We start from the raw sequence: 72,089 nt of genomic DNA, 5'->3' as shown, positions 1-72,089 counted from the left end.
AAAGGCTGTGATGATACCTGCCAGCCCAGTACTGTGGTTTAGTCTGATCAGGCGCATTATGATGTGGGTCACTTGCTTTGAAACATATCTCTACGCAAAATGATGATGTTTATGCATGTTTAAGTATGTATGATGCAACACGTTTATTAAAAAGTTTATAAAATGATGGCACGTCTATGTTTATGTAAGTATATTCAGAGTTTAAGTATGTAGTCACTACCATAAATTCTACATACAACAACGCACATACGAAAACGGTTTTTCACAAAAATCGTTGTCGTATGTTTTTTAACAACGGTTTTATCGAAAACCGTTGTCTTTTTGGGGTCAAAGACAACGGTTTTTGGGATCAATGACAACGGTTCTATAAAACCGTTGTCGTTGAGCATTTTTTTGGGTCAACGACAACGGTTCTATGAACTGTTGTCGATTAGCTTTTTTTTTGGACAATTGACAACAGTTTGAAGAAACCGTTGTCGATTAGCGTGATTTTTTGACAAACAACAACGGTTTTGGAAAAAGTTGCAATATTTAGCGACGATTATTTCAAAAACCGTCGCCACGTTTAAATTAGCGACGGATTTGAAATAACCGTCGCTAATTTTAGCGACTGTTTTAAAAAAACCCGTCGCATCTTTAAATTTAGCGACGGTTTTGACAAACCCGTCGCTAAAATTAGCGACATTGTTTTGAAACCGTCGCTCATTTTAGCGACGGTTTAAATCCAAACCGTTGCCAAATAAAATCTGCGACGGTTTATCATTTACCGTCGCCAATAGCGACGGTTTAACCAAAACACGTCGCAAACTGTCTATAAATATCTCCATTTTCGTTCTATTTTCCTCCACAACACTTCACAAAACTTAAAATTTTTCTCTTTTACACCATTTTATCACTTCACACAACACTTAAAATTTTTCTCACCACTTCATAACACTTAAAATTTTTCTCTCTTACACCATTTCATCATTTCACACAACACTTAAAATTTTTTTTCTCTTACACAATTTTATCACTTTCACACAACACGTAAAATTTTTCTAACCACTTTATAACACTTAAAATTTTTCTCTTTTACACGATTTTACTACTTCACAACACTTAAAATTTTTTTCTTTTACACGATTTTATTTTTGATTATTAGTTTCTTTTAGATTTATTAAATTATTAAAAGTATTTTTTTTATTTTTCGAAACAAAATTAGCGACGGTCGTGATTGCTACCCGTCGCTAATTTTAAATTCGCGACGGTTTTGTAAACCGTCGCTGATTTGAACTAGCAACGGTTTATGTAACCGTCGCTAATTTTTAGCGACGGTTTTATTCATACCCGTTGCTATTTTTATTTGAAACCGTCGCAAATTTGATCTACCACAACGGATAAAAACCGTTGTCGTTGAACGGACTTTCAACAACACCCTCAGTTACAACAGTTTTTAAATGGCTACGACAACGGATAAAATCCGTTTTCGTTTGCCGTTTTTGTAGTAGTGAGTTGCTACTTTTAAATGAATGTGGTTTTATTATATATTACTTGCTATTCTCAGTTTATACATATTGATTTTTTGGACTCACTAGACTTGATTGATGCAGGTGAGGACGAGTTCGAGGAGACGAGATGTGGGGACCAGTGAGTTGCTCGGACTGTGTGTAGTGCAAACCCTAGGACCTCCCGGTTTATGAAAGGATTTTATGCACGTTAAAATTTTACTCTGATTTTTATTTATGCAAGATTTTACTGGCAAACTAGTATTTTCAACTACTCGTTTTGGATAATGATTTTACAATAGTGATTAATGTTTTTTTTTATGTCATGGAAATATTTTGTAATTTGATTATTTTCAAGAATTTAGTCGATCATTTTATTTAAATTCTGAAGACAAGGGCTTAATATTTAAATAAGAAAATTTTTTATTTTATGCAAATTTTTACTAGTTTTAATGTTACGGTTCGTCACAGTTGGTATGAGAACCAGGTTCCTGGAAAGGGTTATGCCTACTGCCGGTTGCGAGAAGCTCACGAAGTCACGCCTCAAGTCTGTAAGTTTTAAAATTTTAAAATTCTTTCATGTAGTAAGCATCAAGGTCATGATTTCAACATGTGCATGTTTAAGTTCTATTTACGCTCATCTTATGATATGGATAGTATGTTTTTGCATGCTGGTTTACGTGCTCGGTAAATGTTGGAACAATATGCCTCCTAGACTTTTGATTGCACGTGGAGCAGGTGAAGAAGATAGAGAGACTCGGGATGGATAGAGGGCCACTCCTCCTCGTCCACCGCCAACTATGCAGGCACAGATGCTTGCAGGGATGACTCAGTTCTTCGCACAGTTTGCGGGGAACAATGCTGGAGTAGATATGGGAGCGAGGCCGCCCAGGCCAGAGGCAGTGTATGAGAGATTCAGGAGGATGGATCTTAAGGAGTTCCCGGAGACTACTAACCCGATGATAGCGGAAGGATGGATTAAGTCCATCGAGGTGATATTCACTTTTATGGAGCTACAGGATGCAGACAGAGTCAGATATGCAATTTTCTGTTGACAGGGGATGCTAGACTGTGGTGGGAGAGTGCATCGGTGGCAGTGAATTTGCAGAGCCTTACTTGGGAGGGTTTCAAGGAGATGTTCTACTCCAAGTACTTCACTGAGTAAGTACGCTCCCGATTGACTAGGGAGTTCATGACATTGAGACAGGTTGACCATAGTGTGGGGGAGTTTGTGAGGAAGTTCGAGCAGGGGTGCCACTTTTTGCCATTGATAGCTAACGATGCCAAGGAAAAGTTGAGGCACTTGCTTGATGGTTTACGGCTGGTCCTATGTCGTGATGTTAGAGTTACTGGTCCTACCACTTATGCTATTGCTGTATCTAGAGCCTTGGCAGCTGAACATGACTTTAGAGACATTGAGAACGACAGGCATGGCAAGAGGCCCTATCAGGCTCCCCAAAAGCCTGGTAAGTATCCAGTGCGCCCAAAATGCAACCGTCATCATATGGGACAGTGTTTATGGGGCTCGAGCAAATGCTTCAAGTGTGGAGCCTATGATCACATGCTGAAGGACTGCCCGTAGTGGAGGCAGCCGATCCAGGGGCGAGTGTTCGCCATGCAGGCCGAGGAGGCAAACCCAGACACGACTCTACTGACTGGAAATATCTTCATAAAAAGAGTAGCCACGAAGGCCTTGTTAGATTCCGGGGCTACTCACTCTTTTATCTTAGAGACGTTCGGAAACGTCCACCACTAATTTTCTTAAATTGTACTAGAAATTTATTTTATTATTATTATTATTATTTTTTAAATCCCTCCAAGATTTCGGCCCAACCATTAACAAATATATAAAATAATTTTGCCCCATTTTTTTAAAATAAAACAACCACTAATATTTAAAAATCCAAAGGAGAATAGTTTAAAGCTTCAAATCATCCAGTATTTTACCAAACCTAAAAATATTATTTGAAAATTATTTCCCATACTATAACATCTCAACAATCTCTCAAAAGCATAAATAAATAGTCATAAAATATTTTAACATTAAATTTAAACATAAATGCGGAAAATAGAAGCGCTGGTCCTCGGGTCATGTGAACCTCCAGTACTGTCAGATCAGGCATCCAAGCCTCCCTCAACAATATTATCATACTCACCTGCATCAATCACACCTAGTAAGTCTAAAGACTCAACACATCATATTCTTGATAACAAATAATACGTATAAAACCACAAGCAACAGTAAAAATTCTTTTACGTAAAAATTACATTTTCATGACATGCATAACTTAAATCTCAACATTTTCCTTTTTATCATTTCATATCATATATCTTTTCATCATGAGCATAAACATTTTTCTTTTTTATTGGATTCAGATCCTTAATCGTGACTTTTCTTTTCCTCATAAAATCGATGGATCCATCTACATATAACCACAGTACTGGGCGACGGGGACATTAGCGACACTCTCACCCGTCAACTAAGCCTTGGCCTATCCTCATCGAATGGAAATACGATCGTCGGATTCTTTCTGGGGCCTTCTCCCATAAATGGGCTTCCTCTAGGTCTTTTCCTCACGATATCCTCATTCAAATCCTCATATCCTCAATAGTCACAATTAATTCACCTCCTCCAATGTTTCACATTTTAATCACTTTATAAAAATCATGCATTTAATATCTTTTTCTTTTAAAAATAAGCATGCAACATTTCTTTTAACTTTATCGTTTCATCATAGATTTTATAAATAATAAATAAATTGCATAAACATTTAAAATAAACAATTTAGCATATAAAACAGCATTCAGAGCACTGCCGTGACGTTTATTAATTTTCGGGTGTAAAATTACCGTTTTACCCCTAGACGTAAAATTTCAAGTTTTTGACTTTCTCTTCATTTCATCGACTCTAACAAGTCCAAAATAATTATTTAAGCTTAAATTAATTTTCTCATAATTTTATATAGCTTAAATATTAGACTTTTTAATTAATATTTAATTATTCGTTTTTAATGCTTTTTAATCCCGAATAATTTCAAACTTTAATATAAAACTCCTAAATTTAAAACTTAGAATTTTTATATTATTTTAGCCCTCGTGAACCACGACCCCCGTGAGTCACGTTTCGATTTATTTTCTAAAACAAAAACCCTAACTACTCGACCCAAGCCATCCCCGAGCCATCCTCACGTTTTCACCGAGTCAAGAATGAGCCGTCCCGAGCCATCTTCGGACCATACCTCCCCTGGACCCTAACTACTCGACCCAAGCCATCCCCGAGCCATCTTCGGTGTATAAAATCACCTCAAAATCTCTTATTTTCAAAAATAAGAAAAATCCTCAATCATATTTCGAATAATTAAAAACAATTATTTAATAAAATTTTTTTTATTTTTCAGCCATCTGTCTCCGTTCTTCGATCGCAACTCGAATAACTTTTAAAAATATATTTTAATCCAACCATGTAGAAAAATGTATTTTAAACATATAAATATGCAGATCATAAATTAATTTATGCTATTAAAACAATTAATTGAAATACAAAAAGAATTTAGTAACTTATACGCATGTGGTTCGCGTGGACCTTAAAATTTTTGGGGCGTTACAATCTTCCGCCCTTAAATGGAATTTCGTCATCGAAATTCGATTATCCTTGATAATCAAAAGTTTAGAATTAGTTCTAGTATCCCAAAAATCCACGCTTCTGCTGCGCTACTCTAATTAACTTAAGTTTTAGAATGTCCTTACGTCTCCTTGATCCGAATTAAATTTTCCTTCTAAATCCTCGGTTGCGAATCGTAACTTAAAAAGACCCATGATGACTTAGTGCTATATTATTATAAACTCGAATTTCAACTTTTCTTACAATTCCCAATATTAAAAGATGGATGACCACACTTATCATATATTACTTTTCATATTTTATACCCAAAATGTTCATCAACCTATCAAATTTCAATTTTAAAATCCCAAATACACATACAAATTCTTAGATTTTCAAACTTAATATTGATTTATCCCATAATACCCTTGATTAACATCCCTTATAACGTTATAACCTAAGATATCCCAAGTTTCTAAACATCCTTATAAGTCTAAATCATCAAAAATTCTTACTATTTAACCCATTCAATTCGCACTTATTGTTAAACTAGTCCAAAAATTCTATAATAATTGCAAAAATAATTCTTAATTTCCTCGAAAATTTTTCCAATAGGTCCTTAATTTCAAAAATTTCCACAATTAACCTATAAGTTCTTGGCATTCTTAATTCTCTTCTACGGGTTTCCCATAACATAACTTTCGATATTTTATACTTATTTACCCAAAAATCAGTTCTTATAACCAATCTTATCTTTAATCAAAACTTAAAATCACAATTTATACAATTTCTTACGTCAAAAGATCATCGCAGTCTTTGAATCATTATTCCTTACTTCTAACTCAACTAGTAACCATGAGTGATTCCCCCATAAGGATTCGGGTCATGGACGACCCCGAATATTGAGTGGATAGCCCAAGTCAAAGTCATTATGTGAAGTACTTTCTTCAACAATCGGGGCACGTAGATGCCCTGGACATTCTCTTCCCGGGCAATCAAGAGCCCGGGCACTCATGCAAGCTCCCGAGAACTTCTACTCTGGCTACCTAGAGAATTGCACCACGCTCGAGTGTGATTGATATGGGCAATCTTATCTGTCAGAACAACATGGGTTTGGCGTGTGAGAAAAGTCATCAGAAAGTATGGGCAGCTGACTTGCCTTACCTAGTGGGCGGCACTGAAAACAAGGTAATAATGGAATTCACTAATATAAATAGCAGGTATTAATGTCATTTAGAGATTCTGAAAACTTTTAACTCTCAAGCACACGTATATTTCCACATATATTACTTGTGTTCTTCATCTTTAACCTGCTGACTTTAGCATCGGAGTGGTTACGCCGGACACTCCTCTGGCTCCCATTCACGAGTTTTTTTCTTGTTTGCAGGTGTTATTGAAGCCATTATCCCTACTCAAATTTCCTAAACACTAAACTATTATCATTATCCGATAAATTGCCCACGTACTTCATACCCGATTCACCTGGATATCATCATTGACGCCGTCTGTGGGAACATGAGTCTAAGGCGTTCATATGGCTCCAACAAGAAGAACTAATCAGGACACTTCCCGGGCTCCTGGAGAGGGTGCACATAGTTCGGGACAGGGCGGTGGTCCTCCTCTTACAGGACCTCCACCTTTCATTACTTTGTCCCCAAAAGATTTGACTAGGATTATATATGAGGCAATGGAAAAAGCTATAGCTCGGAAAGATCTTTCTCATCATGGTACGCAGTCAGGGTAAGAGCAAGGAAGAGAGCAGGAGCTGAGGGAGGAAGAAGAGAGGATGAAAGAGAAAGAGTCTAGTGCCGGGTCCAAATCCCCGACTATGGCGGAAGAGCTGTGAGAGTTGAGGCAAAAGATTAAAGTATTGGAGGGACAGTTGGAAGGTCGTACTCTTTCTCGGACGGTTGTCAAAGGATGCCCATTTGCTGAAATTATTTTTCGGGAACCTCTTCCTGGGAACTTCAAATCTGCCAAAGTTAAAGATTATGATGGCAATGCAGACCCCGAGGAACATCTGGCCAGGTTTGAGAATATGGCCATGTTGCACTGTTATACTGATTGAATTAAGTGCAAGGTCTTTTTGATAACTCTGATAGACTATGCTCAGAGATGTTTTGAGGGGTTGGATCCTCAAAGTATTCATTCTTTCAAGGACTTCCAGAAGGTGTTTCTACACCATTTCAGCAGCAGTACGAAGTACAAAAAGACTGCATTTAATCTTTTTGAAGTCAAGAAGAACCCAGAGGAGAGTTTGAGGGCTTACATCAAGAGGTTTAATAGAGTTGCTCTGGATGTTCCCACTTGTGCTACCGAGACAATGACAACTGCATTCACTCAGGGTTCGCTTGGTTTGTAGGATGTCATAATTGAATGATTAATAATTTGATTGATAAATGTTTGATATGATAAGATATTTAATTTGGGATATATATAATATCATATGTGGTGTGAAATTAACAAGATAGATAAAATCATGATAAATGTAATAATGACCAAAATACCCTTCATTTTAATATTTAATTTATTTTCCATTATCCTTTTTTCCTCCCCAACCTACAACCTGTTTTCCAAAAAATCACACGCCAATTGGAAAACCTCTCCCTTTTGTTCGCCCCTAAAGATTGAAAGCTGAGGTGAGATCCGTGAAAGATCTGAAGCGAATAGCCCATCTTTTCTTAAGCAAGCCAAAAGCTCTTTCAATCACATTCCTAGCTTTGTTGTGTCTCCAATTGAAGAGTCCTTCATAATTCTGTGGAGCATTTGTGAGATTGCCCCAAGCATCCCTATGGTATGGTACTCTTCTATATGGAGTCAAGAATCGCTGGACGTTTGCATATCCATTGTTGCACAAATAGTAACAACCTACCATCAAAGTCATATATTTTGTTAATAAATTTCAATTTAAAACATTAATGAAATAGGAATCCAATAAAAAATTATGGTGAAATAACATGACTATATCAAACACTATTTTAACCTCTTTCAATTTTAAGTCCGTCATCACGTGATAATGCATCAAGAAGAAGTCGAGCATCCGCTGCCGATCCTTCCCACCCACAAAGCGCATAAATGATGTTCATATCTCGGTCGCACACTCCCAAAACATTCACTGCTATGGTTCCTTTTCTGGTTTTGTACTGATTGTTTGACCACTTCGTAGATAATCATGACCGATCACTCGGTTTTTTTATGACGCGCCAAAAATGGACAAAAACATAGCCACATGTTCTTCAGTTCTAACATATCTAGAATGATCCAGCCCGCCGACATGAGTTAACAAGTAACATAGTTGTGCAAATGAATTTCTGTTCATCCTCAAATTCAACACACATTGAACATCTCCGGTTTCAATAATTGTTCTCGAATGATTCATTTGTGCATTCATTCTTCCTGTCATGCTAAACGAAGCTAACGTTGTACGTGCTTGACGACGTCGTTCGGCGAGTAATCTCGTGCGATGTCGTGTTAAAAGACATACCATAAAAATTGTACGGGTCATCAATTGGTGTAGCAACAGGAAAATTCTAATGTTATGCCATCTACGGTCCATTTTTCACAGTTACTTACCAAATATAAAAAAGTTAGATCAAGCCAATACAAAAATTAACAAATCTTAGCAAAATAGTTAATATAATTATAACTCTTGTATATCATTTCCATCAGTACCATTACAAAAAAATGCTACAAGTTACCAAAAATTATATTTGTTGTACAACAGCCCAAGAAAAAATGACAATGAATGTCTACTACAATCTAAGACGAGCTAAATTTTTGAGGATTTTTTTTTAAAATAAATTCTCAGTCTAAAATAAGAACACACCAAAAAAACGACAACATAACAATATTCAGTTTCCACAATACATTTGTAATAGAGAGCGAAAACAGAAAAAATTAAATTGTTCATAAATCTACTGTCAAAGGCGTTATGCAAGAGATGCAACATCAAAAATAACACATAGCTTCAAAGCTGTAATTTATCAAGTTTTACCTTCGAATAAGCTTCAAATTTCTTCAGATCTAGCTTAGAAATGAGGATTTGGTTGTCCCATTTTGATTTCGAAGTTCTTCAGCAGCAGTCAATGGCACGAGTTTTCTGAAGAAATTAGGACAATGACGTAAAGAAGACCCACTTGCAATTTGGGTATTTACATTCAGGGGTATTTTGGTGATTACTCTTTTTTGGTGTAGCCGGATAGTTTTTATCCTTCTTCGATAACTGGATTTGTTCTCCAACACAAACAGTAAAAGTTGTCAAAGAAATAGTCAATGTCAAATTTAAAAATCAAAGCAAACAAAATATTAATAAATAATCCAACCTTAATACTACTTACCAAGCTGGGTGCAGCGTTTGAGGGAGGGTGAGTTCTTTGGATCACTAACAAAGAAGGTGTCCGGGAAATTTGACGATTTATTGTCTCGAACAGAGAAGTATATCAACATGGAGGAAACACAAAAACAGAAGAGAGAGGATGTGAGAAGGGAGAAAGGAGACCGGGTGCTTAAACCCGAGGAGAAGGGACAGAAGAGGGGTAATCAAGGGCATTTTTCTCACCATGTGCCCTTAAAGATTACCTGGGAGAGGGAAGTGCAAGAGTGTAGCAGGGATTTGCCCCCGGATCATCAAATCACCCGGCCTGAGAAGAGGAGGTTTCGCACCCTTCACAAGGTGTGTCACCACAACACCGAGGATTGCAAGACGCTAAAAAGAGATTATGATCCGCCTACTGTCCAGGGACATAGTCAATCCAACAAGAAGCCGAGATTGCCACCTTGTACATCTCGGCAGCCAGGGCCCAGTGCTCGGGTAGGTGCAAGGAGTGCCCCAATGAATGACCCTGGTAGAAGGAGAAAACCAGAGCCTGAGAGAAAGAGGACTTCACCCCCGGTCATGGGGGTAATCAAAATGATTTCCGGAGGATCTACTGATGGTGACTCCAACTGGGCAAGGGAATCAAGGAGTAGGAGGGATTGCATGGAGGTGGAAGAGGTAAGGAGAGGTGAGGCAGTAATTAGCTTTGCCCCGGAGGATTTAAAGGGAGTAAATATGCCTCACAATGATGCCCTGATCATCCAAGGCCGGGTGGCCAATTATGATATTCTGAGAGTCTTCGTGGACTTGGGTAGTTCTGTTAATGTTATTTTTAAGGATGCCCTGGTACAAATGGATTTGCAAGGATATCAATTGGAAACCATGGAGACTGCACTTTTTGGTTTTGCTGGCCATGTGGTTTATCTGGAAGGGAAGATTGTCCAGCCATTGAATTTGGGCTCTCGGGATCTTAAGAAGACAGTGATGACCACTTTCACTGTGGTGGATTCCCATCATCGTATAATATCATTTTGGGGTGGCCTGCCATGAATGAGCTGAGGGCCGTGACATCCACTTACCATCAAAAGACTAAGTTCCCCGTGGTAAGCCGGGTGGGTGAGGTCCGGAGAGATCAACCTTCTTCCCGAAAATGTTATGTGGAGGCAGTCCGGGTGAACCAGAGTAAAGCTAGGAAGGAGGGGAAAAAAGAAAGAACTTATGAGGTAGGAGGGAGAGTAGTCGAGAAGAGGAAGTGCAATTTTGTAGCTGAGGAGGAGCAAGAGATTGTAGAGATCGGACCAGGCCAGAAGATCCGGGTGGCTCGGAACCTCAATGCATCCACCCGAGTCAGTTTGATTAATTGTTTAAAAACTAATATTCATGTTTTTGCCTGGTCTCAGCAGGAATTGATAAGGATCTCACCCCTGATATAGGAGCATCAATTAAATGTTCTCCCGAGATCTCACTCAGTGAAGCAAAAGAAGAGGCATTTTGGCCCTGAGAAGGACAAAGTTATTGATAAACAGGTGAGAGATCTGCTGAAGGCCGGACACATTCGGGAAATTCAATTTCCTACCTCGCTTTCGAATGTGGTGTTGGTGCCAAAGTCCACCGAGAGGTGGAGAATGTGTGTGGATTCTCGAGACCTCAATATAGATTGCCCCAAGGACCACTATCCCTCGCCTACGATTGATCAATTGGTGGACTCCACCTTGGGCTATGAATTGCTGAGTTTCATGGATGCTTACCAGGGTTACCATCAGATCCCTCTGGCTAAGGATGATCAAGATAAGGCCAGCTTCATCACCTCGGGAGGTACGTTCTGTTACGTTGTCATGCCTTTCGGGTTGAAGAATGCCGAGGCCACCTACAAGTATCTTATGAACAAAGTATTCGAGAAGCAATTGGGCAGAAATATGGAGGTGTACGTGGATGATATTTTGGACAAGTCTAAGGAGGTTGATGATTTTATTTCTGATTTGGAGGAAACTTTTGCCACTTTGATTAATTATGGAATCAAGCTCAATCGGGGCAAGTGTATTTATGGCGTAAAGAGTGGCAAGTTTTTGGGTTTTATAGTGACAGATCGTGGAATTGAGGTGAATCCGGAGAAGGTCAAGTCCGTGTTGAGCATGCCATCTCCTAGATCTATCAAAGAAGTGCAGAAGCTGACTGGGAGGATTGCTTTTCTTTCTCGGTTTATATCCCGGTCAGCACACAGAAGTTACCCATTTTTCCAGGTCCTAAGGAAGGCCCGACAGTTTGGATGGGATGAGAAGTGTGAGCAAGCCTTCCGGGATTTTAAGAGTCATCTTGCAGAGCTTCCTGTACTGGTAAAGCCAGAACCTGAGGAGAGATTTTTTGTTTACTTATCTACTACAGAGTATGCTCTCAGCTCAGTACTCATAAAGGAAGAAGGCTCTGATCAGAAACTTGTCTATTACGTCAGCCATGCTCTAAATCTCTCGTATTTACAACTGTGCCATCGTCAAGTACGTACTACTCGTGCTATAGGGTATAAAATGTGAAACTTTCGTCAATCGATCAACAATCACCCAAATAGCATCAATAGTTCCAGTGCTTCTTGGCAAATGAGTCACAAAATCAATCGATATGTGCTCCCATTTCCAAGTCGGTACTCCTAAACTCCTCAATTCACCTCCTGGCCTTCTTCTCTCAGCTTTGATCGGTTAACAATTGAGACATCGACGTACAAAATCAATCACATCACGTTTCATTCCCTTCCACCAAAACTGAGAGCATAGATCCTTATACATCTTCTTGCCACCAGGGTGGATAGAATATCGACTACAATGTGGACGCCGCAACAGGCCCTGGCGCAACTCAGATGCATCAGGAACTACCCATCTATCATTCATCCTCAAACTGCCATCATCTGCTACTCTAAAATGAGTATCTTGTTTCGGAGAAACTAACTCCTTCCATTGCTGAACTCTCTCATCTGTCATCTGTGCCTCACGAATACAACCATATATATCAGGTTCAGCTAATAAAGTAAGATACCTAGATAGGAGTCGTCGAGATATCAAAATCATATCCCAAAGAACAACAAGACATCATCATAGCTGATAAACGACTCACATCCTCTGCAGTACAGCTCACTTTACGACTCAATGCATCAGCGGTAAGATTAGCTCGACCAGGATGATATTCAATTTCAAAGTCATAATCCTTCAAAAATCTAACCACCGTCTATGTCTCATATTCAACTCTGTCTGAGTAAAAAAAATCATAAACTCTTATGATCCGTATAAATTGTAAACGAGGTACCATATAAATAGTGTCGCCATATCTTCAAGGCAAAGATAATGGCTGCCAACTCCAAATCATGCACAGGGTACCTTGTTTCGTGTGGTTTTAGCGATCTCGAGGCATATGCCACAACATGTCGATCCTGCATCAAAACACATCCCAAACCATGTAATGATGCATCAGTATAAACAACAAACCTCTCATTTTCTGTAGGGATTGATAACACCGGTGCAGTCGTCAGTCGGTGCTTCAACTCCTGAAAACTCCTCTCACATGTTTAGACCACTATAATCGCACACCTTTCTGAGTCAACTGTGTCAAAGGTCTAGTAATCTTTGAAAATCTCTCGATAAATCAACGATAATAACCTGCTAAACCCAAGAAACTACGGATCTCTAGTACAGATGTAGGTTCAGACCACTGTAACTCGGCTTCGACCTTCGTTGGATCAACAAAAATCCCATCTCTCGATATAACATGACCCAATCGTTACTTTATTTAGCTGACGATAGTCAATACAGCCGCATCGTTCCATCTTTCTTTTTCACAAATAGGACTGGTGCACCCCAAGGTGTTACTGTAACGTCTCGAAAATCTGAAGGTCCACATGAACCACATGCATGCGAGTTATTAAATTCTTTGGTACTTTATTAAATTGTTTTAAAGCATAAAATGCATGTTTATTCCATGAATTTGTGTTTAATTATTTTTGTACATTTTATGCATAATTCATGCATGATAGGATTTAATTCATGAAACTTTAAAAGTTCATGCATTAGGGTTTCTAGGTGCACTTCATGTTCGATCGAGGAACGAAGAACGGAGAATTTTCAGGAAAAATATTTTATTACACGATTTATTTTTATAAATTAAGTTAAAATGTTTTTAAGTGTATTTTTCAAAAATGAGATTTTATTGGGTATTTTACCCGCATGATTTTAATTTTAACGGTACGCAAATTTTATCGAATCGGGGGACTTTTTAATGGTTCGACTAATCTTTTCAAAATCTTTTCAACACGAAATATTTTTCGGGAGTGTGTTTGGATTTAATGGGCCTATTTTTAAGCTTATTGGGCTTAATTATCGTTTTAATCTTTTAATTAAACAAGTTAGGCCCATTAGATATTTGATTATCATTTATTTAACCTAAACCACTCCTTAACCTAAACTAATCCCTCCCACCAGCCGTCCATCCCCTCCAATCAGTCATCATCTTCGTGAAGTGCAGCAGCTAAAGGTCTCGGTGTCACCATTTCACTTCAAGCAAGAACTCCTCCTCTAGGCCGTTTGTTCCTCAATCATTTGCTCTTAAATAATCACCAAGGCACGCCCCGTACTTTTATTTTTGCATCACATGCGTTGTATATCTGCTGTTATATGTGTCTTTGTACATGAAAATTTCGATCTATCGCACAGCATGAAGATCGAAGGTTTTTGGGTGGTTTTTCTTTCATGTTTTAACAACTACTCACGTTTTACTGTGTGCTGTGCAAGGGGCTGCGGTTCTTGTGAGTTTTGGGACTGAATGTGAGGACAAAATGTGGAATGGAGGATTAGAAATCATGCTGGTATGGCTTGTAGAACCGTAGGAGCATTGTTGTGGTTGTGGCCGCGGGTGTGCTCTCTTAGGTGTACGGTTGTTGGTGAGTTGCGACTTGCGACTTGCTCAAGGGCGTGACCATGAGTTCAGCAGACCTAGAAGGACCCGAGGGTGGTCCAGGTGTGGTGGGTTAGGGGCTGGTCCCATTGGCTAAGGGCTAGGAGCGTTGGTATGGGAAGGATGGTGGCTAGGGTTCTCGGGTGGGTTAGCACATGCTGTAAATTACAGCAGCTTTTTGGCCTATTATTCAAGTGTCTAAAGGTCTGGTTTTGAGGTTTTTAGGACCTTTTTGATGTTTATTAAGTGTGGTAAAAAGTTGAGAAATTTTTGGTTAAGTTTTGACTCGATTCGGGTTAAAACCGGGACACCGATCCGAGTTTTAAAACGAATTAGATAAGCCGTGATTTGGGCACGAGTTTACGTTTAATAACACTTTTAAATATGTTTTGGGACATTTTAAGGAGTTTGGTAAGCTTTGGGACAATTTTATAGGTTCAGGGTTGAAACGATAATTTTTGGGTTTCCAAGGGCAAAATGGTCCTTTTACACCTGAGGTGAGATTTTGGTCCTGGCATCGCCCTGAGCACAAATCATGATATTTTTAAATGTTCATGCATCACGTTTACGATTTTTACGCTATTATAATAATTATGGTGCATGCTTGTTTTAAAGGAATTAAGAGAGAAAAAGTAAGAAAGTGAAGAGCATTCCGTCTCCATCGCGCCGCGTCGTTATTTCGTTTGTTTTTTGTCAAAACAAACCAAGGCATGTTTATATCTTCTTTCACTCTTCAATCAAGCCATATAGGTATTTTTAAATATCGCAAGTACATGATTTTATTGCAAGAAGATCGAAATTGTTCATATTTAATTATGTTAGTTAATTATATTACGTGCAAATATTCATTTTGAGATTTATGCGATATTGCTTGTGGTCACTTTACTATCATGCTTAAGTCCGGTCGCCAGTTACCGGCCCGGTCGCCAGTTACCGGTCAGTTCAGTTGTTTCACCCAGTATACTGTGGCAGTAGTCTGATCAGACATACATTATTAAGTCCGGTCGCCAGTTACCGGCCCGGTCGCCAGTTACCGGTCAGTTCAGTTCAGTTCAGTTCAGGGACCACTTGCGTAGACCATAATCTCACCAGAAAATTATTACAAGTTATTTCATGACAGGGCTCCAAGGAGCAAACATTTTCACTATGATATTTTCAGTTCAGTTATGCACGTACTATAATTACCATTGAAATGATATTTTACGTTACACCTCAGTACAGGAAATTTTCACTTGCATGCGACTTTATTATTTATTTACTTGTTATTTACGATATATGCATGCTGAGTCTTTAGGCTCACTAGACTTGATTGTTGTAGGTACTGATGATGTCGGGACCGAGGGCGGGGATCAGTGAGCCAGCTCGAGTCGGCAGTAGTGGGACCCGAGGACCTCATTTTCAGCATTTATTAATATTTGATTGCTCAGACATTTTTATATACTGTTAGATAAATTTCTAACTGTTGTTTCGAAAAATGTTAATTTCTTCTGCTGTCACTTTGAACATCAAACTTTATTTATCAGTTCAACTACGAATGGGGCAATTTCATTTAATTAAAAAGAAAATTTTTAAATTTTCCGCAAATTTTCAAGCACGGATTTTTAGGACTTTACAGTTGGTATCAGAGCAATGATTCTGTATAGGGTTGCACTACTACTGACCTCGAGAAGCTCACGAAGTCACGTCTTCGGTCTGTAAGTTTTACATTTACGGATTTTATTTAAAGCATGAAATATTTTAACAGCAGGTTTTCTTGAAATCTTTTACGTTCAGATTTTGTTTATGCAGTATTTATTTAAATTTAAAGAAATAAGGTAATTATGCATGTTGGTTACGTTGGAATTGGAAATGTCTAAAAATTCGAATATTGGGCTTGAGGAAAAGTTGAAAAATGATTTGACTACATTAATTTTTAGGTTAGTAGTACCGATGTCCTCCTTATGGGTCATAAGTTAATCTTGAAAATTATGAATGCTTTTGGGACTTGTAGAAATTCTAAGAAATTATTGATGGTTCTTGGTTGCTAGTCGAGTGAATTTTTGAGGATTTCATATAAGCAATAGCGATTCGAAGACAACGACAATCTTTAGGAGTATAAATGTACAATTTGAGGATTTTAAGTATCTATAAAACAAAGTAAGATTAATTATGAGAATTTATTTAGGATGCATGCTCCATCTGGTTAGATTTAAGGATTGAATTACAGGAATCGAGAATTTTGAGGACCTAATTGTAATAATCAATGATTTGAGGACCTAAGTTCAAAAATAAAATTCTAAGGGACTATTTTCGAATTTACCAAATTTTGGGATTAAATTTTGAGTTCGAGAATTTAAAAGTTTAATGAGGTAAAGATGGAAAATTTTATGGGGACAATAATGCGAATTTCGAAGAGTTGTAGGGCCAAAATGTAAATTTGGAGAATTGTAAGGGCCAGATTGCAATTTTCAAAAATTTTAGGGATTAAATGCGAACTTTTGAGGAACACTTGGGGTTTTAAGAAATGTAAGACGTGTTATGGGAATTAATTTTGGGTTTAATAAACTTAAGGCTATTGAACCTTGTGATACGGGAAATCTATAAAATGAAATTGGGAATATTGAGGACTCACGGGTAATTGTGGAATTTTCAAGATTTAGGAAAAAAATTGGATGATGTTCGAGGAAAGTAAGAATTAATTTTACAATTTTAAGAAATTTGAGAACTTATTTAGTAGTAAGTGAGAATTGAACGGTGTAAAGTATAGGACTTTTCGGTTATTTAGGCTCGAAGGAACTATAGAATATTTAGATATTTGGGTGATAATGTTATAATGAATGGTAATCAAGGACATTGTAAGATAAATCAATCTTGGACTTGAAAATTTAAACGTTAGTGAAATAATGTTGTGGCAAATTAAGAATTTACCGTGATGGCCATCTAAGGTAAAGTTGATCGGTTAGTTAAGTTATAAAAATAGACATTGAGTTAGCAAATTTTTGGGAACTTAAGTTTGATGTATCATAAGTTTTAATCATGATCTTAACAGTTAAGATTATTCGTTTGTTGGAATTAAATTTTTCTAGAAAGTTGGGTATTATTGATGGTTAGGTCATTTGATATACGCATGTAGGAGGTGAGGTAGACACCTTGTCTTGAGGAATTTTGAATGTCATTAAAAAAAAAACTTGGGATTAAGTAGATATGTGTATTGGAATTGTGTTATCCAAAACTACTTGGGTTGCGTAAGTTTGAATTTTAAATTTATTGGATATGTGTTCATACGGAAATTTTGGGTGAAATAAAAACAAAATGGAATTCGTTGTGTTCAACATATGTTACCAATGAACGACTGTTAAGATTTTTATCGAGTAAGAAATCTAAAATCGTGATATGGGAATTCTAGAACTCTATGGGTGATAAGTGAAGTTGATTTATTAGAATTAGTCCATCATTATCACGGGAGAACTTATTAAGTTTATATGCTAGAATTAATTAAGCATTAGGGATACGTAAGAACGCGACATTCGTTTCAAGGAGAAAGTCTAAGAGTCTTAGGCCTCAACTATAGTGTAATTGGGAAGGGAATAATTTAAGCATGCAAGAAGGGTTTTACTAAAAGGATTTTATTATTAGGTAGAAGATCGATAGTGTATATTTTGGGATTTACTAGTTAACGTTGCTCGAGGATTAAGATTTTGCAACAATTTTGTAATTGGGATGTACTTGTAAATAGTTAAATTATGAAAGTTTGGTACCGTAAGGTAAAGATTCGATTCAAGGATCTTAAGCTAATATTATTATGGGGTTGAGATAAAGTTTAAATTTTGAGTGTATTATCAAGGATAGTAGCCGATCAGTAAATTTTGGTGCTAAGATTTCTTAGGTTGAACTGCATAAATACAAATGTAATAGATCAATGAACATTAGGGGTATAATATAAGAAAGTAAAACGCAATAAAATTCGGACTTCCATTTCTAATATTGGAAGTTTAAGAAAAGTTGAAATTCGATGTTATAGAAAAATGAAACTAGGTTACCAGGGGTCGTTATAAGTTGAGTTTCATAAACGAAGATTTAGAAGGCAGAGTTTATTAGGGTTGAGAAGACATAAGGACATCTTAAAATTTATTATTTCATCATAGTAGCGCAGCGGAAGCGCGGATTATTGGGATACTAGAATTAAGAATCTAACTTTCTGTTTATCGAGGATAAGCGAATTTCGGGGACGAAATTCAAATTAAGGGGGGTAGATTGTAACGTCTCGAAAATCTGAAGGTCCACATGAACCACATGCATGCGAGTTATTAAATTCTTTGGTACTTTATTAAATTTTTTTAAAGCATAAAATGCATGTTTATTCCATGAATTTGTGTTTAATTATTTTTGTACATTTTATGCATAATTCATGCATGATAGGATTTAATTCATGAAACTTTAAAAGTTCATGCATTAGGGTTTCTAGGTGCACTTCATGTTCGATCGAGGAACGAAGAACGGAGAATTTTCAGGAAAAATATTTTATTACACGATTTATTTTTATAAATTAAGCTAAAATGTTTTTAAGTGTATTTTTCAAAAATGAGATTTTATTGGGTATTTTACCCGCATGATTTTAATTTTAACGGTACGCAAATTTTATCGAATCGGTGGACTTTTTAATGGTTCGACTAATCTTTTCAAAATCTTTTCAACACGAAATATTTTTCGGGAGTGTGTTTGGATTTAATAGGCCTATTTTTAAGCTTATTGGGCTTAATTATCTTTTTAATCTTTTAATTAAACGAGTTAGGCCCATTAGCTATTTGATTATTATTTATTTAACCTAAACCACTCCTTAACCTAAACTAATCCCTCCCACCAGCCGCCCATCCCCTCCAATCAGTCATCATCTTCGTGAAGTGCAGCAGCTAAAGGTCTCGGTGTCACCATTTCACTTCAAGCAAGAACTCCTCCTCTAGGCCGTTTGTTCCTCAATCATTTGCTCTTAAATAATCACCAAGGCACGCCCCGTACTTTTATTTTTGCATCACATGCGTTGTATATCTGCTGTTATATGTGTCTTTGTACATGAAAATTTCGATCTATCGCACAGCATGAAGATCGAAGGTTTTTGGGTGGTTTTTCTTTCATGTTTTAACTACTCACGTTTTACTGTGTGCTGTGCAAGGGGCTGCGGTTCTTGTGAGTTTTGGGACTGAATGTGAGGACAAAATGTGGAATGGAGGATTAGAAATCATGCTGGTATGGCTTGTAGAACCGTAGGAGAATTGTTGTGGTTGTGGCCGCGGGTGTGCTCTCTTAGGTGTACGGTTGTTGGTGAGTTGCGACTTGCGACTTGCTCAAGGGCGTGACCATGAGTTCAGCAGACCTAGAAGGACCCGAGGGTGGTCCAGGTGTGGTGGGTTAGGGGCTGGTCCCATTGGCTAAGGGCTAGGAGCGTTGGTATGGGAAGGATGGTGGCTAGGGTTCTCGGGTGGGTTAGCACATGCTGTAAATTACAGCAGCTTTCTGGCCTATTATTCAAGTGTCTAAAGGTCTGGTTTTGAGGTTTTTAGGACCTTTTTGATGTTTATTAAGTGTGGTAAAAAGTTGAGAAAGTTTTGGTCAAGTTTTGGCTCGATTCGGGTTAAAACCGGGACACCGGTCCGAGTTTTAAAACGAATTAGAAATTTATATACTGTTGGATAAATTTCTAACTGTTGTTTCGAAAAATGTTAATTTCTTCAACTGTCACTTTGAACATCAAACTTTATTTATCAGTTCAATTACGAATGGGGCAATTTCATTTAATTAAAAAGAAAATTTTTAAATTTTCCGCAAATTTTCAAGCACGAATTTTTAGGCCTTTACAGATACACTAGGACGAATGTATCCCTTGTCCAGCAAGTCCTGTAACTGGGCTTTCAATTCTCTCAACTCTGCTGGTGCCATTTTGTAAAGAGTACGTGAAATAGGGGAAGTACCTGGCATGAAATCAATCCCAAACTCCACCTCACGGACTGGTGGGAAGCCTGGAATCTCATCAAGAAATACATCAGAAAACTCAGCAACTACAGGTATCTCCTCTATTTCCACCTCATTCTTCTTCTTTGTCACATCTATATCATAAATAAGATAACCCTCATGGTCATGCTCCAATAATCGAGACATCCGGATAGCAGATACCAACAAAACACGTGGAAGAGAACCCTTCGCATAAAATGTCCAACACTCTTTCTCATCTGTATATAAAAATATACTACCTGCTGATAACAATCAACAGTCGCACAATATCTCCTGAACATATTAATTCCAACAATACAATCTAAATCAGTCATATCTAGAAGAATCATATCAGATCTCAGCTCATAGCCCTCATAAGAAATAATACCATCTGATATCATCGATACAACTGATATATCAACTCCAGAGGGTGTCGAAACGGAAAGAGGCATAGACAATGGAGACGAGCGCATATGATGATCAAATGATACCGAGTTGTTCGATTGCACCGGATCAAATAACTCTAACTTCAACCCTTTCATGAAATGCCTCATCTTTGCATGAACATTCGTAGCAACATGTGGCACATATTTCAACAATGCAGAATATCGAGACTCATACTCAGCAACAAACATACTGCCATGTCTCAAATCCTCGAATTCTCTCTCTTTCTTTTGTCTGGCTGCTATAGAAAAATACTTATCAAGAAAACGAGAGCGAAACACATCCCAATCAACAGTACGGCCATGGGCTCTCAATCCGGCCTTAGTCGTCTGAAACCACAATAGTACATTCCTCAAAAGCTGAAATGTAGCCAATCGTAATCAAGCAGACCTAGCACACGGTGCAGTCCCAAATATCTGCTCTATCCTCTCAATCCACTCCTCTGCTCACTCGCCAGTCTCAGAACTATCAAATCTCAGCGGAAGATAACAGCTGAACTGTGCCAAAGTCAACTCACTAGGCAATAAAGGCTGATCTGCAGGTGTCTGTCCCATCGGAGGAGGTGGCAATGGATTCATATGACCAAACCCACTGTCAACCTCTTCTGTTTCCTCGTGTGGATGTACCTGTTCTCTAGCTGCCATAACTGAAAATCAAATTGTTAATCATAACATTTAACAATTACAATCCAGTATTCGTCATCACACTTTTCGCACGAAAACACACGCAACTAAAGAACAATCAACCATATCGAGAAATCATCAATAACAAGTCAAATGCACATACACAGGCAGATAATATAGTCATCCAACTCCCTTATCGCAAATCCAACTCCTAACCATCCTAGACATCTAACATATGCTTTGATACCACCAATGTGACGCCCCAAACCTCGCCACGTAATCATACAACATGTGACATCATATGCATAAAAATTTTCCTTTCGACGACATAATAATATAATACATATACGACAAAATAATGCAATCACCACACTATCTACGTCAGTGTAGCAGAAACAGTATAATAAATACACACATACAACTCAAATAAGACAATAATTTATAATGTTTCTATCTACTATTATCTACAAGACTGTTTGACTAGACACACCTAGTCCTTCACCTCTATCCTGTCTCACAGCATAGTCCTGTAACCTGTCCAACAGAAACAACCCCCAAAGGGTGAGCATATACAACAATCATCATCGTAATACATAACAGTTATATTAACAACAACATAAAATATAACTGAAATCATTACAGAAATACCCCCTTTGCCGTTTCTGGACAATCATCCATCAACAACCTCAACAACATCACACTGCAACAATAACATCGACGATACGTCGTATTCCAACTCCGGTGACATCAATATCGTTGAACGAACAACAACATCGACGATACGTCGCACCCCTAACACCGGCGACAGCAATATCGTCGAACGAATAGCATCAACGATACGTCGCACCCCAACTCCGGCGGCAGCAATATCGTTGAACGAACAACATTAACCTGACGTCTCCCAACAAGGACAGCCAACAACATCAACAATAATAACCAACAACGAATATAATGTCAAATCACCCAATTCCAGTGATTTATCATTGTTCAACACAATATTATTCATCAATACTAAACAATAACAACATATGCGCGTACGTCAACACGTACCTGATAATCGAGTATATATAAAATCTGGCTATTTCTTTGATCCTGAGGCTTGTGATGTATCTAAATAATTCAACAACAATTATCAGACCATTGTCACCGTATCAATTCAATCATAACAGCCTCAATATATAACATCAAATAACCCGACAACAATTAATTCAACAAAATATTAAACTTGATTATAAATTCTTATCGTTCAACAATTTAATATTCTGGTATATTTAATTCACAATACTACTATCAAATACACCCTAATTAATTAATTTCAAATAATATGCTATTTTACAACATCCGTCAAATTACGAAAACTTTATATTAACGTGTAGCTTATACTTCATTGACTCCAAATATATAATCATAATTAATAACAACAGACAAACAACTCTGCAATCTCAATCCAACGATTAAAAATCTCTAATTATAATAAATTAGGAATAATTCAAAACATCACTATAATCTTCTCTACTTCGTTAAAATCATACACTATTCAACAATCTTCAATTTCAGTATAATTCAACAATTTATCGGATTTGTTCAAAAATCGACGAATTTCAAACATTACCAAAACTATAAAATATATACCTCAAATCGAAGAAATCGTGTCAACGCTCCCAAAACTGAAGTCGGTTCGTCGATTGGATTAACTGATAAGTCACACGATCGAAAAATAAAATTAAAAACCATATTCTTTCTTCTTCTTTCTCCCCTCTGTAATATAGTTTCGAATGAATTCTGATTCATTCTATTCATATTTATCTTTTCTTTTTTTATTTTATTATATTATATAATATTAATAATATAATATAATATAATATATTTAACATTTTAACACCAGTATATCTCTTTGGACCAGTCAAACGATCAAATTTTTCAAAACTCAAAACATGAAACTTCTATATCTTTGAGTTTTCGACGTTATATCCAAATCTCAAATCATTTGGACTTCATATGACCAAGATATGTCATATTTCATTCTTTAAAAATCATTAATTATTTAGTAATCTCACATTACTAAATCAACAAATTGTAATATTTACTTCAGACATTACAATATGTGTCATGTCGTAGTTGCATCGATGGTGTAATCTATGAAACCCCTTTCATAATTACCACCAACACTCTAATCAGAGATTTCATACTACATACACATAGGATATCCATACCCGGAGGTAAGCGGTGAATCCCCGACTACAATGTATCGACTCCTATATGTTTCGACAAAACACCCAACCTTGCCACCTGATGACCCCATGAGAGTCGGTAAACAAGTCAAAGTGCAACGCTAGCATATAGAGTCTCAATGTTGTCCCGGGTCATAAGGACTAATGGTGTACAACCATAAACTAGGACGTTTCCACTTGATAAGTGAGAACCATTTGGAAAGTCCGATATGGAGGGTTGTCCAGTGCACTCTACCAAGAGCACCTATCTGCATGCTCGGACATCACAATGTCCCCTACCAATGAAACATGGTACTCACGTCGCAGATACTAGTTTTAAACTCGAGCGACCTATATCTTTCTTAGCTGCGGCTGAATTGACTAGGAACTGTTTAGAATATACAGTATTCCAAATATGAGTTTCATGATACTCATCATATGAGCATCTCATATTCTTTCTACTATTTGTATATTCAAAACTTTATCTATGCAACTAGCATGGGTATTCAGATAAAGATGTGTCAAAACAATAATTTAAAATATAATTAAAATAAAGATTGTTTATACATAGAGTTTCATTATGAACACTCGGTCAACACTTGACTCGACGGGCACCTACTATAACAATCTCCCACTTGCACTAGAGCCAACTACCCATATGCTTAAAACCCATTGATTGACGATGCTTCTCGAATAATGGTCTAGGTAAAGGCTTAGTTAGTGAATCAGCAACATTATCTGCGGAGCCGTCTTTGTCAATCGACACTTCTCCTCTTTCCACAATCTCTCGGAGGATGTGGTACTTTCTCAATACGTGTTTGGATTTCTAATGAGACCTTGGCTCCTTTGCTTGAGCTATAGCTCCCGTCTTGTCACAAAACACCGGGACAGGAGCAACTCTATTAGGAATGACGCCCAACTCTTGGACGAAATTCCTTATCCAAACAGCCTCTTGGACGAAATTCCTTATCCAAACAACTGATGCAGCAATGTATTCGGCCTCAGTGGTGGAATCCGCAGTACTGTCTTGCTTGGAACTCTTCCAAGAGACAGCAGCACCATTGAACATAAATCCACACCCAGAGGTTGACTTCGAGTCATCGATATCGCTTTGGAAGCCAAATTTGGTAAAGCCTTCCAATTTAAGTTATCCACCCACATAGACCAAGAACAACTTATTGGTCCTTCTCAAATACTTGAGGATTTCTTTCACAGCTTTCCAGTGTGGAAGACCGGGATTCGATTGATATCTACTCACTACACTTAGTGTGAAAGCCACGTCGGGACGTGTAGATATCATTCCATACATGATGCTACCAATCGTAGATGCATAAGGAATGCTTGTCATCGCCGCTATCTCTGCATCAGTCTTGGGAGACATAGACTTGGATAGGGAGACGCCATGACACATTGGTTGATGTCCTCTCTTGGACTCATCCATCAAGAACCGCTTCACGATGGTATCAATGTATGTGGATTGGGTGAGACCAAGCAATCTTCTTGATCTATCTCTATAGATCAGTATTCCCAATACAAAAGATGCTTCACCCAAGTCCTGCATCGAGAACTTAATCGCTAACCATATTTTAGTTAATTGAAACATCCCTACATCATTCCCAATTATTAGAATGTCATCAACAAAAATCACCAGGAATGTCACAGCACTCCCACTGACCTTCTTATACACACAGGGTTCCTCAAGATTCTTAGTAAAACAAAACTCTTCTTTTGTACTATCGAATCTGAGGTTCCAACTCCTAGATGCCTGCTTTAGACCATAATAGATTTCTGAAATTTGCATACCATATGCTCACTTCCGATAGATGTAAACACTTCAGGTTGAGACATGTAAATCTCTTCCCTAATATCTCCGTTAAGAAAGGCTGTCTTGACATCCATCTGCCATATCACATAGTCATACCATGCAGCCATGGCTAACTTTATCTTTATAGACTTGAACATTGCAACTGGAGAAAATGTTTCCTCAAAGTCAACTCCTTGTCTTTGCGTATATCCTTTTGCCACCAATCGAGCCTTGAAGGTCAATACCTTCCCATCCGCCCCAAGTTTCCTCTTGTAAATCCATTTACACCCTATGGGAACAGTTCGTTCAAGTGGATCCACAAGATTCCACACTTAGTTTGAATGCATGGAATTCATCTCAGATTCCATAGCTTCAATCCATTTGGATGAATCGGCATCATATTACGCTTCCTTGAAGGTCCTTGGATCAGATCCATGGTTAGGCTCATCATGGCCCTCTTCAAGAAGCAGACCATACCTCGCAGGTGGTCTCGAGACTCTCTCGGATCTTCTAGGAGCTTGTATCTCCTCTCTTGTCTCTTCGGGTGTAGGTTCTTCAATTGTGGGTGTCTCTCGAACCTCTTCGAGTTCTATCATCTCCCCTTTTCTATCCAATAGAAATTCCTTTTCAAAAAAGGTTACATTCCTGGAAACAAACAATTTTGTTTCTTGGGGAAGATAGAAGTAATATCCAACTGAATTCCTTCGATATCCCACAAAGTAACATAAAATAGATCGACTATCCAATTTATCTTCCATTGCCTGCTTCACATAAGCAGGGCATCCATATATTCTAAGTTAAGAATATTTGAGAGGCTTATCCATCCATATCTCATATGGTGTCTTGTCAAATGCCTTTGAATGGACATTGTTCAACAACAGTGCCGTTGTTTCAAGCGCATATCCCCAAAAGGATGGCGGCAACTCCTTGAACCCCATCATAGACCGAACCATGTCCATCAAAGTCCGGTTACGACGCTCCAAAACTCCATTCAACTGCGGTGTAGCAGGCGGAGTCCACTGCGAGAGAGTCTCATTCTCCCTAAGATACTCTTGGAACTCGGCACTCAAATACTCACCACCTCGATCTAATCGAAGTGACTTGATGCTTCGTCTTAATTGTTTATCTACTTTATTTCTGAATTCTTTGAACCTTTCAAAGGCTTCAGATTTGTATTTCATCAAATACACATACCCATACCTTGAAAAGTCATCGATAAAGGTGATGAAGTAGGCATGTCCATGCTTAGTGGTGATGCTAAGCGGACCGCACACATCGGTATGGATCAAATCCAACGACCCTTTGGCTCGCTCCACATGGCCCTTAAAGGGAAATTTGGTCATCTTTCTTTTCAGACAGGATTCACAAATTGGGAGAGAATTAATATCAGACATATCAAACATACCCACTCCCACTAGCTTGTTCATCCTTCGTAGGAAAATATGTCCTAATCAGCATGCCATAATTGTGCCGAATTTAGAGTATCTTGTTTTCACTTGTTTGTTGTTGTTGTCGCTTGGGCATTGTTTAGTGGAATATCTTTCAATTTTAAGTTATATAGATCGTTTTCAAGTTCTCCAGTATCAATCAAACATTCATTCTTGTAAATGTTGCAAACACCTTTGCTAAATAAACAAGAATATCCATCTTTATCAAGTATAGAAATGGAAACAATGTTTTTCAGTAAATCAGGTACAAACAAAACATCTCTTAAAATTAACTTAAAATCACTGTTCAAAAGCAAGTAAACATCTCCTACGGCCTTGGCAGCAACTCTTGCTCCATTGCCCATCTTCAAGAAGGTCTCACCTTCCCTTAGTCTCCTACTTCTTCCCATCACCTACAAATCATTACAGAGATATGAGCCACAGCCGGTATGCAATTCCTAAAAAGTAGAGTTAATTGAAATGTTTACTTCAATATAGAACATACCGTTTCCAGAACCCTTATGGGCAAGATATTCTCTGCAGTTACACCTCCAATGTCCAGGCTTCTTGCAGTGATGACATATGTCAACAGTCTTGTCAGCTTTAACTGGTGTAGCTGCCATTGCGAGACTCGGAGCGTGCCTCTTCAAGGGCACATTCTTCTTGGGACGTTAGAAAAAATGCTTCTTTCCCTTCCCATGTGGACCAGTCTTCGGGTTTTTTTAAAAAATAATTTAATTTTAAAATTTTTTTTTTAAAAATAATGTAAAAAAAAACATTTTCAAAACTACTGCAATCTGCGCTTACAGAGCGCGGACGCTGCCCACGTGGACCAGCGTCCGCACTACGAAGCACGGACGCTGGTCCACGTAAGCGACAGAATATTTTAGCGACGGAATATATATAAAAATCGTCGCTAGGAATCAACGACGGTTCATAAACCGTCGCTAATTATCGACGGTTATTGAACCGTCGCTAAATGCCTAAATACCTATCTCTTCACACGCCACGCATAATTGTATCAACAGCGTGCACATGTACGCCGCGGATAATCTTGAACTTTCAACGGCTTGGAACTTTGCAGCGTGCAATATACGCTGCGGAAAGAGAATTTGCGCACTGCGAAAAACCATTTTTGTTGTTGTGAAGATAGAGAAAAAAGCCACTTAATGTTGGTCCGCAGCATCTTGTACATGACATTCGACCACAGAATGATGTTGAGAAAAATGAACAACATTCAATTGAGATATCCCAGTTTTGATGAACTTCTTGTTTATTTTTTTCTCTGTCTTCACTACAACAAAAATGGCTTTTCGCAGCGTATATTGCATGCTGCAAAGTTGCAAGTCGTTGAAAGTTCAAGATTATCCACGGCGTACATGTGCACGCTGTTGATACAATTATGCTTAGCGTGTGAAGAGGTAGGTATTTCGAATTAGCGACGGTTTATGAACCGTTGCTGATTGCTTACAGGACGGTTTTTAAACCGTCTCTAAAATTAGCGACGATCGACGGTTTTTATATATATTCTGTCGCTAAAATATTCCGTCGCTTACGTAGACCAGCGTTCGTGCTTACGAAGCGCGGATTGCAGTAGTTTTGAAAATGCTTTTTTTTGTACATTATTTTTGAAAAAAAATTTTAAAACTAAATTATTTTTAAAAAAAAAACCCCAGTCTTTGCACCAGATGAAGAACCCAAATAAAGAACCGACTTCTCTTTCGTGATGGTAGCTTCAAAAGTAACAAGTATGTTCACCAACTCCTCAAGGGTAGGCTCTAGCCTGTTCATGTTGAAATTCACCACAAAAAGATCAAATGAGCTAGGCAGAGACAAGAGCAACACATCAGTGGTCAACTCCGAAGGAAACATAAGATCCATGCCAACGAGCTTGTCCACGAGCCCCATCATCTTCAAGCCATGCTCATGGACCGAAGCCCCATCTCGCATACGCAAAGTGATCAGATCCTTGATGGTAGCATGCCTAAGCGGTCGAGTCTTCTCACCAAAGAGCTCTTTCAGATGCAAATGAATGTCAGCAGCACTCTTTGCAACCTCAAAATGCCTCTGCAGCTCATCATTCATAGAAGCCTGCATAAAACACTTGGCTTTCAAGTCATGGTCACACCATTCCTTGTAAGTCTGCGATTCCTCAGGAGTGCAGACAGTCAGAGCCTCAACAGGGGGCGACTCAGTAAGTGTATATGCTATCCTTTCCAAATTCAAGATGATTTTCAGGTTCTTAGCTGATTGAGGTAATTAGTTCCAGTTAGTATGTGTTGAAGACATTGTCAAATTTTTACTGAAAGTAAAACAGATAAATGTTAATAACTATTTTAAAATATTTAGTAAGATATAAAGTATGGACTTTTACTTTATAAATATTTACTCCCATTGTTTTGACATCTATCACTACCCTCTAGTGAAAACGAAAAACTCCTTTCCTCAGTAGGTACGTAAGGTCCAATTAGCAAATTAAGATCCCGAATAATATCAGTCAATCATAATTCCTAAAAGGTAATTTCCAATTACATCACCATGCAACCCTCTACGTAAACTTTTGTATCAAGTTGGATTAGGACCCAATAATATGACGTCGTTCATCTTTACGTGTCAAGCGTTACCCATCGATGTAGAACCTTAATAGACGGTCGCAATGAGTTCCCTCAATAATATGAGCTGAAATCATGAGAGTTCCACGTAGTTCACATCACCATGTCAATGGATGTCACAGCTTTCCGGTGTCCAGGGCCCCCCCAATAATATGAGCCGAGACCCGAACACGGGTAGCGTTCATCATGCACCCGTCGATGGAAGACATGGAAATTATAAACACCTTTATAATGAAAGGGATCGATTTTAGGTGTTCAAATGCGCAACGGAAGTTAAAATTTTCGAAAATCATATTTTCAAGGGCAAAAATTCGAACACCTCTACTAAGATGTGTAGCAAATACGAAAAACACCAAGATATGTCATACATAGGGTGTTTTAGAAATTCACCTATCAATCTCTTGATATTGATGTTGGCTCCAACTTAGTTGATATACAACTAAGCTCTTGAGTGGTAGAAAAAACTTCAAGCTCTCCTTTGAGCACACCTTGCTCAAATATTAAGCCCACCACTTGCTATCTAGATCCACCTTACACTTGCACTAGAAAATGTAAGGCATTTTTCTTTGAGAAGGGTGTGATTTCCTCAACAAATTGAAGAACAAAATTGGGAGAAAAATATACTCAATATTTCGGCCACCACATGGAGGAGTAGAGAAGAATTGCTTTTCTTGGTTGGACAAAAAGTGTGTAAAGTAGCATGTGCATGCCATGCCTTGTTTTATGAAAAAGTGGCTCCAACCCTTCACCTTCCATGCATGCTATTAGCTTGGGCTTGTAATAATTACAAGGCACATGGACTTTTATTTTAAATTGTCTCAAACACATTTGAGACCATTTAACCTTTACTTGATTTTTACTATAGCCCACTAGTTTAATAATTATTTCTAATTGATCTTTACAAGGCCCAATATAATCCAAAACACTTTTGGAAATCCTAGTCGTCATCGCCGTCGCCGGATTCCGGCCAACAAAAAAAAAATTATTTTTGAGGGGAGGCTGCCCTTGCTGCCCAAATGGCAGCAACATACTGCCCAAAATTTCCCCAAAAACGGCCTCGATTTTTGTTGCAAAATTCATCTCATGCGGTTAGAAATTGACCTCAATATAATATCATGTATAAGCTACACAAAATAGTATCCATAGCTCTTGATACCACTTGAAAGAGATCGATTTTAGGTGTTCAAATGCGCAACGGGAGTTAAAATTTTCGAAAATCATATTTTCAAGGGCAAAAATTCGAACACCTCTACTAAGATGTGTAGCAAATACGAAAAACATCAAGATATGTCATACATAGGGTGTTTTATAAATGTACCTATCAATCTCTTGAGATTGATGTTGGCTCCAACTTAGTTGATATACAACTAAGATCTTGAGTGGTAGACAAATATTCAAGCTCTCCTTTGAGCACACCTTGCTCAAATATTAAGCCCACCACTTGCTATCTAGATCCACCTTACACTTGCACTAGAAAATGTAAGGCATTTTTCTTTGAGAAGGGTGTGATTTCCTCAACAAATTGAAGAACAAAATTGGGAGAAAAATATACTCAATATTTCGGCCACCACATGGAGGAGTAGAGAAGAATTGCTTTTCTTGGTTGGACAAAAAGTGTGTAAAGTAGCATGTGCATGCCATTCCTTGTTTTATGAAAAAGTGCCTCCAACCCTTCACCTTCCATGCATGCTATTAGCTTGGGCTTGTAACAATTACAAGGCCCATGGACTTTTATTTTAAATTTTCTCAAACACATTTGAGACCATTTAACCTTCACTTGATTTTTACTCAAGCCCACTAGTTTAATAATTATTTATAATTGGGCTCTACAAGGCCCAATGTTATTTAATTAATTCAACACTTGAATTAATATAATTATTTGGACTCTACTAGGCCCACTAGTGTTTAATTAATTCAACATTTGAATTAATTTAATTTAGTCCATAATAATGTTTATGAAAATCACAAATTTCAAATACATTATTCATTTGGCCAACTTTTAATTTAGGAACACATTCATAAATTAAAAGTTACATTCCCCTCATAGAAGTCATACTTCTATTTTCCTTACGCTTATAAACTCCTTTATAAGCCGTTCAACACATTGAACTATTTTTCTTCTCAACGGGATCTAGAAAACTAGTACTTGTGTGGCCCTCAATGGTTCATTGATACAACTAGCCGTGGGTTCACATCTCCATGTGATTCGGACTAAACATGTCCTTATACGAGCAAACCCAAATTGCTTCATTCTTACTTATCAACTCCTTGATAATAAGAACGTCAGAACTCAAGTCTGATAGTACCCAACTAATCATGTTAAACGCCTAGCAGCATCGCTTACATGATTCCCTAGGTATCAAATGATAGTGCCTGCAAGAACCATTTAATTATGGTTAGCGTACAGTACGGTCCCTTCATCTCATATATCCCGATCGATTCGACAACCATTGCTATATCGAGAGTTGTCAATTAATCGATAGTATGTGTCATGTCGTAGTTGCATCGATGGTGTAATCTATGAAACCCCTTTCCTAATTACCACCATACTCTGATCATAGATTTCAAACTACATACACATGAGATCACATAGGATATCCATACCCGAAGGTAAGCGGTGAATCCCCGACTACAGTGCATCGACTCCTATATGTTTCGCCAAAACACCCAACCTTTCCAACTGATGACCCCTTGAGAGTCGGTAAACAAGTCAAAGTGCAATGCTAGCACATAAAGTCTCAATGTTGTCCCGGGTCATAAGGACTAATGGTGTACAACCATAAACTAGGACATCTCCACTCGATAAGTGAGAACCACTTGGAAAGTCCTTTATGGAGGGTTGTTCAGTGCACTCTACAAGGAGCACCTATCTGCATGCTCGAACATCACAATGTCCCCTACAAATGAAACATGGTACTCACATCGCAGATACTGGTCTCGAACTCGAGCGGCCTATATCCTTCTTAGCGGCGGCTGAATCGACTATGAACTGTTTAGAATACACAGTATTGCAAATATGAGTTTCATGATACTCATCATATGAGCATCTCATACTCTTTCTACTATTTGTATATTCAAGGACTTTATCTATGCAACTAGCATGGGTATACAGATAAAGAAGTGCCAAAATAATAATTTCAAATATTATTAAAATAAAGATTGTTTATACTTAAAGTTTAAACATGAACCCTCGGCCAACACTTGGCTCGACGGACACCTACTCTAACATATAATTCCCCATTTCGGGCTTGATATTAATTTTAAATCTTATTCAAAATGAGAGTTTTTAATTTTGAAAGGTTTCATCATTAATTTTATTTAAAAGCTCGCCATGTTTTATCATATGTTTTCCGGATTCATGCAACTTTGTTATTATCATAATAATAATGCACATACTCATTATTTATAACATATCATGCATATATTATAAATAGTAAACTAAACAAGGATGATCAATCGCCCCAAAACTAATGTCCCGTGTGAGATAAACACGGGCCTAGGTCCAATCCTAGGGAAATGCATGGGATGCAAATGCAACTTTTACATAAGTCTCCAATATTTACATGTCTTCGATCTTCATAATCATCAAGTTTACCATCTTCCAATCTTGATCTTCAACTATACTGATATTTACAAATAATTATTCATGGCAAATAGGGATACATCTCATGGGATGGGAACGGGCCATAAACCAAGCCCACTTGAAAATTGATAATTATTACAATCATTCAACACAAAATATCCTAGCATACACCTAGCAAATTGGGCTTGGACTTTTGATCACCCTTCATGCATAATATCGCATATCATACACCATCAATTAATTATCAAAATAATCAATTGATCCAATATTATGTATCTTAATCCAATCACTAACCGCCACGATTAGAAACTAAATTAACAAAGTATACAAACTCCTTTGTCTACATTCTAATTAATTTATTTATAACTGAATATCTTGTAAATCACCATTTACTATAAATAATTAAAGTTCAACTTCAATTATTTATTTTATGAGAAAATATGTACAACTTTTGTAAATTTAAACTTAAGGGCCCAAAAATCATTTTTCACCAAAAACATTTTGCCCCATTTAAATTTCACAAAATATGTCAACCATCCAATGGCCCAACAACTCAAGGCTCATGACACTTTGATATTCCATAACACTTTTGGAAACCTTAGTCGTCATTGCCGTCGCCGGATTCCGGCCAACATGCACATAAAAAAAATTGTTAAAAGCAAGGGGTTCGAGCAACTTGGGCTGCCCGACAAAGCCGCCCCAAAAAACCAGCCTACGGTTTGTTGTTTTGATTGTCTCATGCGGTTAGAAATTGACCTCAATATAATATCATGTATATGCTACCCAAAATAGTGACCATAACTCTGATACCACTTGAAAGGGCATCGATTAGGGTGCCCGAATGCGCAACGGAAGTTTCAAAAATATTTTCATACAAAAACCGAGCACCTCAACCACTATGATGTGTAGCAAATACAATAAAACACACAAATGTCATACATAGGGTGTTTTAGAAAAATATACATATCAATCACAATGGATTGATGATGGCTCAAACTTAGTGTTCAAGAAACTAAGCTCTTGAATGACAAGACAAATCTTCAAGCTTCCAAGAGCACAACTTGCTCAAAATTAAGCCCACCACCAACAAGCTAAATCCACTCTAATTTTGTACTAGAAAAATTAGAGCATTTTTCATTTGAGAAGAGAGAGTTTCCTCAACAATTGAAGAAAGAAAAATGAAGGAGAATTTTCTTTGCAAATTTCAGCCAAGTCTATGGAGAGAAGGGAGGAGGAGTTTTTCTTGGTGCTTGAAAAAGTTAAAGTAAGCATGTGCATGTCATGCCTTGGATATTGAAAAAGTAGCCTCCAACCTTTCACCTTCCATACATGCATTCTATTTGGGTTTGTAACAATTACAAAGTCCATGGACTTTAATTTAATTGTCTCAAACAAATTTGAGACCAATTAATCCTTACTTGATTTTACTCAAACCTACTAGTTGAATAATTATTTTCTATTGGGCTCAATTAATTCAACACTTGAATTAATTTAATTCAGTCCATAATAATGTTTACGAAAATCACAATTTTCAAATACATTATTTATTTGACCAACTTTTAATTTAGGAACACTTCCACAAATTAAAAGTTACATTCCCTTCGTAGAAGTCGTACTTCTATTTTTTTTTTACGCTTATAAACTCCTTTATAAGCCGTTCAATACATTGAACTATTTTTACTTTTCAACGGGATCTAGAAAGTTAGCACTTGTATGGCCCTCAATGGTTCAATGATACAACTAACCGTCGGTTCACATCTCAATGTGATTCGGGACTAAACATGTCCTTATATGAGCATACCCCAATTACACCATACTTACTTATCAACTCCTCGATAATAAGAACGTCAGAACTCAAGTCTGATAGTACCCAACCAATCATGTTAAACGCCTAGCAGCATCGCTTACATGATTCCCTAGATATCAAATGATATTGCCTGCAATAACCATTCTATTATGGTTAGCGTACAGTACGGTCCCTTCATCTAATATATCCCGACCGGTTCGACAAGTATAGGTATATCGATAGCTGTCAAAGAATCGATACTATGTATCATGTCGTAGTTGCATCGATGGTGTAATCTATGAAACCCCTTTCATAATTACCACCAACACTCTGATCAGAGATTTCATACTACATACACATAGGATATCCATACCCGAAGGTAAGCGGTGAAACCCCGACTACAATGCATCGACTCCTATATGTTTCGACAGAACACCCCACCTTGCCACTTGATGACCCAATGAGAGTCGGTAAACAAGTCAAAGTGCAAGACTAGCATATAAGAGTCTCAATGTTGTCCCGGGTCATAAGGACTAATGGTGTACAACCATAAACTAGACGTTTCCACTAAGTGAGAACCACTTGGAAAGTCCTACATGGAGGGTTGTTCATTGCACTCTACCAGGAGCACCTATCTGCATGCTCGGACATCACAATGTCCCCTACCAGTGAAACATGGTACTCACGTCGCAGATACTAGTTTTAAACTCGAGCGGCCTATATCTTTCTTAGCTGCGGCTGAATCGACTAGGAACTGTTTAGAATATACAGTATTCTAAATATGAGTTTCATGATACTCATCATATGAGCATCTCATATTCTTTCTACTATTTGTATATTCAAGGACTTTATCTGTGCAACTAGCATGGGTATACAGATAAAGATGTGTCAAAACAATAATTTCAAATATAATTAAAATAAAGATTGTTTATACATAGAGTTTCATTGTGAACACTCGGCCAACACTTGGCTCGACGGGCACCTACTCTAACAATTAAATCAAAATCCCACACTGGAAATACAATGAGAAGATAATGTGTCTATAAGATGAAAATATATCTCTTTTTATAAGAGGCATTTTGGGTAAACTCCAAAAACAAATCCACGAGTGTTTAGACCTAAAGTGGACAATATCATGCTATTATCGAGATATGTAAGTTTCATTGCATAAATATGCATTTTTAAAATGATTATATGAATTAATCAAGATATTAAAATTTAAATGTATAATTTTTTAAAATTAAGTTGGAAATCATTTTTCGCCTAAAAGTTGTATAAATTATTTATTCTTGAATCACTTCTTCAAGTTTTTACATTACACACAAGTAAATTTGTTATCCTGCTTGCTGGTATACATAAAAATTGAGACGCAAAAGCATATTTTCTTGCATAAATTTAAACTCAAATATAATGTATTCTCTTTGAAAGTTTCAAGAATTTAATGAAAAATGTTCTTGCGAAAATGTGCAAGAAGCAATACAAGCATTGCCATTTCTAACAAATCACTGAAGGCATTGGTCAATCATACAAATTATTGGTGCTAAAAGAATGGTAAAATTTCTTGAATTTTCTTCTTCTTACCTCATAAATATATTGTGAGGAGTCTCCCTCCATACCCCCTGTAGTATATTGTTTACAGTTTACCACCCACCACCTAAACTATAGACCGGAAAACATGTTATATATCAGCACATTTAGAAGGCGCGAATCCAAGCCTCGACTTTTTGACATCATACAAGATATGGAAATTCTGCTGCTGATAGTTCCCGATGATTGACAAAGCCGAACGAGGGGTCCCCAAGATCGCTAGGCAAACTACATCATCCGGCTCGAGCATAATGAAATAGTTCTCGACCGGGAAATTCCACATAGCACCGTCCCCGAACAAAATCCCAAAACTGGGCAACTCCAGTTTAGCCACCCCCGACACGTTGTAACAAGGATCGAGGATTGGGAAATCTTTCACAACCGGATAGCCCTCCACCTTCTTTTCGAAAGCCTCCTTAATGATTTGATAGGCTGGATCAGCAAAATAACTGAGTGTCGTACCCGAGTCGATGATTGTCCCACCAGCACCTTCTGGAGATAAACTCCATGTCTCCTCCGGTATGCTTAGCACCTCCCCTCCAACAAGAATCGACTTTATTTGCACATAATAGAATGTATCCACTGGATTCTGTTTCCCCTTGACAAAAGATGTGAAATTTAAATTAGGGCGGCTGAGGAGGTCTTTATCCTCCCCAAAAATAAGCTTGCTGCTAACACTAGTATTGCTATTTCTATCCACCAGACAATACGAAAACGAGTGGCCATATAAAGCTTGAAGCTGAGACGAAAAGGATAAAGGCCCTCTCCCAAGGCCTAATAGCCCAGCAGCACCATGAAAGAGCCCTCTATTCCAATGTCCACAACCAAACATCACATTTTCCACTTTCCTGAACTCAGATTTCCCACTCGGGGTCGTAAGATTAACTGTAAAGGCCTCAAGCGCAAAATCACCGGTAGTATTCGAGCTATCTCCATACCAATAATAATAAGGGCAGCTCTGATTCTCAGTCATGCAGGGCTGTGGCGGGTCGGGGGACGAAACAAGGTGACACCGGGGATCACTACAGCTAATATTTCTATATGAACTCGATTCTTTCGGATTATAATATTGACCAGTTTGTTCAAAACAATCATAACAAGGTACACATTGAATCCAATTCAAATCACTGCCAGTGTCAAGAATCAAAGAGAAGTGTTTAGGAGGTGTACCCACAAAAACATCCATGAAGTACTCCCCGGAGCCGAGACTCACCCCGGACTCCAGAGTCGCCATAAGCTGGCCGGAGAAACTGGCGGAATAAGCTCCCGGCAAGTTGTCCTGTCCGACAAATGGCTTCGTAAGCTGTTGATCACCATCTTTCTTCAATCTTGAAAAGGCGTTCTGATTTTTTCTCTCGATGATCCTTGTTTGGAGGGTTCGAATTCGTGTTAAATCCTTCACTGTGGAATCCGCCACAGAATCCGAGGGCTTAAGCTTTAGATTGAGCTTCACCGTTGGCTGGCCGGACTGTGGCTTCGAGTCTTCTCCGACATCATCTTCTTCATGAACCAAAATCTGATGGGTCGCTGTTTTCCTGGATTTCGAAAAGCTGCAATCCGCATCCACCGGAGAAGATACAGCATTGAAGCTAGAACGATCGGGTAACTCTATGGCCGAAAAATTCAAATATCTGAGACCTAACACTTCTGCATCCCCGCTGGCTAGAAACCCACAGAAGAACAAGCACAAGTATCCAAGAACGCAGAAAGATTTCGACACCATCAGAAGAAAAGATGGAAGAAATTCTAAAAATCTAGCAGAAACAAGAGGATAAATTAACAACAACCCAGAACACAGAAAACAAAATAAAATCTTGAATTTTGCAGAAATCCAAGCCAAATATTAGAACATGAAACTTTTAACAAGTAACAACAAAGAGCTTCAGACTCAAGATCCAGAAATCTCCTCTAGGATGAGAAATCTTCTGATTTTTTGGGCAGAATTCGAGAGAGAGAGAGAGATATCAAACAACGTGATTGAAGATAGAATTTGGAAATGGGAACAATTAAATTTGGAGGCGTCGTGAAAGTAGAAGAATTTAGAAAGAATGAATGCTGGGAAGTAAGACTTTGAATGTCGCACCTTTTCTTTTCCATCCCAACTTTGTACGCGGTTTCACATTAGATTTCTGCACAAGTTTTTTTACTTTTCATTTTCTTATCTCAAAAATAGATATTTACTATTATTTATTTCTGGTAAAAAAAAAAAAAAAGGAAAGTTTATTTAATTTTTAATTTTACATTGTACATTAATCAATGTATATAGTTTCCTAAAAAAATATTATCACACGAATTTATTTAATTTTACATTTACTTTATACTACCATACAACATTATATTTTTTCCCCAAAAATATTAATATATTACTTGTAATTTTTTTTAAAGGGATACAGGAATTTCAATACACATATTTGAGTAAGATGGTGGGAAAATTATAGCTTCCAAATAGTATTCAAGTTAGTGAACCAGTTCAACACTTTATAAATAGTTAAAAGTTCGATTTTGTAAAGACCCGTATTTCAAATTCGTATTTTTACGAATTTATAAAAAATTTTCTAAATAAATAACTTGCCTCATTCACAAAATAAACATATAAATAGATTTAACTTTAAAATAACAGCGGAAGTAAATATTGTGAGTCAAAACAACACCTTAAAAGTAATCCAACATATAAAAAACTGAGTTTGAACATAAAAAAGTGAATAAACTGAAACATGAGGTCTTCGGGTTCCTACTACTGCTGACCCAAGCTAGCTCACTGGTCCACGCCCTCAGTTTCGACCACATCAATACCTACAACAATCAAGTCTAGTGAGTCTAAAGACTCAACATGCATATATCGTGAATCGCAAGTAAATATATCATAAAATCGCATGCAATGTAAAAATATCGTATCGTAAAGCGTAAGGTGAAAATCGTGTCATGAGTAAGTATAAATATGTGCATATCTTAAAATTGTATGTAAAAGCTTAGCTCGGTAGAGCCCTGTCATAACATTTCATATCTTAAATTTTTTTGGTAGAGATAATGTTTTCAAGCAAGTGGCCCATAACATATCATGAACGTTTGATCAGACTAAATCACAGTATACTGGGCGGCAGAGATCACCACAGCCCTTGGACTGGATGTCCGTACCCATACATAATCGTAAACCGATCGTAAGTCACCGGGTGGAGAGGTTCCCGGTTACGCATCCCGGCTTCCAAAACCATAAACGTGAGGTGGCCACAAGTCATATAGCATATATCTCAAAAATAAACATTTTATATTTTATGCACGTAATATAATTATAACCCTGTTTTTACCGGATGAGTTGGATCGTTCCCAAGCTTGCGGCGACCTAATCCTAACATGAGACACATGAAAATAATCTCAACTTGACAAAAACTTCATATCCGAAACAAAAACGAGACAAACGAGACCAACAACCTAATTTCCAACCATGGCTACGTACCAACCCGAACCAACATTGAACCACCGTTTAGCCATGATTAAAATACACCTAACATAATGAAAGAATATCCATAAGGACCGTAATACACGAAAAATAGTGAATTGTGGCCAAAATCATGAAACACTCTTTCGAGAGTGACTTTGGCACATTGTACCGTAAATTCTCGTACGACCTCTAAACTCAACCAAATCACAAACGGCCAAAAACATGACTTTCATAACACATTGGGGTACTGTCCAGTCCAAGGACATAGGCTAAAAGCCAACCAAGAACTCAAACAAGACCTCTGAACCGAAGCAATGCTGCTGTCCGAATGTAATGGCAGCAGTTGTGCATGTGATGTCTAATTTATGAAACTAATGGCCATTGGGCATGGACCACCAACCAAAGTCTCTTACCAACATCCTAAGACGTGACATGAACCATGGCTAAGGGCACTAGGCCAATCACAACCCAAGCAACTACCTATGACAACCCAAAGCTTCAACCGAGAGCACCAAATTCTGTGCAGTGTGATGTGTTGAATTGTTTTGCTGTCTTGTGTCGTCCCAGTGACCATATGATCAACCATGGCTCGATCTAGTCATGATGAGACATTGTGTGAACCATGGCTATGGGCTAAAATCCAACCACAATCCACCCAAACACCCCAAAACCGAAAGCTTCACTCACACAGAAAAATGAAAACCGAAGAGCACTTGTTTTTTTGTTGTAAAAATTTTGATGGATCCGTGAACCAAGCCTTGAAAGACTGACTTGGTCACATTCTAGACATGCTAAGGGAAGGTCCTAACCATGGTTACAGTTCCCAGAACCTCCGTAGTTTGAACACTCCCCTTAACCATCCAAGTAACAAAAATCGTGGCCAAATTCTGCAACAATGAAATGTTTTGTTGTCATGTCTTTATCTTGAATGCATGGACTTAAATCAATGAACCAACAACCCCCCTAACACACTCTAAATCATGCGTAGATGCAGCCTTGAGTGCCTGGAACCGAAGGAACCTCCTGGAATCAACAAAATACATCACCTGTGAGACTTAAAGCAAATGGCCGAGAAGGGCCTGTACCGATTTTGCAAGTTGTTGTCAAAGTTGTATTTTGTTCCTTGAATCTTGAACATAAAGTGGTTTAAAAATATCTATAGGACTTGATTGAAGAGAAAATAAACAATATATACATGCCTGGAAATCTGTTTTGAAGAAAACAAACCAATACGACGAACACGGCGCGGTGGAGTCGGAGTTGGATTTTTCTGCTGCTATCTCACGACTTTAGCTGCTGTTTTCTCTTACAAGTGAGGAATTTGAATGGCACTTGAATTGCTTTCTCACCCTTGCTGCCGAAGCTTTTTATTTTTATTCTTGCTGCATGTTCAAATTAATTTGCTAGGCTAATGGGTTGAGGAGAAATGAGGTGAATTATGGTGCTTGAATTACCCATAATTGGTGAATTAAAAGTGGGAAAATGAATACACCATGAAGGCCATTGAGGGATGACTTGAATGAAGAGTTACCAAGCATTTGAAATGGGTTTAAGGATTGACCGAAAATTGTAAATAATTTTGATCAAATCTTGTATTTTTAATTCTTAAGGTTTTAAACACCCATTTTATATTTTAATAAATTAACAAATTAAATTAGGATAAAAATCTTGCATGGCATATCTTGGTTTTAAAATTAATTATTAAAATGTTAGGTTTTAATTTCTCGAATAAATTAGGCCTAGATTAATTTATCCCAATTGATTACACATTTTAATTTAGTCTTTAATTAAATATTGGACATAAAAGAACTTTTTTAATAACTTAAATCCAATTAATTTAATAAATTCTAAAAACATTCTTTTTCATCAAAATAAGTTATTCCTTGACTTAAATTAAATTTAGGAATATTTTCTTATCATTAATCTTATCTATAATCTCCTAACTTCATTCCGGCCTCGCTTATTTATCCTAAAAGATAAAACTAAACACACGCGTTTAAAATAATTAATCATGACTTAACAAATTTTAAAATGAATTAAACACTTCATATATATATATATAAATAATTTTTAATTTAAATAATAGCAATTATGCATGGCTTATACGAAATCTGATATTTCGGGTTCTACAACTCTCTCCCCTTAAAAGAAATTTTGTCCTCGAAATTAAAACTTACCGAATTACTCGGGATATCGACTTTTCATCTCTTGCTCAGATTCCCACTTAGCTTCCTCTTCCGAATGATTAAGCCATTTGACTTTCACTAGATTAACTAGTTTGTTCCGAAACTTTTTCTCCTGTCTGTCTAAGATTTGCACTGGTCTTTCCTCATACGACAGGTTCGGAGTGAGTTGCAACGGCTCAATGTTCAAGACATGCGAAGGATTCGCCATATACTTCCTCAGCATAGATATGTGGAACACATTGTGTACTCCGGCCAGATTCGGCGGAAGAGCAACACGATAAGCTAACGTCCCAACTCTGTCGAGGATCTCAAATGGTCCGATGAATCTCGGACTGAGCTTTCCTTACTTCCCGAACCGCATGATACCTTTCATAGGTGCTATCTTCATGAAAATATGATTGCCAACGGCAAACTCTAGATCTCTCTTCCTCTGATCCGCTGTCGACTCTGAGCAGTCCTCATCCTATCACGGATCTTGACTACTAGATCGGCAGTTTGCTGAACGATCTCCGGACCCAATTCTGATCTTTCCCCTACTTCATCCCAATGAATAGGCGATCTACACTTACGACCGTACAATGCTTCATATGGAGCCATACCTGTAGACGACTGAAAACTGTTGTTATAGGTAAACTCCACCAATGGCAACTTCGACTCCCAACTCCCTGAGAAATCGATGACACATGCACGGAGAAGATCTTCAAAAATCTGAATAACTCTCTCTGACTGACCATCTGTCTGAGGGTGGAAGGCTGTGCTAAACAACAACTTCTTACCCATAGCTGAATGCAGACTCTTCCAAAATGAGGAAGTGAATCTAGGATCTCGGTTAGACACTATAGAAACGAGAATACATACAACTATGAATACTGAATCATGGCGAAAGTCGTCTTAATAGGCAAGAAGTGAGCTGATTTGGTAAGACGATCAACAATCACCCATATAGCATTTGACCATCTAACTGACTTCGGCAGACCTACAACGAAGTCCATGGTAACATTCTCCCACTTCCAGTCGGCAATAGGAAGGGGCTTGAGCATACCTGCTAGTCTCTGATGTTCCGCTTTTACTAACTGACACGTCAGATACTCGGATACAAAACGTCTGATTTCCTTCTTCATTCCGGGCCACCAATACAATAACTGCAAATCTTTGTACATCTTCGTACTCCCAGGATGAATAGAGTACGGCGACATATGGGCCTCAGATAAAATATCCTCTCAAATAGAATCGCTGCTAGGAATCCATATTCTGCCTCGATATCTCACAATACCATCGCTAACTGTATACAAGATACTGCCCTTGGCTTCATCTCTCTGCCTCCACTTTGCCAACTGCTCCTCTGCTAACTGTCCTATAACGTACCGTAATTTTTACTACTAAAAATTTGCGGAAAAATTAAAAATTTTCTTAAATACAAATAATTTTCAAAGTGTGATCACAATTAAACTGCCCATCCAAAAGTATTTGCGATACAAGAGCTCACAAATAAAGTTTGGTGAAGAAAATACTTGTTTAAACATCGTAAGCCAAAACGTGAAATCAGAGTATTAAAATTTGTCATGCTTAAAATATTAAAATAAAACGCGGGCGGTCCTCGGGTTTAGCCTCCTGCGCAGTCCAAGCCAGCTCATTGGTCCCCACCTCTCGCCTCCTCAAACTCATCATCACTTGCATCGATCAAGTCTAGTGAGTCTAAAGACTCAACATGTATAAACTGGAAGTAGCGAGTAATACGTAATAAAACCACATGAATCTTTAAAATAGAGCGTACATACATGAAACATGAACATCTCATACATAAGCTTGAACATACGTACATACATACATACATAGACGTGCCATCAACATAAAACTTTTCGTAAACATGCTTGCTTCATACATACTTGAGCATACATAACATCATTTTGCGTAGAGGCATGTTTCAAAGCAAGTGACCCATACATAAAAGTGCCTGATCAGACTAAACCACAATACTGTGCTGACAGGGACGAATCCACTGCCACATACATGAGATCTCCGTTCATGCTTTAACGGGTGGATTGGTCCCCGTTCATGCTTTAACGCTTTCCAATCCTGATCTAAACCTGTTTATGCTTTAACGGGGTGGGGTGGGTTGATCCCTAGTCATGCTTTACCGCTTTCCAACCCCATACATAATTTGGTCGCAAGACATTTAGCATACCTCAAAAACTTAAAATATTATCTTTTGCACGTCAACATACTTACTTGGCATTGAGGGATTCGTTGGATCTCGTTTGGGGCCGCTGCTGTAACATACTAACATGGATTCAATACTTAATTTGCATAACTTAGACGTAGGTATTCGTGCTCACCACCGAAGTAAATAAATAGCTTATGACATTCTAAATCACTATGGACTTGACCTCATTTAATCATCGTACTAAACCATGACATAAAACCCCAAACCAAATCTTATATTTTATATTCATAACCCGAAAACAAATCTTATACTTTATATTCATATTTTAAAAAAATAAATTTTTTTTAAAAGGTGGTACACGGACCCCGTGTAGGGGTCCGGGTACATGCTGGAAATTCGCATTTTGAAGTAAAAAGGGCACGGACCCCGTGCTAGGGTCCGGCTACGGGTCCGTGTAGGTGCTGGAATCGCGAAAAAAATAAAATTCCCTACACTTGTGACCTAATCCTACCTCAAGACCCATTCTCACGATGCTAAGGCACTGATTCAAACTCAAACAAACTCCCCAAAACAACTACGCATCACAAAAAATGCAACCCAATCCGTGAACACGACCTTTGACACCAAAACAATTTCTACGGCTTCTAATACAACCAAGTGCCTAACGACACGAAACGAAACACCCACAATCATCCCAACATCATTCTTGATATACTTAAACGCAGCAATGATCACCCATCGATGCCCAACGAAGCCTGCAACAATAAAATTTCAATAACATATCATGAACATATTTTCAGAATATTTTAGTTTGAGCAGTCCCACAAAAACAATCGTAACTCACTCGTTTCTTATCCAAAAATTACAAATTTTATATCAAATCGAAGGTATCAAAGAGTACTACGTTTTATATGTTGAAAGTTTTTCCAGAAACTTGACTTAAAAATCTCAGTTTTTAAAATGACAGCGAAAACGTTTTCTGGAGATCCAAAAAGTTTCAGAAATTGATTCAAAACATAATCGCTCAAGCTTTGCTCATAATAATCAAAGTTTCACGCATAACATACATCAATATATCTACTATGACGAGATCGATGCATAAAACGAAAGAATATACATGCCTTTAAATCTTTAAAGTTATCGAACGACGACACCGAAGCGGGAAGGATACGAAAGATGATCCGGGACGAACGTGGCGCGATTTTCTTTAAAGAAAACTCAACGAAATCTTGCTGGAAAATCAGAGGAAAGGGGAGGCTGCTCTCTCTACTAAGAACCCTAGTTTTTGTTTTAAAATATGAAAATAAAATGTGTAGGTGTGTGTTGTGTGTTTTGGTGTGTAAAAACATGTAAGTGTGTGAGAGTGTGTGTAACGTGTGTGTGTGTTTTAATTAGGAGAAATTTTTGTAGACACTTTTAATTAAATGTTGTTACAAATACTTAATAATGAAACTTGTAAAAAATTAATAATGTGTAAAATAAAAAAACATATTAGATTAGTTATCCTGACATTTTTAATTGATGTCATTTTATATATTGAAAGAAACAATTATTTTCACACCGTTAATGTTTATCTAACTCAAATATTCTCACATTTATTTTATCTATTTTAAAAAATCATTAACAAACTAAAAAAAATTTAATTAAAAGGAAAAAAAAAGGAAATGCTAAACCCATCCCCCAATTCATTCCCGTGAAAGAAAGAAAAACTTCCCCAACCCTACTCCCCTTGCTCTCTCCCTCACCACGACGTTTCCGTCGAGGAGTGGCGTGCAGTTCTTTCGCGTGAGCAGTTTCGGATTCTTAGACAGAAAGGCACCGAGTGAGTTCGATTTCATGTTTATGCCTACTGTCAAATTTGATCGAGTGCTGCTTAGTTTTGATTGTCAGTTCTTGTCATCGTTATGGGGTTCATTAGTCTGAATCTATCTGTCCAAGTTCATGATTTTGCCTGAGTTGCTCGTAGTTGGTGCTTCTATTTTATTTCCTCCCCATTGCTCATCTCTCTTGTCTCGTTTCATCCATCCCTAAAAGCTCCCACGACTCGCTACCCTACCCCTTCCTCTGCTCCTCCGATTTGATTCCAGGTAAATATGCAAATTAAACGTGAAAGTATGTACCCCTTCGGTTTACCCCTTGTATTTACAAATTCTGTTGGAGAAATGTTTATTCATTTGTGAGAACTATAAATAGGGAGAAATGGTTTTCATTCCGGTTTTAAGAGATAATTTAGGTTTTGGTTCACAGTTCCATTTTTTATCATCTGTTTTGCAGGTGATTTCTCTTATGTATAAAGCTTGCATCTTTCTTGGAGAGTGATTCCAGCACTTCAATATTTAAACTTTTCTGTTCTCATACTGATTTTAGAATATTTTGTTAATGGCACAGACAGACATGGTGTATGAGTTACTATGGACAGCAACAGAGTAGGTGACTGTTTTAATGCACGGATTTTTCTTTTCATCACTGTCTGAAAATTTATATTCAAATCCGCACCTGAATGATTTGATGATAAATGTTGGCTCATTCTCTCTTAAGGTACTACATATATTTATGAAAAACTTACAAGAGCTGTTACAACTTAAGCGGCTAAGTTACTTCATTTTGAAACTGTGAGATTATGTTTACAATGCTCTATTTTAAGACATACATAATCATCAAATATCCGTTAAATAACAATAATTCTGGCCTTGATGAGTGAGTTTGTATATATCTTTTTTTCTTTTGCAGTTGAACCTTGTTTGAAGGTTGATTTGTCATATCCCATTGGAGAAATATTGGTTGCTTGCTTCCTCTCTCCCTTCAAAATCTATTGTCATTAGGAATCTCTCTATTCATGGTGCTACCAACTATTAAATTGTTGAGAAATCTTGTGCAATCCTGGGTAATACTAAATCACTGATTCGTCTATAAATTTATCTCAGTGCACCATTAATGTTTTCCCCTATATGGGCACGAGACTTGGCTCATCTGAGGAACTAATAACTGAATTTTGTAGAGAATGCTGGATTGTTCGTAAAGGTACTGCGTAGCTTTTCTTATATTACTCTCTAGAATTACAGGAAGAATGGCAGGTATATTAATTGGTATTTCTTGTACTTTTGGCTGGTGATTTAAAGAAAGCAATGAAGGATGGAAAGCCAATCATAATTGAGGTTTGATTCTTCAAAAGATACTACTATGCTGGAATTACTTGTTTGGTTATGTTTGTGGTGTGTTAATTGAACTCCATTGTAAAGGAAGTAGCGAAGGTCCATTGCATTTACCCGTGAAAATAAATGGGGTAGAATACAAGTAAAACAGATGCTATGTGGTCCAAATGTCGCTTTAGGAATACCAACAACAAAAGAGAAGCACAGTTACTGAGGTGGAAGAACTTTGACAAATTTAGAACTGAGGGTAAACAGACCACAACCCACTCTGCAGAAGAGTCTGAAGCAAAGAGCAGCCTTAGTAACTGCAATTTTGGGTGGAAAAAATTTTCGATTGTCTTGGCGTATTTCTGCTTTAATAATTTTTTTTGTTATTTGTTAGAAAAAGTAGCATATATCTGAAAGAATTGGGAAAGGTACTCGAGAAAGATTTCGTTCAGGGAAAAAGTTGTAGAAACCATTATAAGAGTGACAGTAGAATCAATATTGTTGTGTTTATAGAAATCAATATAGAGGATGAAAAAGTAAAAGTAATTACTAGAAAGAAGAAAATGTGAATATGCTCGTAGTGGAATGTTTTAACTCCATTCTTACCATCATTATCATTAAGAGTTCAGCCATTATGTGTGGATCACTAAGTAAAGAAGAAAAAAAGGTGGTGCTAATGGATAGCATGGATGTGTATGCAGTGGAATCGAACATATAATTTTTGTGCTCATGCTGATATATTGAGTTATTTCTGAAAATGGCAGGGAATACATTTGGATCCTAGCATATACTTAATGGATGATAAAAATAAATCACCAGCAGCGTCTCCAGCAATAGGCAAAGAGAAAGGTTCAGAAAAAAGTAAAAATGGAATCCCAGCTCAGAATAATCATAGAAAAATAATCCTGTCCTCAGGTCGGTAGCTCAGGGGAAACAGAGTCTGCCATGGATATGGTTTCAGATTCTCTAAAATCTGTGGATATAAGTGGTAACACTCCTAATGATGAAGGTGAAAACTCTGATTTCCTGCTCTGCTGTATAACATTACTAAATTAGACTCTCTTGAATATCACTTTTCTTCTTTTAAAAATTTATCTTGATCAGATTAGAATTTTGCATATAAATTTTATCTATTTCTTTCAGGTGGAACTGTGAAAGAATCTGATGCAATTGAGGAACTTCTTAATAAAAAAGACAAGGCTGGTACTGAATCTTGTGATGAGGAGTGATTCAGTGTTTGGCAAAACATATAATTTTATGAGAAACAACACACGATTCGTAGCATGGATCCAAATACCGAAGTCGGAAGACAGACGTTGGGACCAAATTGGTGTGAAATACAAGTTTTAGTTGTCCTAGAACGGGAATAGAGTTTGATTAGGCCATATGATCTTCTACAAAAGGTTGGGGATACACTTGGAGGAATGATAGCTTGGCCTTGTTATTTGGTATGATATTCAACTTTTCAATTAACTAGTATTTATTGTTATGTCCGTCATGATAGTATCTTTTTAAACCAATATCAATTATATTTGCAGTTGACAGTTAATGAGGAAGATTTCTACTATTGCATTTGGATAAATAATAATTTTCAAGTTTTTAATTTGTATGATTCACTAGTTCGAATTAAATTTTAATCTCTTTATTTTGTGTTTCTTTAATTTTATTTCATTTATACAAATATATGAATTTTTATTGTAGGTGACAAGAATATTGGATTTTGAATAAGATGAGATGATTGAAGAATGAAGATGCTTCACAAGTTTGCTTATTTATTGCTTTACAAGACTTAATTGTTTGTTAGTTCTTAAACTAAATACATTTGATACATTTGGTATATTTGTTGGGATATAGATGTTTTTCGAAGTAACAAATTTGTCAGTCTTATACATTAATGATTGCAATTGATTAAAAATTTAATTTCTATTTTAAAATTTTGTATTTGTATTTATGTTAATTTTTTATATCCTTGAATATTATATCATGAAAATATTGAAAATTGATGATATTTAATAAAGTATGACATTTTTTATGTCACAATAGAACATTAAATCATGTACATAAAAAATATCATTATAAAATTCATATGGAGACATTTCAAAAAGTCATTATAAACAACTATTAATGACAATTTTCATTGTCCTTATATTCTAATATAGAAGACATTTGTAAGTGTCATTACATATTACATAATGAGACATTTTAAATTAACCTTATAACATATTATTAGTGATATTTTTTTATTATCAATATAAATAACATACACGACACTTTTAGTTCTCATTATAAATGATTTTAACTAACATATAAATTTGTCATTATTACTATAATAACAAGGCATGTATAAATGTCTTTAAAATATGAGTTTTCCTGACATTTAAAATTGTCATTATATGAATAATTAGTAACACGTATGAAGTTGTCATTAACATCTTATAATGACATTAAAAAATGTCAGGAAGTTTAAGACGACATTGGAATAGAGGGTATTTGTTGGAGGTGTCAATAAAACTTAAATGTCACTAAATATTGAATATGATGACATTTGTGAATGTCACCATAAGCATTTATTCTTGTAGTGATTATTGCTAAATTAACTAATTAAAATACTAATAAAAAGGTTAACCCACACCAATATAATCAACCTCCTCAATTAAAATAATTACACAATGTTTTTATAAATTTATCTTCTTTAACAAAATAAAATGCACAAAGTCAACTTTAAAAGTTTTAAAAATTCTAAACTCACTAAATACATAATTTAGACTTTAAAATGCTGAAACTTATTAAATTAATTAATATGTCACGACATTAACTTAAAAATAAAATACCACATTTAAAAATTGCCAAAATCGTCGCCGGTCTCTTTTCCTCGATCCCGCATCGAATAATCGCCTGAACCATGAAACTCAAGAAAACGTTTAACGTGCATCACATAAACATAAATAATTTAAAATAATGCATTTTCATAAAACATGCATCACTAAAATCATTTTAGAATTAAATAAATGATTTGACAATTAAATAATACATGGGTTTTACATGTACTGATTTTGGGCTCTACATGTCCACCGCGAATACGGTCTAGAAGAGTAGACTGAATCGTCAAAGTAGATAGACGGAGAACTCTACCTCGAGGATATGTCACTAGATCAACCATCTGCATCTCAAACTGAAGAGGTCTCGGAATCACCAAATGAGCCATCACTGCGACTTTCCTGCTCAACGCATCCGCAACTACATTAGCTTTGCCAGGGTGGTACCTAATGTCACAGTCATAGTCCTTAACTAGCTCCAACCAACGTCTCTGACGCATATTCAACTCTTTCTGCGTAAAGAAGTACTTGAGGTTTTTGTGGTTGGCAAAGATCTGGCACTTCTCTCTGTACAAATAATGCATCCAAATCTTCAATGCAAATACTACGGCTGCCAACTCTAGATCATGGGTAGGGTAATTCTTCTCATGGATCTCCAACTGACGAGAAGCATACGCTATCACCTTCCCATGCTGCATCAACACTGCGCCTAAATCGAGCTTCGAAGCATCGATAAACAAAACAAAATCTCCGGGCCCTGAAGGCATGGCCAATACTGGTGCTGAAATAAGAGCTTGCTTTAAATAATCGAAGCTCTTCTGACACTCATCGCTCCACACGTACTTAGCATTTTTCTTAGTCAACAACGTGAGTGGAACTACGACTGAGGAGAATCCCTGAATAAACTCCTGATAGTATCCTGCTAGCCCAAGGAAACTACGGATCTCAGATGCATTTTGCGGCACAACCCAATCTCTGACTTCTGCAACTTTCGCTAGGTCTACCTCAATACCACTGCTAGAAACGACGTGGCCTAAGAACGCCACCTTTTCTAACCAGAACTCGCAATTACTGAACTTCGCGAACAGCTTGTGCTTTTGCAAGGTCTGTAATACTGTGGTCAGATGTCTGCTATGATCCTCTTGATTCTTCGAGTAGACGAGAATATCGTCTATGAATACTATCACGAACTGATTAAGATACGGCTGAAATACGCGATTCATGAGATCCATGAAGATCGCTTGTAACGCCCCGAAAATTTAAAGGTCCACGCGAACCACATGCATTTGAGTTATTAAATTCTTTGTATTTTAATTAAATGTTTTAGTTGCATAAATTAATTATGTTGTGCATATTTACATGTTTAAAATATATTTTTCTACACGGTTGCATTAAAATATATTTTTAAAGGTTTTTCGAGTTGCGATCGAGGAACAGAGACCGAGGGCTGAAAAAATGTAAAATATTTTTATAAAATAATTGTTTTTAATTATTTAAAATATGGGTGATGCTTTTTCTTATTTTTGAAAATAATGGGTTTTGAGGTGATTTTATACGTCGGAGCGTAATTTTTATCGGTGTTGGATTTTCAACAAAAATACGAACTTTTTAGCAACCTGACTATTAAACTCACAAACATATTTTTACCAAAACTATTTTTATATTTTAATTAAATACTAATTAAGACTAATGGGCCTAATTGTTGGCTTAATAGGCCTAAAACCTAATTAGTAATTAATTAACTATAAAATATATTAAAAATCCTCCCCAAACCACAACTCTCTCACGCCACTTTCAGTATTTTGTGCCATCAAAACTCTTCCAAACACTTGAGAAAACACACGGCACACACATAAATTTTGAGAAGAAACCTTCGGTGAAAGCTAAGGGAGTTTATAACCACGGTTCTCGTCCGTTCTTCGCAATCGTCAACAAGTTTTCGTGCGTTAAATACGCAAAGGCATGCCTATTCTTTCCTTCAAACATCATCACATCATATTATGATTTATTGCATGTTTTGAATGAAAAATCAAGGGCCATGATAATTATTTTCGAAATTGCATGCACATGGGTTCTAAACTTGAGTTTTTGTTTACCAAAATCATGTATTTGTATTGTCTAAGGGGCTGCCATGATTAGGGTATGGATTAAGGGTTGTTTTATACAATTTTAAGGGACTAGAAACATGCACAATAAGCTGCACAAATATTAACAGAAGCTGGAAACCCATTTACGAATATTTGTGTCTTGAGGGCTCGGTTGATGGGTGCTTGTGGCTGGACCAAGCTGGGCTAGGGTCATGTGTGAGTCAGGGTAAGAGTCCTAGCCATGCTAGTACTCAAGACAAGTGGGCTGGGAGGAGTCCTATCCAAGAAGGACTCCCACCCGAGAGGAATTAAGGGGCTGCGCAGGTGTTCAGCAGGTGCAGGGTTAAGGAGCTCGGCCTGGGGGCACTGGGCTGGGTTAGGTCAACTCTTTAGGGTCTTAGTAGGGTGCTTAAGGGCCTGGGCAGGGGTTATGGCGGCTTGGTTGGCTGCTGGTTCAAGAAGACGTGAGATATGCATGGCAGCAAGTGGTGCGCGTGATGCTGCTGTCATGTTTCAGTGCTGCGTGCGTGGGTTCTGGTGGCTGGGCTTGGTCCAGGGATGGTTAGGGATAGGTGGGTGGTCGGTGGTTAAGGGCTGGTTGTAAGGCCCTGTAATTAATTATCCGGTAATTATGGCATAATTAGAATAATTATTGAGTTGTAAATTAAAATAATTAATTATGCCAAATAAATTCAAGAAGTGTGTTAAAAATATGTATTTTAGAATATCGGAGAATTTAACGATATAAAATACATATACATACACATAACTTACCAAATAAGAGAAGGAAGAATCGAGAGAAAGGAAAGAAAGAAGAGATAAACATTTCCCTAAACCCATTTCCCTTCACTTGTGTAGCGGCTGCGGGAAAGTTGCGATTTCTCCTCCGTCCGGCGTCCAAATCTCGATCGGTCTGAAGGGGTGTCTTCCTAACATCCTAAGCTTCGATTTAAGTTAGAAATTGCGAAGTTTGAGCAAGGATTCGGGTAGATCGAAGCTGCTGTTCCGGTGCTCTGTTCTGCGCGAATTCTTCCCGTTTTTGGGTGAGTGTTTTTGGGTTGCTTCGATTTTTGTAGTTTGAATTTGTAGAAATGACCTATAAAGAACTTGTAGCTCTGTTTGTTAGCTTTCTTTAGCCACTAGAATCATCAAATTGGGATAATAAACGGAATTGATATGATTTTACTACCAAAAAGAGTCGAATCGAATTCTGCAAGTGTGCTGTGCAAAACATCTACTGTAATTCGGGTTTAAGACATATAAGCACTCGGATTCTGGGTTTTTGGTTAAAATGAAAGTTGTGGAGCTATGTGTTATCTTCGTAATGATATATGATTCGTTAAATTCCATTAAAAATTGAGAGAGTTATGCATGTTTTACTGAAACCGTGCAGTATTAGAGTTCTGTCCGCGAAATGTGTGAGTAGTAGCGTGTTCTTGTAAATTCTGGCATTAATCTACTCAGATTCTGGAATTGGTTTATTCTAGAAAAAGTTAGATATTCGAGTTATCTTTCATTTCCAATTGGCGGATATTGATTTCAGTTAATATTGAGCGAGATACGAATTTTATGCTCTTTTGTGCCAAATTGGACATTGGTATGGAATGTAATTTTTATGATCGGTTTATTGTTGCTTTGTTTAGGCCAAGGGTCTTGAAGTGAAGTTGTTAGTGGATTTTCAAGTTGGTATAGGTATGTTACAGCTCGGTAACATACAACGGTAAAACATAAATTATGTTTGATTGTCATTCTGTGTTACATTGATCGGGTGTATGACTTGTTGACTGTTATAAATTGTTAAATGCCTTCGTTGTGATCTATGTTTATTATTATGACATATTATTGGCATTTAGCATCGGGCATACAGTTATGACATTCATGTTGAGCTCTATCGTTCTTGTTAACCCATTGTTGATATCCGTTGTTATCTGGCACTGTTGTTTATCTCGGGATCATTGTGTGGCTGATAGGCCTATACACATGAAACCGTAGATGTGATTGAACAATTCCCTGGTTAGTGCAGCCTTTTGAGGTGAGCGATGGGATTGTGTCATCTAGTTCGTTCTGTTGTGCCATCCTGTTATAGCGTATCAGCTGTATGGAGGCCGAGTCAGGGGTGTTATTCAGCACAGCTTGGCATACCTCGCATACTTGGCAGGGCGGTTTAGCTGCATGACGATGTAGCTCCCCTGTGTTGTTGCTCGAGCATTATTCCAGTTGTTATCGTACCGTTTGTTGGCTCCTGTTATCCCGATTATTCGTTGAGCTTTTCATGCATTGCATATTACATTTTATCATATGATTATGCATGATTTATGATTATTGTTGTTATTGTTGAACTGTTTCATACCAGAATCCTAACCTCAGTTGTTTACTGGGGGGGCTGCTGTGGTTGCTATTGGGCACCATGGTAGATCTCCCGAGTCGTTTTGCAGCATCAGGCCGAGGTTCCGCCAGTGGAGCTCGGGATTGAGGTTGGATTGCTTGGTTCTGTCAGTGGAGTTTCCCAGTTAGTCTATATGTATGTCTTGAGTTTGTTTCAGTCTTGTATTGTAGTTTATTTGCCGGGGAGATGCCCCGTGTATCTGTAATGATATTTGGTTGTTTTTGTGATGTTCTGAGTCGACCCTATGATTCTTATGATCTGGTGAGTATGTGGTAAGTTTTAATTTCTGTTTAGTCCTGGCCAGTGCGGCTATAGGTTGTTGACTTTGGTTTTTGTTTTTATGACTCTAGTTGGAGTATATTTTGATATAAAATGCTGCTTGAGTTTTTCGGGATGTCCTGCTTACAGGGAGGTCATGCCGAAATTTTTCTAGGCCCTGAAGTCCGTTTTAAAGTATTTTTAAACCATTTCCGCTGCAGTTTTAAATCAAACCATTATTGTTTGATCATTAATTATCGTTAGAGTAAATGGGCCTCACATTGGTAGAGTCCTAGGCGGCTAGGAGTCCCAATGCAACAAGGACACTACAAACACACACGTGCAGAATTTTAGGGCGAGTTCCAGCAAGTTTTTGGTCGGGCCAGGGCTTGTTTTACGTGTTGGGCTTGGTCAGTAGGGTCCCTAGGTGGGTTGGATAGGTTTTGGCTCAAGGTGGCTCGGGCGTGGCTCGAGTAAATCGGGAGATGGCTCGGTGGGCTCGTTAGTGTGTCAAAAACGAAAATTAAAAGGCTAAAAATGAATCCATGGGTCCACGGGTGTGGCTCATGACTTGAAAGGGTAGAATAAATCTTAAAAATGTTATGTTTAAAATTTGGGATCAAAATAATGAGTTTTGAATTTATTCGAGATTTAATCGCCGCACGAAACGCTAATTAACGAATTAATTGAAACACATAGTTTTAAGCTTTATAAAATTATGAAAAATTATATTTAAGCTTGAATAATTATTATAAGTCTAAGTTTTTAATTTGGGAATATTATATTAAGTTTTGGTTTAATTCAGGATTAAAACGCATTAATACGTCACATTTAAAGATTAATTTAAAAGTCCTCGTTTTAGGCTAAATAAAAATATGGAAAAATTCATGTAAGCTTAAATAATTATTTGGAACATGTTAGACTCAATAGAATTAAGAAAATGTCAAAAACGTTAAATTTCACGTCTAGGGGTAAAACGGTCTTTTCACACCTAGAAATTAGTAATCGTCATGGCAGTGTCCTGAATGCTGTTTTATATGCTAATATAATTATTTTCAATGATTATGGATGTTTATGAATTTTTATATGTTAATATGTCTATTTTAAATGTTAAAGATTCTTATATATTAAAATTGTTATTTTAAATGTTTATTATGTTAAAATGTTGATTTTAAAACGTTTATGACTTTTAATAATTTTTATATGTTAAAATGTTGATTTTTCAATGTTTATGGATTTTTTATGATTTAACATTGACATTTAAAGATATGTTGCATGCTTGGTTTAAAAGAAAAACGATATTATATGCATATTTTTGTTAAGTGATGGAAATACGACATGTTGAAGGATGTGAAGGGATTGTGACTACTACATGTTGGAAATATCGTGAGGGTGATGGTCCCAGTGGGAGCCCGACGATCGTGTTTCCTTGGATACGGATATAAATACGAATACGTGATACGAATACGAATATGTTAATATGTTGGCCAGGACCCAGTTGACCGGTGAGAGTGTTGCTGGTGTCCCCCGCCGCCCAGTACTTTGGTTTCTTTAGATGGATCCATCGTCCATTAAGATTAAGAATACGAGTCACAATCACGATCTGAATTCAACATATGAATATGAATATGGATACGAATATGGATATAGATATGAATATGAATATGTTTATGTTGATTTGAAAATGTTTATGAAAAGGTTTATGAAAATGTTTATGTTTAAAGAGGATGCATCATTATGAAAATGTTTTTATTTAAAGTTTATGCATCATGAAAATGATTTTGTTTAAAATTTATGCATCTTCATGAAAACGATATTTTAAGTACAAGTATTTTTCACTGTTGTATGTGAACTGTATTACGTATTACTTGTTATCAAGAATATGACGTGTTGAGTCTTTAGACTCATTAGGTGTGATTGATGCAGGTGATTATGATAATGATGTTTATGGAGGTCTTGATGGTTGATCTGACTGGACTGAAGGTGCACATAACCCGAGGACCGACGCTAGTTTTCCGCACTAGTTATGATTAATGATTTTAAGTTATGTTAAGATATTTTTACGACTTTTTATTTATGCTTTTAAGTGATTTTTGAGAGTTTATAGTATGAGCTGTATTTCTCAAATATATAGTTGGTAGTTTTAACTTTTTAAAATGGTTCTAAAATCTTTTTATGCAAATGTGTATGATTCGGCCGATGCTATGTAAGGTAAAAAAAAAAAAAAATTCTAGCACGTTTTAAGAAAACGAATAGCAGACGTTTCATCGCTGGCGCATTTGTAAAACCGAATGGCATCACAAGGAATTCGAAGTGGCCATAACGAGTCCTAAAAGCAGTCTTGAGAACATTGGCGCCTTTCACCCTCAACTGGTGATAACCGGAACGTAGAACAATCTTGGAGAATACTGAAGCTCCCTGCAACTGATCAAATAAATCTTCAATATTCGGAAGTGGGTATTTGTTCTTCACTGTAACTCTGTGCGATTCTCGGTAATCAATGCAGAGCCTCATTGAACCATCCTTCTTCTTCACAAATAAGACTGGCGCGCCCCATGGCGAAAAGCTCGGGCGAATGAATTCTTTGTCAAGAAGTTCCTGAATCTGCTTCTTGAGTTCTGCCATCTCTGTCGGTGCTAATCGGTCCGGTGCTTTTGAGATCGGTGCGGTACCTGGCATAAGCTCAATAGAAAATTTTACCTCTCGCACAGGTGGTAACCCAGAGACGTTTTCCAGTAAAAACGTCTAGAAAGTCCCTGACAATTGGAACATCGGAGGCTGACTGTCTGGGTGTCTCGGGAATAGATGCAAAAGTCGCTAAAAAAGCTCGGCACCCTCTATGCATGAGCTTCCTAGTCTGGACACAAGATATCATACGCGGTAAATTAAAATACCTGTCTCGCTCGAATAAGAATTGTTCTCTCCCAAGCGGTCGGACTAGAACAGATCTTTGCTGGAAGTCAATCAAAACTCTGTTGCTCAATAGCCAGTCTATACCCAGAATGATATCAAATTCTGGCATCGACAATATGATAAGATCCGCATAAACAAGATTACCATGAAGTTCTAGGCCTATGTGTCGGACCACATAGTAGCTGTCAGCTCCTCTCCAGAAGGCAGTACTACCGAATACGCTATATCTAGTCCAATGGTCTTGACCTTGAGGAACTTTACCAAGGTCTCTGAAATGAACGAGTGAGTATCCCCTGAATCTATCAAGGCATTTGTAGCTGAACCAGCTATAAAAATTCTTCCTGAAAGATTGGAACATCATGCTAACCCAAAAGTTTTACAAGAACTAAACTTATAGACATGCGAAGGTCAAAGTTCTTCTAACCTAAATTCCCGAAAATAACACTGATTAGAACATATAATCCTATCACAAATTCTAAGTTCAAAATTTTGACCCAAACTCTCAAAACATTAAATTTCAAATACAAACTTAAAGCTTTAAGATACCTGTCAAGAGCATTGTCTCTGGGTTTGTCTCCGCTGCATGGAGAGCAAAAACTCTGCCTTGGGTAGGCAGATTCTTCTGAGGGCAATCCTTCAGTAAGTGGTTAGGACTACCACACTTGTAGCACTTCCTCAAACCATACATACAAACTTCAGCATGGCGGCGTGTGCACTTGGCACAGACTGGATACTCCGAGGCCCTCGGGACTACACGTCCCTGCTGCTGCTGTCCTTTGCTCCTGGATGGGCCATGGAAAGGCTTCTTACTCTGGTGTTGTTGTTGAGGAGGGCGCTGCGGCGCCTGAAATGGTCGCTTACTATGGTGATCGCTCTCAATATCATTATGATCCTGTTCTGCAGCTAGAGCTCTGGTGACAGCGACATCATAGGTAGTAGGGTCAGCCACCCTAACATCACGGCGCAAGATCGGCCGCAGAACATCCAGAAAATGCCTCATCTTGGCACCAACATCATTTGCAATCAGGGGCACAAAATGGCAACCCCTCTCAAACTTACGGATAAACTCCGTAACAGTCATGTCTCCCTGCCTCAGGGTCATAAACTCCCTGGTCAAACTGGAACACACCTCACCTCGTCAGTAAAATATTTAGAGTAGAATATCTCTGTAAAGCACGTCCAGCTCAGAGTAGCCAAATCCAAGGCTACAGATGCTCCTTCCCACCATAGTCGAGCGTCTCCTCCAAACAGATAGGTCGCACAACGAACCTATCCCCATCTCCAAGCCCCATGAATTCGAAGATAACCTCGAGGGAATTAATCTAGCCCTCGGCAGCCATAGGATCTGTCGTCCCTGAGAACTCCTTCGGCCTCATCTTCATGAACCGCTCACAGATAGCCTCAGGCCCCGTCTGCCTGGCTACCACAGCATTGTTCCCCGCAAACTGTGCGAAGAACTGAGTCATCCCTGCTAACATCTGGTGTTCATGTCAGGCGGAGGGGGTGGCAGTAAATCTCTCTCCTGCCTATGATCCTCTTCGTCCTCATGACGATGCTCATCATCTCTCGTGCGATCATGAATGCGTCTAGGAGGCATATTGTTCCATATATATAACCCATACATAACCAACATGCATAATTCTACTATTTTCTTTAAATTTAAATAAATACTGCATAATCATAATTCTTGACATAAAATATTTCATGAAAACATGTTAAAATATTTCATGCTTTAAACGAAATGCGTAAACGTAAAACTTACAGACCGAAGACGTGACTTCATGAGCTTTTCGAGATCAGTAGTAGTACAACCCTTTACAAGAACAAAGGCTCTGATACCAACTGTAAAGGCTCGTATTTCAAATTCGTATTTTTACGAATTTATCAAAATTTTTATAAATAAATAACTTGTCTCATTCATAAAATAAACCTATAAATAGATTTAACTTTAAAATAACACCGGAAGTAAATATTGTATTTCAAAACAAGAACTTAAAAATAATCCAACATATTAAAAACTGAGTTTGAACATAAAAAGTTGAATAAACTGAAACATGAGGTCCTCGGGTTCCTACTGCTGACCCAAGCAAGCTCACTGGTCCCCACCCTCAGTCTCGACCTCATCAGTACCTACAACAATCAAGTCTAGTGAGTCTAAAGACTCAAAATGCATATATCGTGAATAGCAAGTAAATATATCATAAAATCACATGCAACGTAAAAATATCGTATCGTAAAGCGTAAGGTCAAAATCGTGTCATGAATAAGTATAAATACGTGCATATCTGAAAATTGTATGTAAAAGCTTGGCTCGGTAGAGCCCTATCATAACAATTCATATCTTAAATTTTTCTGGTGGAGATAATGTTTCTAAGCATGTGGCCCATAACATATAATGAACGCCTGATCAGGCTAAACCACAGTATACTGGGCGGTAGAGATCACCACAGCCCTTGGACTGGATGTCCGTACCCATACATAATCGTAAACCGGTCGTAAGTCACCGGGTGGAGAGGTCCCCGGTTATGCATCCCGGCTTCCAAACCCATAAACGTGAGGTGGCCACAAGTCATATCGCATATATCTAAAAAATAAACATTTTATATTTTATGCACGTAATATAATTATAACCCTGTTTTTACCGGATGAGTTGGATCGTTCCCAGGCTTGCAGCAACCTAATACTAACATGAGACACATGCAAATAATCTCAACTTGACAAAAACTTCATATCCGAAACAAAAACGAGACAAACGAGACCAACAACCTAATTTCCAACCATGGCTTCGTACCAACCCGAACCAACATTGAACCACCGTTTAGCCATGATTAAAATACAACTAACATAATGAAAGAATATCCATAAGGACCGTAATACACGAAAAATAGTGAATGGAGGCCAAAATCATGAAACAATCTTTCGAGAGTCACTTTGGCACATTGCACCGTAAATTCTCGTACGACCTCTAACCTCAACCAAATCACAAACGGCCAAAAACATGACTTTCATAACTCATTGGGGTACTGTCCAGTCCAAGGCCTTAGGCTAAAAGCCAACCAAGAACTCAAACAAGACCTCTGAACCGAAGCAATGCTGCTGTCCGAATGCATAGGCAGCAGTTGTGCATGTGATGTCTAATTTATGAAACTAACGACCATTGGGCTTGGACCACCAACCAGAGTCTCTTACCAACATCCTAAGACATGGCTTGAACCATGGCTAAGGGCACTAGGCCAACCACAACCCAAGCAACTACCTGTGACAACCCAAAGTTCCAACTGAAAGCACCAAATTCTGTACAGTGTGATGTGTTGAATTGTTTTGCTGTCTTGTGTCGTTCCAGTGACCATATGATCGACCATGGCTCGATCTAGACATGATGAGACATTGTGTGAACCATGGCTATGGTCTAAAAGCCAACCACAATCCACCCAGACACCCCAAAACCGAAAGCTTCACTCACACAGAAAAATGAAAACCGAAGAGCACTTGTTTCGTTGTAGAATTTTGATGGATCCGTGAACCAAGCCTTGAAAGACTGACTTGGTCACATTCTAGACATGCTAAGGGAAGGTCCTAACCATGGTTACAGTTCCCAGAACCTCCGTAGTTTGAACACTCCCCTTAACCATCCAAGTAACAAAAATCGTGGCCAAATTCTGCAACAATGAAATGTTTTGCTGTCATGTCTTTATCTTGAATGCATGGACTTAAATCAATGAACCAACAACCCCCCTAACACGCTCTAAATCACGCGTAGATGCAGCCTTGAGTGCCTGGAACCGAAGCAACCTCCTGGAATCAACAAAATACATCACCCGTGAGACTTAAAGCAAATGGCCGAGAAGGTTCTGTACCGATTTTGCAAGTTGCTGTCAAAGTTGTATTTTGTTCCTTGAATCTTGAACATAAAGTGGTTTAAAAATATCTATAGGACTTGATTGAAGAGAAAATAAACAATATATACATGCCTGAAAATCTGTTTTGAAGAAAACAAACCAATACGACGAACACGGCACGACGGAGTCGGAGTTGGATTTTTCTTTCTTATTTTTATGCTTCTATCTCACGACTTTAGCTGCTGTTTTCTCTTATATTTTCGAAGGTAAGGATGGGGAAATGCTAAGTAATGAAGGTGAAGATTACAAGGGGTGATAAATGAGTTATGAATGCAATTAGATGGAGGTTAGAAGTGAGGAATTTGAATGGCACTTGAATTGCTTTCTCATCCTTGCTGCCGAAGCTTTTTATTTTTATTCTTGCTGCATGTTCAAATTAATTTGCTAGGCTAATGGGTTGAGGAGAAATGAGGTGAATTATGGTGCTTGAATTATCCATAATTGGTGAATTAAAAGTGGGGAAATGAATACACCATGAAGGCCATTGAGTGGTGACTTGAATGGAGAGTTACCGAGCATTTGAAATGGGTTTAAGGATTGACCGAAAATTGTAAATAATTTTGATCAAATCTTGTATTTTTAATTCTTAAGGTTTTAAACACCCATTATATATTTTAGTAAATTAACAAATTAAATTAGGATAAAAATCTTGCATGGCATCGCTTGGTCTTAAAATTAATTATTAAAATGTTAGGTTTTAATTTCTTGAATATATTAGGCCTAGATTAATTTATTCTAATTTGTTACACATTTTAATTTAGGCTTTAATTAAATATTGGACATAAAAGAACTTATTCAATAACTTAAATCCAATTAATTTAATAAATCCTAAAAACATTATTTTTCATCAAAATAAGTTATTCCTTGGCTTGAATTAAATTTATGAATATTTTCTTATCATTAATCTTATCTCTAATCTCCTAACTCCATTCCGGCCTCGCGTATTATCCGAAAAGATAAAACTAAACACACGCGTTTAAAATAATTAATCATGACTTAACAAATTTTAAAATGAATTAAACACTTCATATATATATATATATAAAATTCATTTTTAATTTAAATAATAGCAATTATGCATGGCTTATACGAAATCTGATTTTTCGGGTTTTACAGATTTCTACTACCAATATTTTCTAACGTCATTTCGAGGTATTTCGCTAGATTAATATTTACTTAGTTTAAACTAAAAAATAGTAGCTACTGTTCAAAGTCATAAAGAAATAATATTCGGCAAAATATAAATGTATATTGGTTAATCTCATTATAATTTTTACTACATATACTAAATTTGAAAAAAGACTGTAAAAAATATATATTATAAATAGTTGATTATTTATAGATAATTTGAAAATAATTATTAATCTTCCTTTCAAACTGAGAGCCAAAAAAAATAAAGGTCTCTCTCTTGATTAATACCAGATGTATAAAATCTATTACAACAAACCATACAATAAAAAAATAGATCACCAAAATTACTGTGGGGTCCTTAACTCTTAATCGTTATTATAATATAATTTGATTATAGTTAATTAATTACAACAGAAAACGTGTAACGCCCCGAAAATTTAAAGGTCCACGCAAATCACATACATGCAATTATTAAATTCTCTTGTATTTTAATTAATATTTTAATTGCATGAATTAATTATGTTGTGCATATTTACATGTTTAAAATATATTTTTCTACAAGGTTGCATTAAAATGTATTTTTAAATGTTATTCGAGTTGCGATCGAGGAACGGAGACCGAAGGCTGAAAAATAGAAAATGTTTTATTGGTTAATTGTTTTTAATTATTTAAATTAAGTGTGGGGACCCGTGTAAGGCCCGAGATTATTCCACTTTAACCCGAGATTATTTAATTTATGAATTTTGGAATGATGAATTAAATTCCACGATTTTTGTAATTAATTAGGATTGAAATGGAATTAAAAAGAGTTTTGAGGGCTGAATTGCAAATAGTGAAGATTTCAGGGGCTAAAGTGCAATTAGCACTTGAGTGACACTTATCACCACCATGCAATACATGATATAAATCTTGCATTCCTTGACAAATTCCAGCCAAGATCGTGACCTCCATTTCCAGAAATCCTCGAAGTCTTCTTGAATTGTGGAAATTCGATTATTCAAGCTCTGGCTATCAGAATTTAAATCCGGACACGGTACCGTACTCCTCTCGACACGAGCTACAACTGGACGTAAGTTTCATTGAGTTTTATTATCATGTGAAATTATGATATTGATGGAATTGAATATAATACATATATGATGTTCTTGATATACGAGACACCGTAGAATCGAAGTCAGATCAGAAAACGGATTGATTATGGAATTATTATGATTTTCTGATTATATTGGGGAACTGAATAGATTTGAGTTATGGGTTGGTTACAAAATGTAATGGATATGGGTTCTGATTTGTAATTGATATCTGGTGATATTGTATTGACGGGGATATCGGGATTGTGCCGTTATGCCGTTGATTTGAATTAATTCAGATTAATCAGATTCAGTGTTGATTTGAGAATGAAATATTGATATTATGATTCTCGATATATCGTTTCAGATTTACAGAGACAGTCTTGAGTTCAGAACTGATATTGCTTCAGACCGAGACTACGAACGAAAGGTATAAGTCAATGTGGTATTGGGAGATCGACTTGAGTAGGACATACTTGAGTTTCCCTAAATCACATACTGATTGTTATTAGATGCCTTGATTTGAATTGATATGCTTGTTTCTATTGATTTATAGGAAGCATGTTATAGGCGAGTATTAGACGAGTAATCTTGTGACAGAAGTGCCGGATAGTGATGGAATCGTCATTGGCACATTGCACTCTGTTACAGGATAGTGTATTAACGAAAGTGCTAAGGTCTGTGACGGATAGGTCAAGACACTGGATGTTTGGTTATATCGATGTTGATTAGAATTGGAGTTTCTTCTATCACGGATATTCGATATAGAATGCCATCATCTGGAAACCGGGATCCCTAGACTAGGATTGAGTCTAGTCCGAGACGTGGAGTCATGAGTTTATTTAAAGTTTTATATAGATTCATGTTTCAGATTTGACATTTATTTCTGATATTTACTGCATGCTTTTATATTGATTATATTATCGCATGTTCGTTGATTTATACTGGGATTATATTCTCACCGGAGTTATCCGGCTGTTGTCTTGTTTGCATGTGTACATGACAACAGGTGGGACAGGATCAGGGTCCAGGAAATGAGGAGAGATCGTGATTAGAGTGGAGACTTCGGACTTTGATGTATATAGGGTTTTGACACTTGACATTAGTAGTTAAACCTTAGTTTGAGATGTTTGTATGTTGTATCAGATTTATACTCTCATAATGATATGTATAGGAGTTTGATTCCATTACGTTCCGCAATTAAAGAAAAAAAATATATGACCCTAATTACTGGATTAGTAAATTGATCCTAATGATGATTAAGAATTGATTAGCGTCCGTGTCCCCACAACCCGGACGCTAATCATGTTCTTAATCGTCATTGGGACTAATTAATCAATTATAATAAACAGGGTCCAAATTTTTTTTTATATAATATCAAATGCGGAACGTAATGGAATCACTCTACTATACATATCAGTATAAAAGTAAGTACAAGTCTTATATTATTTACAATCATTTACATACTAAAGTTCAACTACTAAATATCAAGTGTTCAACCCTATCTCAGATCAAGTCCGTAGTCTCCACTCTAATCACGATCTCTCTCTTCATCTCCTCGACCCTGAACCTGTCTCACCTGTTGTCATGCACACATACAAACACGACAACAGCCGGATAACTCCGGTGAGAATAAATCCCAGTATAAATCAACGAAACATGCAATCATATAATTAATATAAAGCCTGAATCAGATATCAGATATATATCAAAATCTGAAACATAATTAATATCAAACTATCAATCATACTCGTGACTCCACGACTCAGACTAGACTCAATCCTAGTCTAGGGATCCCGGCTTCCAGACGTTGGTATTCCTATATCGACCAACAGTAATAGAAGAAACTCCAATTCTATCCACGTCGATAATACCGAACATCCAGTGTCTTGACCTATCCGTCACAGACTGTGGCACTATCGCCAATACACTATCTTGTGACATCGTGCAATGTGCCCGTGGCGATCCCGCCACTATCAGGTACTTCTGTTACAAGATCACTCGTCTAATATTCGTCTAACACATGCTCTCTATACATTAATAGAACAAGCATTTCAAATCAAATCAATGCAAATAATAACAAATAGTATGTGATTTAGGGAAACACAAGTATATCCTACTTGTGTCGATCTCCCAATACCACATTGATTTATACCTTTCGTTTGTAGTCTCGATCTGAAGAAACGGAAGTTCTGAACTCAAGATTGTCTCTGTAAATCTGAAAGGACATATCGAGAATAATAATATCAACCTTCCATTCTCAATTCAATACTGACTCTGATTAATCTGAATTTAATTCAAATCAGCGGCATAACGGCACAATCTCAATATCCCCGTAAATACCATATCAACAAATATCAATTACAAATCATAACCCAAATCCGATACAATCTGTAATCAATCAATAATCTAAATCTGTCCGGTTTCAAGTCCATATAATCAGAAATTCATAACAATTCCATAATCAATCTGTTCTTCGATCTGACTTCGATTCTACGATGTCTAACATATCCAGAACACCATATAATAATCAAATAATAATTCCTCCAATATCATAATTTCAAATAATAACAGAAATCAATAAAACTTACGTCCTGTAGTAGCTGTCGACGAGAGGAGTACAGTACTGTGCTCGGATTGAAATTCTGATAGACGGATCGTACAAAATCAAATTCTAAGCAAAATTGAAGCTTGAGAGAATTTGCTCTGGACAACTCTCGGTTTCTTGCTTCTGAATTGTGAAAGAGATTGCAATTATATATATACTTCAATACATAGCAAGCCAAGTGTCCCACTAAATATCATTAATTGCACTTTAGCCCCTGAAATCTTCACTATTTGCAATTTAGTCCTCACAACTCTTTTTAATTCAATTTCAGTTCTATGGAATCGTAAAACCATGGAATATAACTCAACATTCCATAATTCATAAATTAAATAATCTCGAATTAAAATGATAAAATCTCGGGCCTTACAATTCTCCCCCTTACAGACATGATTTCGTCCTCGAAATCGTAGGCAGTCAAATCATATCAGATAAGAAGATATAATAGAAGCTAAAATAAAAGACTCACATCAGTGAAATAACTCTGGGAATTCCTGTCTCATATCTGATTCAGTCTCCCAAGTAGCTTCCTCAATGCCATGACGAGTCTACTGGACTTTCACAAGAGGAATAATCTTCGTTCTGAGTTGTTTTTCTTTACGATCAATAATCTGGATTGGTTTCTCAATATAACTCAGACTTTCATCAAGCTCGGCCTCGTCTGGCTGAATAATATGAGAATCATCGGGGAGATACTTCCGCAGCATAGATACATGAAAAACATCATGTATTCCAGATAGAGAAGGCGGTAATGCGAGTCGATAGGCACGATCTCCTATCTTCTCGAGAATCTCATACGGCCCAATATATCGTGGAGACAGCTTCCCTTTCTTTCCAAATCTGACAACTCCTCTGAAAGGTGACATCTTCAGGAATACTCGGTCTCCTGCCTCAAATACCAACGGTCTCCGTCGAACATTGGCATATTTGGCCTGTCTGTCTTGAGCTGTCTTCATTCTCTTCTGAATAAGTTTCACTTTCTCAGTCATATCTCTGATCATATCAGGTCCAATCTCAGGTACCTCAGAGACATCGTCCCAATACAAAGGGGATCTGCATTTCTTGCCGTACAATGCTTCAAACGGTGCCATCTCAATACTCGTTTGATAGCTGTTGTTGTACGAAAACTCACAAAGTGGCAATGTATCTTGCCAACTAGTGCTAAAATCAAGCACTACGGCTCTAAGCATATCTTCCAATGTCTGGATAGTCCGCTCTGACTGTCCGTCAGTCTGTGGATGATATGCGGTACTTAGATGTAATTTCGTACCTAGAGCTTGCTGCAGACTCTGCAAAAAGTGCGAAGTAAACCGAGGATCACGGTCTGATACAATCGACTTCCCCACTCCGTGTAATCTGACCACTTCTCTGACATAAATCTCTGTCATCTGGTTATATCTGTACGTCATCTGGTACGGAATAAAATATGCTGCTTTGGTTAATCTGTCAATCACAACCTCAGGAAGATCTCGGTAACTGCGTCACAAAATCCATGGAAATGTGATCCCATTTCCATTCAGGAATCGACAAACTGTGCAGTAGACCTCCTGGTTTCTTTCTTTCTGCTTTCACCTGCTGGAAATTCAGACATCTGGATACAAACTCTGCAATATCAGCTTTCATCTGTTTCCCCCAGACCTGTCCTTTCAATTCATTATACATTTTTCTGCCACCAGGCTGAATACTGCATCGACTGTTATGCGCTTCTGACAATATCTGTTTTCTCAAATCTGAAACATTTGGCACACCAAGACGATTATTCACATACAGTACATCCTCACGTACATGAAACTCTGATTGATGACCTGATTTGACCATCTCAATCGATTTCTGAACTTTTTGATCAACTTTCTGAGCCGCTTTAATCTTCAAATCAGTTCTGGTTCAGCTTGAATAGAATATAATCTCAACGGTCTACAATTTGTCTCAAATACCAATCCAGACAAATAGCAGTCTTCAATCAAATTTGAAACACCTATTGTCGATAAGGATAAAACACATACCTTTCGACTCAATGCATCAGCTGCTGCATTAGACTTCCCCGGATAGTATTTGATTTCACAATCAAAGTCTTTCAGTAAATCAAGCCATCTTCGCTGTCTCATATTCAATTCTGATTGTGAAAACAGATATTTCAAACTTTTGTGATCAGAATAAATTTCAAATTTCTCACCGTAGAGATAGTGTCACCAAATCTTCAGTGCAAACACAATGGCTGCCAATTCAATATCATGAATTGGGTAGCGAGATTCATGTAGCTTCAACTGTCTCGAGGCAAGGGATACTTATTCTTTACCGTTGCTTTGTTCAGTTGCCGGTAATCGATACAGAGTCTCATTGAACCGTCTTTCTTTCTCACGAACAGTACTGGTGCACCCCAAGGAGATACGCTCGGTCTGATATATCCCTTGGCCAGTAGATCCTCCAACTGTTCCTTCAATTCTTTCAACTCAATTGGTGCCATCCTGTACGGAGCTCTAGACATCGGAGCGATACCTGGCATCAACTCAATGCTGAAGTCTATCTCTCGAATCGGAGGTAATCCAGGAATCTCGTCTGGAAAGACATCAGCAAACTCACACACCACTGGCAAATCCGCCAATGATGGACTCGATTTCAGTAAATCAACTGAATACACAAGGAACCCCTCTGCTCCTTTCTGTAACAATCGAGTCATAGCCATCACACATATCAAAGGAATTCTAGATCTAGAACCCTTACCGTAAAATTTCCACTCGTCAGCCATGTCAGGTCTGAATCTCACAATCTTGTAGAAGCAATCAACGGTAGCTCTGTACTTGGTCAACATATCAATACCGATAATACAGTCAAAATCAGACAACCCAAGTACAATACAATCTAACTCAATCTCATGACCATCATACTGTAGCATACAAGATCTAACAGAAGTCACTGATACAAGACCTCGCCCCAAAGGTGAAGAGACAGATACTAAAGTAGATAATGACTCAACAGGAAAAGAATGCATCAATGCAAATCTCTCAGATATGAATGTATGCGATGCAGCAGTATCAATCAATACATAAGCAGGATAACCAGAAATAGAACAGTTACCTGCAACGACATCATCAGGTGCATCCTGTGCCTGCTCCTCAGTCAAAGCAAAAACTCTGGCCTGCTGTCTAGGAGGCTGGCTAACTGTCTGGCTTCCTCCTGGCCTTTGTTGTGACTGGCTGGAAAGAAAGAACAGCTGATGGTCGTCTCCCTGTCTGAGCCACTGATCCAGATGACTCTGCTTCCTGGGATCCCTGAGAACCTCTATGGGGACATACTCTAGCAAAATGTCCCTGCTGTCTGCAAATACGGCAGCTGCCAAACACTCCTCGGCACTGCTCTGTGGAATGTCTCCCTCCACACGTGCTGCAATAAGCTCCGGTATAACTCTGGCTCTGGGCGGTCTGTCGTGAGCCACTAGGACTGGATGAACTGCTTCCAGATCTCTTGAACTGTTTCCCTCGAGCTTTCAACTGATCTCTCTTTCCACTGCTGCTACTGCCACTCTCAAATCCGGGAGGAGGTTGTGGAAACTGAGCTGAGGATGGTTGTTGTGGTCTCGGTGCTGGTGCGACATACGCAGCTCCTTTCTGTCTAATCAGACCAGCTTCGGCTCCCTTTGCTCTGTTCAGGGCATCAACAAAGTTGTTCTGTCGTCCAGTGTTCATCAGTGTAAAGATTTCAGGATTCAGGCCATTGATGAACTGATCAGCAACAGCTTCGTCGTTCTCGGCCACATGTGGAGCAAATCGTAGTAATGTAGAGAACTTGGCCACACATTCCTCAATGTTCAGTTGACCCTGTCTCAGATTTGCAAATTCTGCGCCTTTGTCCCTTCTATATGACACTGGAAAGAATCTCTGATAAAATTCAGTTTTAAATACCTTCCAAGTAACATTCATACCTCTATGCTCCAATGCTCTCTTCGTTGTAATCCACCAGTTCTTTGCAACGTCATGCAACTGGTCCCCAATCAGTTTCACTCTCCGCTCATCTGTATAATCCAATGAGTCAAACAACATCTCAATATCATCTAACCAACTCTCACAGTCAACTGAAGTCTCAGTACCCTTCAGAGTCGGTGGATGGAATGACTGAAATCTCTTCAGCAAGGTTTCCATTGGTATTGCTGTCACATCCATTGGAGGATTCGAAGTACTGCCCTGTTCTGGGATTCGTCGAGGAGGCATATCTGATTATCAAAAGGGTTAGCAATCCAATAAAACAAATTTGTTTCAGTCCCTTTCTGATCATCTTACCTCTGATCAAGAATCGGTTCTGATTCATTCTCAATCATACAGGTTACCATATCAAATCAGATAATTCAGTAAACATAAACAATAAACATGCTAGCACACAAAAGCAGGAAAGAAAACTCAATCTACCCCGCTCACTAGCTTCTATCTCAGTCTAAATGATCTATTGCTCTGATACCACCTGTTGTGGGGACCCGGACGCTAATCTTGTTCTTAATCGTCATTGGGACTAATTAATCAATTATAATACACAGGGTCTAAATTTTTTTTTTATATATATAATATCAAATGCGGAACGTAATGGAATCACTCTACTATACATATCAGTATAAAAGTAAAGTACAAGTCTTGTACTATATACAATCATTTACAAACTAAGGTTCAACTACTAAATATCAAGTGTTCAACCCTATCTCAGATCAAGTCCGTAGTCTCCACTCTAATCACGATCTCTCTCTTCATCTCCTCGACCCTGAACCTGTCCCACCTGTTGTCATGCACACATACAAACACGACAACAGCCGGATAACTCCGGTGAGAATAAATCCCAGTATAAATCAACGAAACATGCAATCATATAATTAATATAAAGCATGAAGCAGATATCAGATATATATCAAAATCTGAAACATAATTAATATCAAACTATCAATCATACTCGTGACTCCACGACTCAGACTAGACTCAATCCTAGTCTAGGGATCCCGGTTTCCAGACGTTGGTATTCCTATATCGACCAACAGTAATAGAAGAAACTCCGATTCTATCCACGTCGATATAACCAAACATCCAGTGTCTTGACCTATCCGTCACAGACTGTGGCACTATCGCCAATACACTATCTTGTGACATCGTGCAATGTGCCCGTGAGGATCCCGCCACTATCAGGTACTTCTGTTACAAGATCACTCGTCTAATATTCGTCTAACACATGCTCTCTATACATTAATAGAACAATTATATCAAATCAAATCAATGCAAATAATAACAAATAGTATGTGATTTAGGGAAATACAAGTACATCCTACTTCTGTCGATCTCCCAATACCACATTGATTTATACCTTTCGTTTGTAGTCTCGATCTGAAGAAACGGAAGTTCTGAACTCAAGATTGTCTCTGTAAATCTGAAAGAACATATCGAGAATAATAATATCAACCTTCCATTCTCAATTCAATACTGACTCTGACTAATATGAATTTAATTCAAATCATCGGCATAACGGCACAATCTCAATATCCCCGTAAATACCATATCAACAAATATCAATTACAAATCATAACCCATATCCGATACAATCTGTAATCAATCAATAATCTAAATCTGTCCGGTTTCAAGTCCATATAATC

General features: G+C 37.5%; 1 protein-coding gene and 3 long non-coding RNA genes across 19 annotated transcripts; 2 read left to right on the top strand and 2 right to left on the bottom strand.

Moving 5' to 3' along the window:
* Positions 1–21,670: 21,670 nt before the first annotated feature.
* Positions 21,671–22,566, bottom strand: LOC140974843 (uncharacterized). Its single transcript, XR_012174880.1, has 2 exons — positions 22,417–22,566; positions 21,671–21,900 (listed from the first exon to the last, which is right to left on the bottom strand). It is a non-coding gene; the product is annotated as an uncharacterized lncRNA (long non-coding RNA).
* A 13,600-nt stretch (positions 22,567–36,166) lies between these two features.
* On the bottom strand, positions 36,167–38,469 carry LOC140975298 (aspartyl protease family protein 2-like). The gene has a single exon (XM_073438951.1). The coding sequence runs from the start codon at positions 38,096–38,098 to the stop codon at positions 36,467–36,469; it is 1,632 nt and encodes a 543-aa protein (XP_073295052.1). The 5' UTR covers positions 38,099–38,469; the 3' UTR covers positions 36,167–36,466.
* A 7,379-nt stretch (positions 38,470–45,848) lies between these two features.
* LOC140975296 (uncharacterized) lies at positions 45,849–49,201 on the top strand. 16 transcript variants are annotated; one of them, XR_012174944.1, is made up of 8 exons: positions 45,849–46,251; positions 46,439–46,590; positions 46,703–46,776; positions 46,895–47,003; positions 47,089–47,319; positions 48,069–48,313; positions 48,448–48,752; positions 49,006–49,201. It is a non-coding gene; the product is annotated as an uncharacterized lncRNA (long non-coding RNA). The 16 variants fall into 16 exon arrangements; XR_012174935.1 differs by having other exon boundaries at positions 46,553–46,590; positions 46,895–47,319; XR_012174932.1 differs by having other exon boundaries at positions 46,895–47,319.
* Positions 49,202–53,000: 3,799 nt separating this feature from the next.
* Positions 53,001–54,984, top strand: LOC140975920 (uncharacterized). The gene is made up of 3 exons (XR_012175069.1): positions 53,001–53,250; positions 53,851–53,899; positions 54,622–54,984. It is a non-coding gene; the product is annotated as an uncharacterized lncRNA (long non-coding RNA).
* The last annotated feature ends 17,105 nt before the right edge of the window (positions 54,985–72,089 follow it).

Source organism: Primulina huaijiensis, chromosome 4 (genome assembly GCF_012295235.1).
Source record: "Primulina huaijiensis isolate GDHJ02 chromosome 4, ASM1229523v2, whole genome shotgun sequence".
NCBI classification, from domain to species: Eukaryota; Viridiplantae; Streptophyta; class Magnoliopsida; order Lamiales; family Gesneriaceae; genus Primulina; species Primulina huaijiensis.
Note: the sequence above shows the minus strand (reverse complement) of the source record. Positions and strands in the feature narration are given on the sequence as shown.

What these genes read in the sequence shown, in the direction of transcription:
- LOC140975298 (XM_073438951.1), bottom strand. Translation starts at nt 38,098, where the DNA reads ATGGTGTCGAAATCTTTCTGCGTTCTTGGATACTTGTGCTTGTTCTTC.